We start from the raw sequence: 72,089 nt of genomic DNA, 5'->3' as shown, positions 1-72,089 counted from the left end.
TCCTAGACAAATTTGAAAGTGCAATACCAGAACAGCAGCGATTCGATGCACTGAAATGGGAACTATGTGTGACACCTGCAAGGTGGTGGGGTACACATCAAGGAAGTTTTGAGGACTAGCGCAGATGTAGAAGGATAATGTGCCTACAATTTTGGAAACCGCAGATGCGGCTAGTAGACAAGCATGACAGACATGATGATCCACGTACACACCTCGCAAAATGGACCAAGGTTTACGGGGAAGAGCCACAGCCTAAATGGGTAAATTTACTCTATCATACCCTAGATGTCATAGCCATGAATTGGTATATTGAGACGGAGCTCTGCCATGGTACGAGCGAATGGGATATCTTATGCGAGGGATTTCTGTTAACTTTCACTTTTGAAGATCGTTGGTGGGATACTGTTAACGATGTGCTATAGGTAGTAAAAGAAGTTATCTTCCAAATACCTTGGGAGCTAATGGAGGTACTTCAGCCGGAATGGGCGACATCGCTGAGCTTCAAGCTTGAGTGTTACAATGTAACTATTGAGAGGATGATGAGGACCCACAAAATATTAACATTCCAGAAATGGAAGGCTGTTGCGAGGTTCGCAAACCATCAATTGAGGACCCCGACATCACCACACCACTAAAAACAAAGCAGGTAAACATTGGAACAGAGGCGGAGCCAAAGTATGCAACGCTTTGGGACTATTAGGATGATGCCATGATGGATAAGGTCGCTGAGTTACTCCACAAATACCAAGATTTGTTCCCTACCAAAATCACGAACTTAAAAGGGATCATTGGCGACTTAGGGATGATGAAGATCATCCTAAAACCAAACGCAAAGCTGGTTAAGTAGCGAACCTACCACTTGAATCCGAAATATAAGGAAAATTTCTGCAAAGAATTAGATAGAATGCTCACATCCAAAATTATTGAGCCAGTGGAAGAGTCTGACTGGGTGAGTCCTATGGTAGTACAGGAGAACAAGCAGAAAGGTGAAATAAGAATATGCGTGGACCTCAAGAAGTTGAATGACGCGTGTATACATGATCCATTCCCGACACTATTCACAAATGAAGTACTAGAGAATGTTTGCAGTAAGGAAGAATACTCATTCAAGGATGGGTTCTCAGGGTACCATCAGATCAAGATCGCATTGGAAGATATGAGCAAAATGAACTTCGCAACAGAATGGGGCTGATTTCAATACACTGTTATGCCATTTGGATTGAAGAATGTGTCAGCCATATTTTTGCACATCGTTGTGGCTGCATTCAAAGAATGCATCCACAAGTTCTTGGAGGTCTATCTGGATGATTGGATTGTCTTTGGATTATTTAAGCACCATGTAGCAAGCTTATGCTCGATGCTGGATACTTGCCGCCAACACCAGATTGTGTTGAACCTTAAGAATTGCACATTCCTCGTTCCCTTTGGAAACATACTGGGACATGTTGTCTACAAACAAGGACTGATGGTGGACCCTGCGAAGATTTTCGTTACTCTAAATTTGGAAGCACCGTGAAGTGTTAAACAATTGCGTGCTACCTTGAGACACACCGAATAATATAGGAAGTTTATCAAAAGTTATGCCCAAATAATAGCACTGATGGAAAAACTATTGAAAAAGGATGTCACATATTGCTGGAACGATGATTGCATGAAGAGGTTGGATGTACTGAAGGGGAAAATGGCCTATGCTCCAATCCTGGTCTTCCCAAAATGGGATGTGGAATTTCATGTACATGTTGATGCGTCGTGTATTGCGCTGGGAGCAGTACTCACACAGGAGGGCGCAGAGGGCATGGATCAACCTATCATGTTTGCAAGTCGGAGATTGTCCAAATTAGAAAATAAATATTCCACCACCGAGCGCGAGGGGTTAGCAATGTGTCGAGGCGGAATAGTCGTTTGTGCGGACACAACTGACCTCCCTAGGAGTTTAAACTCTCTAGCGACAAACAAGACAAAATGGAGTGATCTTTCTCTAAATACACCTTTTAAAATATGAAAACTAAAAGTGTTTAGGCTTACCTTATTCCAAAACGCTGTTGTTGTAGTCCGTCCTTGCCGATCCGGATGAGCTCCTCCTTCACATCAATTCCTGCAACCAAAAACAATCAAACAATTACCAAGCACTTGCATCTCATATAATAAAACATATATTCAACATGCAGACCAAGGAACACATGAAATAACTCATTAACACAAGCTATTGAGAAAAATGAACCAGTTTGTATTAATAACGAAACAAAGAAACTCTTACAACCTGGCCTTGGTGTTGTGCAAGTTCCTCCCAGGGTCCATCAAGGGTTTTCCTCTACTTTGACAAAGCTCACCCACTTCCAAGTAAAATCAAGCAAAGACAATCTCTCCTCACAAGGTTCTAAATGGGAGTCCTAATTCCTGCAGCATTTACCCAAAGAAAATGTATAGCTTCAACCTCCTCTCCTTCTGGCTCAATGCCTTTATTTATAGTGCTGTAAAGAGGTTATTCAGGTCCACCATCAATGGGATAATCCCCCTCTTTGGGTGGGATAGCTCCCTTATTGATGGGATAAGTTCCTCCTTAATAGGGATACATGAACCAACTGGAGGCGCATCCATTTCGTCAAACCGACATCTAGAAAGTTCTAGAAGTAACCACAAGTAACTTTTTTAAGATGAAACTTGTGCATTTTGCCTTTTACAGAAGGACGCACCTGTCCCTTAACATACAGAGCGTCCAAGGACGCAGCCTTTGTGAACATTGTGAGCGTCCCCGCAGGTAAGGCTTGAGAGAACCTGCGTCCCGAGAGATAAACACATTTTTTACAAGACTTTCTCTCTTCTTTGAGTTTGAGATGGATAGCAGAGGCATAAGAATTGCCTAAGAGGGTAGCATGACTGTTGATTGAGCCATACTAACTGTAAATAGTCATGGTGACATTTTTTAGTGTAACAGATTGCCCCCTAAAGCGCGAAGCCTGGAATAGATTAGGGTTTTGTAATTCTAGGAAGGGTGAAGCGCTTTATCATTTCAAGGATTGTCTTGTGGATGACCTGGTTGGAACCTGCAATTTTCAACACAAAATACATATATAAGATTATATCATCACTGAGGTAGGCATTCCCATACTCAGATTCAAAACTTTAACTAATGGACTAACTACTCTGATACAGGAATGATCTTGCAATACATCATTTTTATAGACTTTTGTAGACACAGTATGGACGCAGCCATCTGTTTATGATTAGTCTACATAGATAATGAATACAAAACTCCTTGCAGCCTGGATGGTAGAAACTAGATCCAGGGTCTTCACTTCTACTTCCCGAATTGGTACGATTCTAGCCATGTGATTAAATGATTTGGTGTCGAACATGGTAGAAACCACTTGATTACCAGTCGATGATGTAAACTGTTAACAAGCGTGAGAGAGACCACCAGTAATGTCAATGGTTCTCAAAGTACCAAGCACAACCCGTGAAATGTGAATAGATGTTTTGATGTCGAACACTTCACGGAATCCTTTGATCGAAAGTCAATGATGTAAACTGACGTCAAAGGCGAGAAACCTGCCATTGATGCATGCAGACTTCAAGGTACTGTCGATTCCTAAGTCATCTTTCTAGATAATGTGTCGATGTCGATAGAAAGCGACCCGTTGTAGGCAAGCCCACAACACGAAATCATTGTTCAAGTTGGAGAAATGTTGCTGTAAGGACTGACTCAGGGATGGTCAAATGGATGACAAGTATTTTGCAGATGAAAGTTTTGCTTGCAGACCTCTTGAACACATAACGACACGACAGATGGCTTGGTGACGAATAACTCAAAGTTAATCCCCGGAACCCGGTTAAAGACTTTCAAAGTGGTTTGGTCAACTGTGAGGTAAAAGATTTCCCAACCCAGGTGAATGAAAAAGTGTCGCGTTCAAGAGTGGTAATAAAGTTTCTTCTGAGACAAAAGGTGACAAATAGGTTCATTCTTCTCTCTTTTCCCCCACCATTTCTGGCAAGTACCTCTTTATTTTTAACAAGCTTGAGGAGGATAACATATGCTTGATTGTAAGCTCATCCTTCGGACGAGTCCAACCTAGTTTAAATTCGAACCCTAGGAAGGAGTGGTTCGTTCCTGTTTGTAATTGAACAGGTCCTCTACTGTAAAAGTTTAACGAGCCCAGTATAGGAAAAACTCGACGTTTTTCAATTTTAGAGAGTCTGAAAAAACTAAAGGAGACTCCACGTTGAACTTTTTCGTACATTTGTGTCCCTCAAGCCCGAAAAAGTATAAAATAATACCTGGGGGAACCACTTGATCTTGCGACCAAGGAGTACTTTCATAATAGTGTCGTTGACCTGAAAAGTAAAAAGCGATCAAGGACACGTCGTTTTATTTCCTTATCGAGTTTGAAACGACAAAACCCCGGCAATCTTTTCCTGATTTTGCGGTCAGAAAAGAGCTAAAAGGGGACCGTCTTTTAATTCCGTTTTAACGAGTGTAAAAGAAACGCTCGGCAATCTTTTCATATTTTGAGAGTCTAAAAAAGGGCTTAAAAGAGAACTCCAAGGTTTCACTTTTTCGTAAATTTTAACGAGTTCGAAAAAGGGATAAAAATGTACTCATAGTTTTCACTTTTTCGTAAGTTTTAATGAGTTCGAAAAAATGATAAAAATGTACTCATATGGCCGATTTTCAATTTAATTTACGAGTAGGAAAAGACGGAAAGAACTCGGCATTTTCATTTGTTTTACGAGAATGAAAAATAGCAAAATAATCTCGGGATTTTCATGAGTTTAACGAGTCTTGAAAATAACTGAAATTGACTCGAGATAGGTTTCATTTTTACAAAAGCTTGAAACAGAGAAAAACTATGCTTTAGAGTAGTTTCATTTTTACACAAGCTTGAAATAGAGAGAAACTGTGCTTGATGTCCCCTAAGCGTAACTGCTAGAGTGCATGCCCCCCTGCTTCATTTCATTCAACCAGTTGGATGAAATGAAGGTTGAGTTATGAGATAATTTGAAAGACTCGACCTAAAACTGTAAGAAAATTATGCAAAACACTGAAATAACTAACCTAAATACTTAACATTTACGAGATCTAGTCAATCTCTCGACTCAAGTAGAGGAGGATTTGTTTCATTTTTTAACGAGCTTGACACAGGAAAAGAACTATGCTCGGATTCAGTTTCATGTTTACGCAAGCTTGAAACGAAAAACTATGCTTGTTATAAGTTCGCATGCCCCCAGCATAACGACGCAAAACGAGGTACATGCCCCCCAAAGCTTCATTGCATTCAATGAGGTGGATGGAATGAAGCTTTACTTTCAAGATCTTGGAAAGAATTGTGGGAGCTGTTTCATTTTTTAGTGAGGTTGACACAGGAAAAGAACTATCCTCAAAACCCTTGTTTCATTTTTTAAACGAGCTTGACACAAGATAAGGAACTATGCTCATAACTACTCTACAATCTACCTAACAAAGAAATATACCCTAAAAAACCTTGATTCATTTTTTAACGAGCTTGACACAAGACAAGGAACTATGCTCTAAAATCCTTGATTCATTTTTTAACGAGCTTGACACAAGACAAGGAACTATGCTCTAAAATCCTTGATTCATTTTTTAATGAGCTTGACACAAGACAAGGAACTATGCTCATGACTACTCTCTACAATTTACCTACTTAACCTACCCTTGTTTCATTGTTTAACGAGCTTGACACAAGACAAGGAACTATGCTCAAAAAGTTCGCATGCCCCCAACATAATGATGCAAAGTGAGGTACATGCCCCCCAGGCTTCATTGCATTCAACCAGCTGGATGAAATGAAGGTTTACTTTCAATATTTAACTTGAAAAGGGAGTTGTTTCATTTTTAAGGAGGTTGACACAAGAAAAGAACTATCCTCATACCTGATTCATTTTTTAACGAGGTTGACTCAGTAACAGGAACTATCCTCATACACACTGATTCATTTTTTTAACGAGGTTGACTCAGTAAAAGGAACTTTCCTCACTAATCCTACTTTCTAACTATCTATATAACCTATCCTTGTTTCATTGTTTTAACGAGGTTGACACAAGACAAGGAACTATCCTCGAACTAACTGATTCATTTTTTAACGAGGTTGACACAGTAAAAGGAACTTTCCTCGGACCAACTGATTCATTTTTTAACGAGGTTGACACAATAACAAGAACTTTCCTCGGACTCACTGATTCATTTTTTAACGAGGTTGACACAGTAAAAGGAACTTTCCTCGCTCACACTGATTAATTTTTTAACGAGGTTGACACAATAAAAGGAACTATCCTCGCACACACTGATTCATTTTTTAATGAGGTTGACACAGTAAAAGGAATTTTCCTCACAACTCCTTGTTTCATTTTTTAATGAGCTTGACACAAGACAAGGAACTATGCTCATAATTTCCAGTTTCATTTTTTAATGAGGTTGAGACTAGAAGAAACTATCCTCACAACAGCCTATTTCATTTTTTAACGACGTTGATACAGGAAAAAACTATCCTCGTAACATCCAATTTCATTTTTTAACGAGGTTGAGAGAGGAACAAACTATCCTCGTAAAATCCTACTTTCTACAGTCTACCTATATATCCTAAAATCTACCTGATTCATTTTTTAATGAGGTTGACTCAGTAAAAGAACTATCCTCATGCTAGCCTGTTTCATTTTTTAACGAGGTTGATACAGGAAAAAACTATCCTCGTACTCACTGATTCATTTTTTAACGAGGTTGACACAGTAAAAGGAACTTTCCTCACACACACTGTTTCATTTTTTAACGAGGTTGACACAGTAAAAGGAACTTTCCTCGGAACTCCTTGTTTCATTTTTTAATGAGCTTGACACAAGACAAGGAACTATGCTCATAACTTCCAGTTTCATTTTTTAACGAGGTTGAGACTAGAAGAAACTATCCTCACTGACACCTGTTTCATTTTTTAACGAGGTTGGCACAGGAAAAGGAACTGTCCTCGCCACATTGATCATGGCTTCCAACTGGATGAAAGACATGTCAATGGACACACCTTGATCATGGCTTCCAAGAGGTCTTCATCAGAAGGAAGAATACTTCTCGGAAAGGAACGCATGTCAAGGGACTCAAAAGGGATAAGAACATCGTGTTCAAATAATCCCATAGAGTTTTCCATGTCAATTACCGAATCTAAATCAAAGGAAGATGAGCAAACAGTGAGAGGCTCACTTACATCGGTAACTGAAAACATGGGACCAGTTGCCACATAATTAACCCGTGGCAGGGTAGATACCACTTTAGAATCAGGAACATTTAGGGGTGTCATATTATTGGTAGTTGAAACAAGACTAGGGAACGAAAGCTGGTCTACAGTCACAATACTGCCATTGTGAGGGAAAGACATCACGCGAAAGAGTGTCGATACGACAGCTTTCATTGCATAAACATAGTCTCACCCAAGGAGTAAATTGAAATCCAAGGGACCTCGAACTACCATAAGATCAATACAGACAGTTTTACCTTCCAAGGTAATAGAAAACTTAGGAAGGATCCCTAAAGGTTCACTAATGGTTCTGTTAAAAGCTTTCAGATTCTGCGTAATAGGCGCAAGCTGAGGGGAACCCAAAGCTTTCCAAACAGTTGAGGATAAAATACTAACAGAAGCACCTTCATCTACCTGAGTACGATGTATGTCCCTACCACCAGCCTTGACAACGATTTGGAAAGGGATGGAGGAAGGAAGACGAGGTTCTGTCATTCTATTCCAATCAAAGGAAAAGACCTCAGTGCTTGGAGGGGGTTCTATAGAAACAGGTGAAATGCCCCCCGGCATAGAAGAATCCGATGTAACAAAAAGAACATCAGCGGTATGAAGTTTACTCTCGAAAGGGAGAGTGTGATCGACCGAATGTGAAATTGAATCGACCACTTGATCAACTAATTGATCATCAACCTGAGTGACATGAGTTTCACTCTCCAATGGAAGAGTGTGATTGACTGTACTTGAATTTAGATCAATCACTCCGTCAGTTGACGGTAGGTTGGGAGAAAGTTTACGGTAACCAGTTGGAAATTCTTGCTATGGAACAGTAAGTTTTTCCAACAATGTTGAGGCTTCATCCATGTGAGGGCAAATGTGAGTTTGATGACTCCCTTTGCATAACTTACAAGGAAACCTAACTTTACCCTTTTTCCTAGGAACCTAACTATCACTGGTTGATGGATCAACGGAAAGTTGATGAGATTTTTCTGACCATACTTCCAAGACCTTTGGAATACCAGGACAATTGACAAGGAAGTGGTCACCCTTACAAAGTATGCAAGGGTATTTGGGTTTACGATGCATGTCGGAGTTTTCCTCAACACAACTAACACTTACAGCCATGGTTGGTTGGTTGACTTCTTTCTTATCTTACTTCTTCTTCTTCTTTTTCTTCTTCCCTTTCTTCTTCTTCTTAGCCTCTTGGTTACTAGCATCAAGGCTTTTACCAGGCGAAGAGGAAGAAATGGAGGAAGAAAAATTAGGCGAAGAAGGTAAAGGGTCAACAGAAGGTTGGTGATGTTGAGATGGTGAACTCGGTTGAGGTGAAGCATCCAGTTGAGGTGGAACAATTGGAGTACTTTGGGCCAACGAAGTTGAAAATAACCATATCGGTAAACCTATTGTAAATCCAGGTAATGACAAAGTAGCCATATAAGGAGGACCAACATTTCCAAAGTAAGGAAAAGTACTAGGATTCTCATTAGGAGGGGTTCCTAGGTTGATAAATTCCGGAACATTTGCCATTATATTCAACTTCAGTGAATTTTATTAACAATTTTAAAACTAAAATTAACAATTCACAATTCACACCTAACAATTAAAATTCACAATTCACACCTATGGTCTCTAAAAGTAAAAACAAACAAATTAACACGCGCTATCAAATCTAGGAGTCAAACCATACACAAACAGTAGCCTTCCGGACCGAAAACACTAGTTGGTGATGAAGCCCAACATCGCCGAATTCAGTACAGAAGTGGTGGGTGGAACAGTTACCCCGGCAACCTGCTTAATGAATAGACTGGACCAAGTTCCTCCACTTTAACCGTCTCGAGTGAAGTGAACCCCCCAGAAAATCCAAGTGAGTATAACCGACGTCTGCTCCAGGTACAGTGGGATCTTCCCTCCACCGTCACCTTGGGTAGAATCCTAAAGATTATGGTCACTAAGGTTACCAACGGCCACAAGTACACCTGGGGGAACAGTCTAAACTCCGACAGCACGCAAGGGCAGAGTAGCAAGCTCAATCCCCTTGCCGGCTCCTTGACAATAATCCAAGGTTTACCGACAAGTGACCCCTGGCTCCTCGAAAATGGTTAATCCGAGGTTTACCATTTGTAATACGTACTGTCTCGCGTCGTTCCCAATGAGGGAGGATGGATCCCCTCACTGGTTCGGACACGAGCTCGTGCTTCTCCTTTAAGAGGAGCTTTCCCAGAGTGTAAATGTAACAATTGGATTTGATTCTATCACAAGATCAGCTACTTGTTTGGTTTTGCTGTCTTGGAGAGTTAATTACTCTCCTACTCCAAGACCCTAGCCTAAGCTATGTTGGTTTTTTCAGAGCCCTAGAAATGTAAAAATTACTAGATGAATTTTAATTAAGCGTTGTGTTATTAAGGTTGTTATTACTCAAATGGGTAAATGGATACGAAACCAATGGTGTTATGACCCGACTCAACTGAATGCAATCGAATATGATAATGTAATCTTTTCAATTCGATGAATCCTAACTAGAGTAAGGAGAGAGTTTCCATTCACTTCCAACAATGCAAAAAATTGATGCACTAATTTTATCAAGAAAAACTAATGCAAATCAATTCCAAACCATTTTTTTTTTAATTTTGTGTAAATTCAAATCAAAGAAAACTGATCTAAATCTACAATTGATTTTTCAGAATGTAAACTATGCAATTGTAATCTAAGCACAATTCACTTGAAAAGTATGCAAATGTAATCTATGCACATTTTTCATTCATATTCCGAAAAGGAGAATTCTAATTATGCAAATGTGATCTATGCAAGAGAATTCTCAAACACAAGACAATTCTAATGTGATCTAAGAACCAATCAAGTGCAAATTGAGAAAATTGGGTGAGAGTTCCAAAGATCAAAAATAAAAACACTCAAAGGCGATTAACACTCATACACAATTTAGCCCCCCCCGGCGAATGAGGGGGAATTTTTTTTGCAAAAACAGAAGCAAAAAGATGCAAAATTGTGAAAAGACTGAGACAAACCTCCAAGTAATGACCAAAGGAAATCAAATCAAGAATTTCTCAAAAAAGAGACTCAAAACACCCAATTGATGAAAGCTTAGAGTAGGAACAAGCTTAGGTGAAGATCTTTGACAAGAGACTAATGGATCTAGGCAGTAAAAACTAAGAAAAAACAAAATCTAAGAGTAAAAAAGAAAAAAAAATGGAGTTTTCTCAAATTTTAGCAGGGGGACGCAGGCGACCCGTTAGAACAGGTGCGTGCCCGCTCTGTGCAAATGGAAACAGCGCGTCCAAAGACGCACTGTGCAGTACTCAGAGGGTGCGTCTGACTGTAAAACTCAAGAAAAACTAAATCTATTTTACTGCTAAGCTAATCCACCCAAACACAAATTCACACAGTCAAAAACCAGAAAAAGAAATCAATTTTCTCAGAGCAAAGTTCATTCAAAGGAAAAATCTTCACATTCATGGGATCCCCAGTATGGTCGCCAATTTGTCGAGGCAGAAAAAGTCGTTTGTGCGGACACAACTGACCTCCCTAGGAGTTTAAACTCTCTAGCGACAAACAAGACAAAATGGAGTGATCTTTCTCTAAATGCACCTTTTAAAACATGAAAACTACAAGTGTTTAGGCTTACCTTATTCCAAAATGCTGTTGTTGTAGTCCGTCCTTGCCGATCCGGATGAGCTCCTCCTTCACATCAATTCCTGCAACCACAAACAATCAAACAATTACCAAGCACTTGCATTTCATATAATAAAACATATATCCAACATGCAGACCAAGGAACACATGAAATAACTCATTAACACAAGCTATTGAGAAAAATAAACCAGTTTGTATTAATAACGAAACAAAGAAACTCTTACAACCTGGCCTTGGTGTTGTGCAAGTTCCTCCCAGGGTCCATCAAGGGTTTTCCTCTACTTTGACAAAGCTCACCCACTTCCAAGTAGAATCAAGCAAAGACAATCTCTCCTCACAAGGTTCTAAATGGGAGTCCTAATTCCTGCAGCATTTACCCAAAGAAAATGTATAGCTCCAACCTCCTCTCCTTCTGGCTCAATGCCTTTATTTATAGTGCTGTAAAGAGGTTATTCAGGTCCACCATCAATGGGATAATCCCCCTCTTTGGGTGGGATAGCTCCCTTATTGATGGGATAAGTTCCTCCTTAATAGGGATACATGAACCAACTGGAGGCGCATCCATTTCATCAAACCGACCTCTAGAAAGTTCTAGAAGTAACCACAAGTAACTTTTTTAAGATGAAACTTGCGCATTTTGCCTTTTACAGAAGGACGCACCTGTCCCTTAACATACAGAGTGTCCAAGGACGCAGCCTTTGTGAACATTGTGAGCGTCCCCGCAGGTAAGGCTTGAGAGAACCTGCGTCCCCAGAGATAAACACATTTTTTACAAGACTTTCTCTCTTCTTTGAGTTTGAGATGGATAGCAGAGGCATAAGACTTGCCTAAGAGGGTAGCATGACTGTTGATTGAGCCATACTAACTGTAAATAGTCATGGTGACATTTTTTAGTGTAACACAATGGTGTACGCACTCCAAAAATACCGCCACTGTTTACTCGAAGGAAATTTCAAGATGTATATCAACCATTCTGCGTTGAAATACTTGGTCAATAATCTTGTGTTGGGAGGGCACATATGTAGATGGCTCTTATTGTTCCAAGAATATGATTTTCAGGTCATAGTCAAGCCAAGACACTTGAACACAGGACCAGATCACTTGGCACGAATTGAGATAGGCGAGGAACCCACGAATTTGGAGGAGGGACTATCTAATGCATAGCTCTTTGTAGTGCACATCACGGATGGACACTTCGAAGATATAATCCACTTTATAACAACAGGGACTGTGCCGAAGGAATACTCAATCCAACAGAAAAAGGAATTGGTGGTGCGTGCGACAAAATTTTCTATCATCGTGAGGCACCTATACAAAATGGGAAATGATGAGATATTGCAAAGATACGTACTTGAATTTGAACAAGGTTAGATTCTCATGGAAGCACATGGGGGTGCTACAAGAGGACACTATGCAGGACATGCGACCACTCAGACGATTCTTCGTGCAGGGTTATGGTGGCCAACCCTGCACTAGGATTCGAAAGTGCACTGCAAGGACTGCGATATATGTCAAAGGATTAGAAAGCCCTTGCGGAGGGATGAGATGCCATTAAATCCACAAATGACACTGTATCAGTTTGAAAAATGGGCAATCGAATTTGTGAGATCCATCAAACCTCGGGGAAAGATGGGCATGCGCTACATCATCACCGTGATGGAGTACCTAACATGATGGGTGGAAGTGTAGGTGGTCAAAGACTGCACGACCATTATAGTTGTGAATTTTTTGTTCGAAAATGTGTTGACCCAATTTGGCTATCCAAAAATCTTAATGAGTGATCACGGAACACATTTCCTGAATGAAACCATCAGCGTGCTCATAGAAGAGTTCCATGTGTATCATCAGAAAAGTACACCATACCACCCACAATCTAATGGGATAGTACAGGCATTCAACAAAATATTGGAAGTTGCACTAACCAAAATGTACAATGCGTAGCGAAACAATTGGGACCTGCATGTACCTACCGTACTATGGGCTTATAGGACAACGTGCAAGAAATTGATAGGACATACACCTTTCTGGTTAGTTTATGTGTGGAATTTATCATGTCGATGGAATACATTGTACCTAGTCTGCAAATAGCAGCGCTCACAGGGATGACAGACCGCTAAGCTCTGCAGGAAAGGCTCGAGCGATTGGAAGAACCGAGGAGGAACAATTTTTGGCTAGATTTTATCAGCAGGTACAAAAGTAGTAGGAAAAAGCCTGATAAAACCACCATATCAAGTTGCGCACCTTCAAGGTAAATGACTTAGTGCTGCTGTATGACAATAAGTTTGAAAATTTTCTAGGAAAATCCTAAATGCATTGGCTGGGACCATACGTGGTTCAGGAGGTCACAAACGGAGGCGTGGTCCATCTAGTGAAACTAAATGGAGAACCCTTGCCAGGCAAAGTAAACGGTGGTCACTTGAAGCCCTACATGGGTGGGCCGACTATCTAACTAACTGACCAAAGCATAGTCTTTGCAACTCGAGGAGCCGAACAAGGGCACGGGACTATAAACATACACAGCAGATGCCGATACAGATGTAAGGAACCAATTCAGACACAAAGATCTCAGAAGAACAGATGCAGCAGGTTCAGCAGGAAGTAGCTCAGTGCATTGCTAACGTTCAGGCCGTTCGGGACCAGCTGGAGGGACTCCTCGTGAAGATTGTTGCACTAACAAAGTGACTCGAGGATGAGTCACGATGTTTGTGTTGGGGTCCTATTTGGTATGGAGTCCCCCAACAACATATTTTTGGGCTCAAATCCCATGTTTTGAGTATTATTATTGTAAAGACTCCGCAAATTACGGGCGCGGAGCGCCAATTGTAGGTTAGAGTCATAGGTTTGTCCACCCTAAGTTTTGAATGTAGTGTTGGCCTACCCATGGTCCATGGACCATGGGATTGTATAAGTAGAGCGAGGCTCTAAGTTGTAAAGATAACTAAGGAGAGATAGAGGAACAAATGGAGTCTAGAAGATAGTGAGCATAGAGAAAAGGTCTAAGTGCATTGGGTCATAGTAGTAGGAAGAGGCTCTGCAGCTGAGTGTGCAAAGGCCTAGTAGAATCCGCAATTGAGTGTGCATACCCCTACAGTTGAGTGTGCAGGGCGGAGTCGAGTCTGTAACCAAGGAAGAAGAATAATGAAGAGAAGTTTGATTCTAAATCTTGTGTATCTATTTTGAATTATTATATGGTTTATATATTTTGCAATTATATTGTTTTATTTATTGCGCACACTGATATGAATGGTGAACACTGTTAAGTATAACTAAACACATGTAGATAAGCTAAGTGATCAACTAATATCGGGTTAATAATAAGGGATTGGGTACTAACATGGATCAAGCAATGAGTAGGACTGCGCGAAGGAAACATCATCGATTGTGCAATACTTATAGGTGCATGTAGTGACTTGTGCGCAGGGTCAAACCATGGACCACCGAAAATCATCAGACATCTCTAGGGTGCAGAAACCTGGTTCTAGCACCCTCCCATACTACTTCAGGTGAGACCTCAATCCACGCTCCGCGGACTGTTGCCAAAAGGGCTAGTAGTACCAGGATTTGTTTGGCAAATCACCTCTGAACCTGGGTCAGGCCCCAACAAGCCAATAGATATACCAAATTTGAATCATCCACCCAACCAAGTGGGGATACCAATTACATCATCTGTCTAAGAGGACTCATTCAAATTTATGATAAGACATATCACACCCTAGACTTTTACATAACTTAAGCAACAAATGGTATAAATATCTGAAGCCATAGCTAGACTCAACAACCATAATGCCAACAATGTTGAATGTACGTGAAGGCTAATGCTCCCCATGAACCTGTGCTACCTGTGCATTGTTAACAATTCAATGATCAAGGCATCTTTGTCAGTCATATAAAAATTAATGGACAAATCATATCGATAGACAGTAATCATCAATATCAGATAGAGCACCCATATCAGAGTCTGCACCACTGCTTTTCCTGTCTGAAAAACATATATGCTCCTTGACCCACAGAAACCCCTGTGTGTACGTGATAATACTTCATGAAACACGCATATAATAAAATTTCTCTGAAAAAATTGGATTTAATAGCAGGATTATGTAGCAACTACTCCCAGCTTTTTTTTGAGATATTCAAATGTTTCTCTGGGAAATTGTTTAGTGAATATATCAGCAACCTTTTCTTTGGAGGGAACATACTCCAATTTGACATTTCTCTCAAGCACTTGTTCACGTAGAAAATGGTAATTGATGGGTATGTGCTTGGTCTTGGAGTGCATGACTGGATTCTTTGAAATATTGATGGAACTTGTATCATCACATAGAATGGAGATAGGTGGAGTACATGTGATCTGAATGTCTTGCAAAGTTTTCATCATCCAAAGTAGTTGTGTTTAGCAAGATGCAGCAACCACATATTCTGCTTCAGTTGTAGATAAAGAAATTGAACTTTGTTTCTTGCAAAACCAAGACGCTAACCTGGAACCCATATAGAATGCACCACCACTAGTGCTTTTTCTATCATCCACATTTCCTGTCCAATCTACATCTGTATATGCATGAAGAGTAAGATATGCATCTCTAGGATACCATAAACCAAAGTCTTGAGTTCCTTGAAGATATTTGAAAATTCTTTTGACTGCCTGAAGGTGTGATTCCTTTGAATTTTCTTGGAATCTCTCAACTATTCCTACTGCATGCATGATGTCAAGTCGGGGACCCGTTAGATAAAGCAGACTACCAATCATGGATCTCTAAGTTGGTTGATGTATTGTTTTTGATTTATCATTTGAGCTAAGACTACATCTTGTTACCATTGGGGACATACAGGTTTAGAATCTTCCATTCCATACCTTTTCAAGATCTATTTGAGATATTTGGTTTGTGACAGAAAAATACCATCTTTATTTTGTTGAACTTGTAGACCAAGAAAATAGGTAAGTTCACCAAGCAAGGACATTTAAAATTCTTGCTGCATTACTGAAGCAAAATTTTGACTCATGGATTATTCATTGCTACCAAAAATGATATCATCAACATAAACAATAATAATTAGCAATTTATCAATTTCAATCTTTGTATATAGATTGCTATCTGCTGAACCTTTTGTAAAACCTTGTTGGTGTAGATATTTGTCAAGGCAGTAATACCAGGCCCTTGGAGCTTATTTCAGACCATAGAGAGCCTTTTTGAGTCTGAATACAAGTTTTGCATCATTCCCAAGAATGAATCCTTTTGGTTGTTCAATATAAACTTCTTCTTCTGAATCTCCATTAAGGAACACTGATTTTACATCCATTTGGTATAATTTTGATTTATGAAAGCTAGAAAGAGAAAGAAACATCCTTATGGCTTCAAGTCTAGAAACATGTGCAAATGTTTCTTCAAAATATATACCTTCGTATTGAGCATATCCTTTACAAACAAGTCTAGCCATGTTTCTAATGACTTCTCCATTTTCATTCAGCTTGTTTTTGAATATCCATTTAGTTCCTATAATATTTTTATCATGAGGTCTAGGAACTAATTCCCAAGTATCATTCTTTTCAATTTTCTCAAGTTATTCATCCATGGCCTTTACCCAACATTCATCTTTTCATGCTTCATTTACATTTTGAGGTTCGATGGAAGATAGTAATGCTAGATAGCTTTAGGTCCCTATAATAGTTCTTCTTGTCTATACACCTACTTCTTTTTCCCCTAAAATTTGAGTTTCTAGATGATTTTTCTGAACATTCTTGGATGGAGTCTTTTCTTCTACCATTCTCTCTTCTTCTGGTGCTTCATTGGTTTCTTCTTCAATATTATTTTGATTTGATGTGGGAAATTAATCCCCATCTTCTTCATAGTCATAATCTTCTGTTGATTTTATCTATTCTGGATTTTTGCATGCTTCATCAAATACAATATCAGTGCTTTCAACAATTTTCCCAAGTCTTTTATTATAACATTTATATCCTTTACTTATAGAGGAATAACCAAGAAGAATACATTCATCTGCTATGTGTTCAAACATACCAAGTTTTTCATTGTACACATTCTACGCATGTACAACTCAAAGCATCCACGCACATGGGACGAGAGCCTTCCCTATGTTCAGCACAGCTACAACTGAGCTCTTCACAACTTGACTAGCCATAGCCCATTTCAAGTAGACTTTGGATTCCAGCCACTATATCCCATTGACGTGGCCATGCCACTTGCAGCTACTCACACAGATTCGGCTCATGTCCAGTTCGAAACACACAAGGAAACCAGCTTCATTGAGCACATCCAACATATTCGCCAGCAAGTCCATGACATTTTGGAGAAATCACATGCCAAGTACAAGCAGCGACATGATCAACATTGGGTGCTACACAAGTTTCAAGTCGGCGACAACATCTGGTTGAATTTGAAAAAGGAACGCCTTACTGGAGCCTATCGGAAACTGAGACCAATCCGCTATGGTCCTTACACCATTACTAAGGATGTGGGAGACAATGCATTTGAGCTCAGCATTCCTTGATTCCTTGGCCTGCACCCAGTGTTCAATGTGGACCGCCTTCGACCATACTTTCCACCATTGCTAGACACATTCGACATTGCAAAACAGCTCACACCCATATAATTAAATCCAAATTGCATGGAACAAGCTGCAACTAATCGAATCATGGACACGCGGATCAAGAGCACTCACCAACAGAATATCCAACTATATAGAGTTGTCAAAGCAAGCCAACTCCTTCACCAGGGCAAGTGGCTCACCAGGGACCAAGTTCAACAAAAGTTTCCTCATCTCATGGAGAAACTCAACGCAATGGGGACCATTGCATCCTAAGGTGGGAGAAATGATCCAGGTGGATATTGGTGGCAACCTACCAAGTCCACCTGGAGCCCCACCATTGTTTCTCTAAGCATTTTCAGTTTCCTTAATTGTAGCACAACTTACTATTTTTAACAGTTTTTCAGGTCCTGAACTTCCAAAGCATTTTGAGGCCCTAAACAACATTTTTTTGCGAATTCTAAGGGCAACATGGCTCCATGGACCAATGTTTCCCCTCCCAAAGCGGTAGTGCTCGAATAGATCTTTCTAACGAGCTATTGTACGCATCAAACAGAGATCATATGCCAAATTTACGACCCCGGGAATTTGATATACCAATTTACCCAAACGGGGCCCACAATTTGGCATTTCATCTTCTAGGGTTAGGTTTTGGAATGCTAAGGGTTTTCCATTGTTTCTAAAAAATAAATAGGCCTTTGAACCTCATTGTAACACAGTTCAGAGGCATGTAGCCACCACACATCTCTTCTCAGAGATAAGCTACCATCGCCCTAGCTGGTTTATTTCCATTACTGTTTGTACGCATATTTCAGTATTTTACATTAATGAAATGAAGTATTATTTCTGCTACATATATGTGTTTATGGTTATCTCTATAATTTGTTGCATTCCTGTTTAGTCCAAATTAGTGGTATTAGAGCGGTCTGCTTTTTCTCTTTTTTTCTTTGCATGTCCCCAACGAGGTCTGAATATAAGGAGTTAGGGCTTGAACTGGTCGAACCTTTGCAAGACCAGCCTCGCAAATCTCGATGGCCTCCCATGGCAGATGAGAAGAAAGACGAGGGGGCAAGAGATCCTATCAAAATCTTTCTTGAAGAAGCCCTCGAGCGACAACGGAACGCAATGATGGACAGCTTTGCCCAAATCCTTCAACGACTACCCAGAAGCGGTGCATCGGCTTCCAACAGCTACTTTGGAAATGCCATGCCCTTTAAGGTACAAGTTAATTTTGAAATCCCCATATTCGAGGGTTAGATAGACGTAGATGTCGTAGATAAATGGTTAAATCTGCTAGAGGGTTATTTTTCTGTTCATGAATTTTATAGTCGGGAAAAGATTGTTTTTGCTCTTCTCAAAGCATCCCCCCACGTCGAGGACTGGTGGGAAACCTACTGTGAGCAGAAGGATGAAATTACCGGCTCACTATTTTCAGTCGCACCCACCTGAAATTCATTCTCGAATGCCATCCAGGAGCAGTGATAACCTGTCGGAAGCTATGAGGATGAATACATAAAGTGGACCACGTTGCGACAGGGAAGGGACCAATATGTGCTAGACTTCACCAATATTTTCAATACCCTTCGCACAGAATTGGGTATCAAGGATTCAGAACAGCATTTGATACTCAAATACCACATCTGCCTGCACAAGTACATCCAAGAAGAAATAGAATTCCTGAACATCTCCTCGCTTTGCACAACATACTGATATGCCATCAAGGTCGAGCAGAAGTTTAAACAAAAGAATTGAGACTTTGGATCTGCGAATCCGAAGCAAGGGAAAGGTGCCTCTAAACCACATAACAAAGGACAAAGCCAAGGCAGGGCAGCCCAAGGCAACCTGCCAAAGCTTCGAACAAAGAACAATGCCGCGAAGCCGAAAAAGGACACGAGAAAATGGTGTGAGTTCCATAATAACTCCACTCACAACACAAGTGAGTCTCAGGCCAAGCAGTCACTGGTGGTTGAGCTAAAGGTTTCAAAATCATATGCATGTTCCAACTCTGAGTCAGAACCCAACAAGTGGAATGACAAAGGGAAGCAGATCATGGATGCGAATCCCAATGCCACTGTTGCTACCACCAAGATCCAGAAAAATGAACCCGAAGATTCAGAGGAGGAGGAGCGTCTCTTCCACTCTTAGATGTGGGTAAAGGGCTCCCTGCTACAGTTCATTGTCGATAGCGGGAGCCAAAAGAACCTCATTTCGGCAGAGGTCGTGAAGCAGTTGGGCTTACCCACCACAACACATCCAAAACTATACACCATCGGGTGGCTTCACCAAGGACGGGATCTTCGCATGAGCTAGTAGTGTCGCTTTCCATAAAAAATCAAGCCCTTCACGGATGAGGTATTGTGTGACATTGCTCCCCTTGAACTTTGTGATGTATTATTAGGACAACCATACTTGTGGAAGCGACATTCTATGTATGAATCAAGGCTCTGGGCTGTTATTGTTACATTGGGAAATAAGTTGTACAAGATACCAGAGGTAGCACTGCCTACCACCATCTCTTTGATTACTGCAAAACAATGCAGTAAGCTCATTTCCAAAATAGGGAAATTTGTTTTCCTGGTGATATTCCCTCATGGAAAGAAGAAGACGGTGGCCACGGCCTCCAGACAGGGGTCCTCCACACGACAACTACAGATGGACAAGGTCGTGGAGGAGTACGAGAACATCTTCACCTCCCCCGCAGGGGTTCCTCTGCTCTGTCAGGTCAAGCACTCCATCGATCTGACCCCAGGTGCACTGCTACCCAATGGACCAATTTATCGGTGCTCCATTCTGGAGAATGATGAAATCAAGAGGCAGATTCAAGAGCTGTTGCAGAAAGGTCACATCCATCCGAGTTCATCACCTTGTGGGAGCCCAATTGTGTTGGTACAGAAGAAGGATGGGACTTGGAGGCTCTGTATTGACTATTAGGCGCTGAACAAGATCATTGTCCATAATAGGTACCCGATCCCACGGATTGATGACCTCCTGGACCAATTAAAGGGGGCAAAATATTTCAGCAAGATCGATCTGAAGTCAGGATATCACCAGGTACCAATGGAACCCTCTGATGTGTGGAAGACTGCCTTCAAAGCCAAGGAGGGCCTTTTCGAATGGTTGGTTATGCCTTTCAGATTGATGAATGCTCCTGCAACCTTCATGATGCTAATGGATGACATCCTGCAGCCATTCACCAACTCATTTGTAGTGGTATACTTGGATGACATTCTAATATTCAGCCAGAGTTGGGAAGAGCACCTCCACCACATCCGACAGGTTCTCCAAACACTACGGCAACACAAGCTATGTGCCAATTTGGAGAAATTCACTTTTGGCATGACCCAGGTTCAGTATCTGGGATACATTATTGATGAATAGGGGGTGCATGTGGATCTATCCAAGATCCAAGTCATTCGGGATTGGCCATCTCTAACCACTCTAACAGAGCTCCGCAGCTTTCTAGGTCTTGCCAACTTCTACCGCAGGTTCGTGTTGGGGTTTTCTCATATCACTTGGCCCTTGAGTCAAGTAACCAATGGAGGAGCAAAAGAAAAATTCTTTTGGTATGAATCTCAACAGAAGGCATTCATAGAGTTGAAAGATCGCCTCTACACGAAACCAGTGCTCGCGTTACCAGATTTACAAGAACCATTTATGGTCGAGACAGATGCCTCTGACTATGCTAGTGGGGCATTCCTTACTCAACACGGACATCCAGTGGCATATCATAGTGAAACACTTTCAGACACAGTTCGAAAGTATCCCACTTATGATAAAGAGATGTATTCCATTGTGCAGGCCTGCCGACAATGAAAGCATTACATTTTAGGGAAGGAAACGGTCATCCACACAGACCACCAACCCCTGTAGTTCATACAGACCCAAGGGAAATTGAAAAATGATCGCCATCAGAAGTGTTCTACATACCTGCAACAGTTCCATTTGAATATCAAGTATAAGAAGGGAAACACCAATAATGTTGCAGATTTCCTCAGTCGACCACCAATCGTGGCGTTAACCACCGTGCTCAACTCTTGTGGGCACGAGACTTCTGATTGGCCACTTCTCTACAAAAGTGACCCAGAATTCATCCACACATACCAGACACTCTTGGAGGGTCGGCATCTTCTAGATTTTCACCTATAAGATGCCCTGTTATTCCATTTGGGTCACCTTTGTGTTCCTTCAAGTGAGTGTGCCAAGATGATTAGGGAAGCACACTACAGTCGGGCTGCTAGGCATTTCGGGGTCTAGAAGATGGTGGCAGTAATGCAAAAGTATTTCTATTGCCGAATCTTCAACAGGATGTTGGGAAGTACATCAGATCATGTACTGCCTATGCCATTTCCAAACCGACCATCAAGAAGCAAGGTCTCTATACCCCACTGCCTACCCCTAGTTGACCTTGGGAATCCATCTCCATGGATCACATGTTAGTCCTTCCTTCCACTAAGAATGGAAATGACTGTGTTTTTGTGGTCGTCGACAGGTTCTCGAAGATTGCCATTATGGTGGCCTGCAAGAAGAATATCACAGCAGAGGCCACTGCTAATCTTTTCTTTGAACAAGTGTGGGTGCACTTTGGGATCCCACAGTCTATCATCTCAGATCAGAACAGTCGGTTCCTCAGTATATTTTGGTCCAGTCTCTGCTCAATGCTGGACACCAAAGTCACTAAGTCCACAACCTTTCATCCTCAAACTAATGGCCAGACAGAGGTTTTCAATAGGATGATTGTACACATTCTACGCATGTACAACTCAAAGCATCCACGCACATGGGACGAGAGCCTCCCCTATGTTCAGCACAGCTACAACCGAGCTCTTCACAGCTCAACTGGCCATAGCCTGTTTCAGGTGGGCTTGGGATTCCAGCCATTATGTCCCATTGACGTGGCCATGCCACTTGCAGCGGGTGCCACACAAGTTTTAGGTGGGCGACAAAGTCTGGTTGCATTTGCAAAAGGAACGCCTTACTAGAGCCTATCGGAAAATGAGACCAATCCACTATGGTCCTTACACCATTACTAAGGCTGTGGGAGACAATGCATTTGAGCTCAACATTCATCCATTCCTTGGCCTGCACCCAGTGTTCAATGTGGACTGCCTTCAGCCATACTTTCCACCATTGCTAGACACATCTGACATTGCAGAATAGCTCACACCCATAGAATTAAATCTAGATTGCAGGGAACAAGCTGCAACTGATCAGATCATGGACACACAGATCAAGAACACTCACCAATAGAATATCCAACTGTATAGAGTTGTCAAAGAAGGCCAACTCCTTCACCAGCGCAAGTAGCTCACTAGGGACCAAGTTCAGCAAAAGTTTCCTCATCTCATGGAGGAACTCAACGCAATGGGGACCATTGCTTCCTAAGGGGGGAGGAATGATCCAGGTGGATATTGGTGGCCACCTGCCAAGTCCACCTGGACCCCCACCATTTTTTTCTCAGCATTTTCAGTTTCCTTAATTGTAGCACAACTTACTATTTTTAGCAAATTTTCAGGTCCTGAACTTCCAGAGCCATTTTGATCCCTAAACGACGCTTTTTGGGAAATCTAGGGGCAACATGGGTCCATGGATCGATGTTTCCCTTCCCAAAGTGGTATTGCCCGGATAGATCTTTCTAACGAGCTATTGTACACGTCAAACGAAGATCATAAGCCAAATTTACGACCCCGGGAAGTTGATGTACCAATTTACCCAAACGGGGCCCTGAGTTTGGTGTTTCATCTTCTAGGATTAGGTTTTGGAATGTTAAGGGTTTTCAATTATTTCTCAAGAATAAATAGGCCTTCGAGCCTCATTGTAACACAGTTCAGAGGCATGTAGCCACCACACATCTCTTCTCAGAGATAAGCTACCATCTCCCTAGCTGGTTTATTTCCATTACTGTTTGTAAGCATATTTCAGTATTTTATATTAATGAAATGAAGTATTATTTCCACTGCATATATGTGTTTATGGTTATCTCTGTAATTTTTTGCATTCCTGTTTAAGTCCGGATTAGTGTTATTAGAGCGGTCTGCTTTTTCTCTGTTTTTCTTTGAATGTCCCCAACGAGGTCAGGATATAAGGAGTTAGGGCTTGAACTGGTCGAACCTTTGCAAGACCAGCCTCGCAAATCCCGACAGCATCCCATGGCGGATGAGAAGAAAGACGACGGGGCAAGAGATCCTATCAAAATCTTGCTTGAAGAAGCCCTCGAGCAACAACGGAATGCAATGATGGACAGCTTTGCCCAGATCCTTCAGCGGCTACCCAGAAGCGACGCATCGGCTTCCAGCAGCTACTCTGGAAACGCCACGCCCTTTAAGGTACAAGTTAATTTTGAAATCCCCATATTCGAGGGTTAGATAGATGTAGATGCCGTAGATAAATGGTTAAATCTGCTAGATGGTTATTTTTCTGTTCATGAATTTTCGAGTCGGGAAAAGATTGTTTTCGCTCTTCTCAAAGCAGCACCCCACGTCAAAGACTAGTGGGAAACCTACTGCAAGCAGAAGGATGAAATTACCAACTCACTATTTTCAACCGCACCCACCTGGAATTCATTTTGGGATGCCATCAAGGAGCGGTACTACCCTGTCGGAAGCTATGAGGATGAATACATAAAGTGGACCATGCTGCGACAGGGAAGGGACCAAGACGTGCTAGAGTTCACCAATCTTTTCCATACCCTTTGCATAAAGTTGTGTATCAAGGATTCAGAACAGCATTTGATACTCAAATACCACAGTTGCTTGAACAAGTACATCCAAGAAGAAATAGAATTCCTGAACATATCCTCGCTTGGCATAGCATATCGATATGCCGTCAAGGTCAAGCAGAAGTTTAAACAAAAGAAGTGAGACTTTGGATCTGCGAATCCGAAGCAAGGGAAAGGTGCCCCTAAACCACATAACAAAGGACAAAGCTAAGGCAGGGTAGCCCAAGACAATCCGCCAAAGCTTCAAGCAAAGAACAGCGTCACAAAGCCGAAAGAGGACACGGGAAAATGGTGTGAATTCCATAAGAGCTCCACTCACAACACAAGTGAGTGTTGGGCCAAGCAGTCACTGGTGGCTGAGCTAAAGGTTTCAAAATCAGATGCATGTTCCTACTCTGAGTCAGAACCCGACAAGTGGAATGACAAAGGGAAGCAGATCATTGATGCAGATCCCAATGCCACTGTTGCTACCACCAAGATCCAGAAAAATGAACCCGAAGATCCAGAGGAGGAGGAGCGTCTCTTCCACTCCTAGATGTGGGTAAAGGGCTCCCTGCTACAGTTCATTGTCAATAGCGGGAGCCGAAAAAACCTCATTTCCACAGAGGTCATGAAGTGGTTGGGCTTACCGACCACAACACATCCACAACTGTACACCATCAGGTGGCTCACCAAGGATGGGATCTTCGTGTGAGCCAGCAATGTTGCCTACCATACAACTTCAAGCCCTTCACAGATGAGGTATTGTGTGACATTGCTCCCATTGAAGTTTGTGATGTATTATTAGGACAACCATACTTGTGGAAGCGACATGCTGTGTATGAATCAAGGCCCCGTGCTGTTATTATTGCATTGGGAAATAAGTTGTACAAGATACCAGAGGTAGCACCGCCTACCACCATCTCTTTGATTACTGCAAAACAATGCAGTAAGCTCATTTCCAAAACAGGGAAATTTGTTTTCCTGATGATATGCCCTCAAGGAAAGAAGAAGACAGTGGCCATGGCCTCCATACAGGGCTCCTCCACATGACAACTACAGATGGACAAGGTCGTGGAGGAGTACGAGGACATCTTCACCTCCCCCACAGGGGTTCCTCTGCACTGTCAAGTCAAGCACTCCATTGATCTGACCCCAGGTGCGCTACTACCCAATGGACCAATTTATCGGTGCTCCGTTCTGGAGAACAATGAAATCAAGAGGCAGATTCAGGAGCTGCTATAGAAAGGTCACATCCATCTGAGTTCATCACATTGTGGGAGCCCGATCATGTTGGTACAGAAGAAGGATGGGACTTGGAGGCTCTGTATTGACTATCGGGTGCTGAACAAGATCACTGTCCGTAATAGGTACCTGATCCCGCGGATTAATGACCTCCTGGACCAACTAAAGGGGGGAAAATATTTCAGCAAGATCGATATGAAGTCAATATATCACCAGGTACCAATCGAACCCTCTGATGTGTGGAAGACTGCTTTCAAAGCCAAGGAGGGCCTTTTAGAATGGTTGGTTATGCCTTTCGGATTGACGAATGCTCCTACAACGTTCATGAGGCTAATGGATGACATCTTGCTGCCATTCACCAACTCATTTGTAGTGGTATACTTGGATGACATTCTGATCTTCAGCCAGAGTTGGGAAGAGCACCTCCACCACATCCGACAGGTTCTCCAAACATTGCGGCAACACTAGCTATTTGCCAATTTGGAGAAATGGACTTTTGGAATGACCCAGGTTCAGTATCTGGGATACATTATTGATGAACAGGGGGTGCATGTGGATCCAGCCAAGATCCAAGTCATTCGGGATTGGCCATCTCCAACCACTCTAACAGAGCTTTGCAGCTTTCTAGGTCTTGCCAACTTCTACCACAGGTTCGTGTTGGGGTTTTCTCATATCACTTGGCCCTTGAGTCATGTCACCAAGGGAGGAGCGAAAGCAAAATTCTTTTGGTCTGAATCTCAATAGAAGGCATTCATAGAGTTGAAAGATCACCTCTGCACGACACCAGTGCTCACGTTACTAGATTTACAACAACCATTTGAGGTCAAGACAGATGCCTCTGACTATGCTATTAGGGCAGTCCTTACTCAACACGGGCATCCAGTGGCATATCACAGTGAAACACTTTCAGACACAGTCCGAAAGTATCCCACTTATGATAAAGAGATGTATTCCATTGTGCAAGCCTGCCGACAATCGAAGCATTACATTTTGGGGAAGGAAACGATCATCCACACAGACCACCAACCCTTGTAGTTCATACAAACCCAAGGGAAATTGTAGAATGATCGCCATCAAAAGTGGTCTACATACCTGCTACAGTTCCATTTGAATATCAAGTATAAGAAGGGCAGCACCAATAATGTTGCAGATTGCCTAAGTCGACCACCGATCATGGCGTTAACCACCGTGCTCAACTCTTGTGGGCACAAGACTTCTGATTGGCCACTTCTCTACAAAAGCGACCCACAATTCAGCCACACATACCAGACACCCTTGGAGGGTCGACATGTTCCAGATTTTCACCTCCAAGATGCCCTGTTATGCCACCTGGGTCACCTTTGTGTTCCTTCAAGTGAGCGTGCCAAGATGATTTGGGAATCACACTACAGTCGGGCTGCTGGGCATTTCGGGGTCGAGAAAACGGTGGCAGTACTACAAAAGTATTTCTATTGGCCGAATCTTCGACAGGATGTCAGGAAGTACATCATATCATGTATTGTTGATGCCATTGCCAAACCGACCATCAAGAAGCAAGGTCTCTATACCCTGCTATCTACCCCTAGTGAACCTTGGGAATCCATCTCCATGGATTACAGGTTAGGCCTTCCTTCCACTAAGCATGGAAATGACCGTGTTTTTTTGTTCGTCGACAGGTTCTCGAAGATGGCCATTAGGGTGGCCTGCAAGAAGAATATCACAGCAGAGGCCACTGCTAAACTCTTCTTTGAACGCATGTGGGTGCACATTGGAATCCCACATTCTATCATCTCAGATCGGGACAGTCGGTTCCTCAGTACATTTTGGTCCAGTCTCTGGTCAATGCTAGACACCAAACTCACTAAGTCCACAACCTTCCATTGTTATCTAGAAAACTAGTGTCTATGTAGAGCTAGTAGTCCCACTAAGGCTTGTAGCTACCTTAGAAACAAACAAACTAAAAACTACTTTCGTTTTCCTTTATGAGAAATAGATAAGAGTGGAATAAGGAGACTAACCTCTATCTTGCGCTTGGTTTCTTGCTCGATTCCTCTCCCTTCTGATGGGTCTTCGCCACTCACTTCCTCGTCTACCCAGCTTCAAAGAGCACCTGTAGAATCAAAGCAGCATAACACTATCCAAGAACATAGATCTATTATCATAAACAATATAGAACCAGATATATATTGACCACACAAATGCATATAACATCAATTATACAAGAATGTGGAGGAAAACTTGAATAGATTTATTGATAATCAAGAAAGAGCAAAGAGGATTACAACCAATTTTTCTGACTCAGCATCATCCTCTCAGCAAGAAAGCCCTTCTTCACCTCATGAAAAGCTTAGATCACCCAACACTATGATATTGAACCAAGAAACCAACAACACTTCCTTACAAGATACAAAATTCCAGCCTCTGGATCTCTGGGATGAGGGATCCATATATAGATGTTTGCAAGGGAGGTGAGTCAGCTTCCGAGATTTGATTAGTGTCCTCTCTCTGATAGTTCTTGATTCCACTTGGAGATTGATGATATCTTACTCATCCCTGGGCGAATGCAAAGAGGCAAGTGTCACAGGAGAAGTTTCTGGAAGATTCCATGCTCCTCCACCTTGCGGATTGACCTTGCCATTTGTCCACTCTCGCCCATCGCACCCCATAGAAGGGCTTTTCAACATGCATCGCACCTACTGTGTGTATTCAGGTGGGATGCAACGCACTTTGACCATGGAGCAGGTGAAATGGTCCAGTTTTGACCAGTTCTGAGTAGTTTTTCATGGAGAACTTTTGGGAGATGCTGTAATCAGTTGACCTTGTTCTTTTAGGGGTTGGAACAACACCTTTAGGGACTTAGGAGCCCTTGGTTTATGGACATTTATGATTGGGGTTGTAGTGCCCAAAAATGTCTATAACAGTTGCCCCCTAAAGCATGAGGTCATTAGTCTTTTGATGTCGGGTGAAATGCTTTATCATGAGGATCCGTAGTTTTTTCAAGCTGGAAGGCGACCTGTAATAAGATACAATACAATACATTATCTTCATAATATTTTCATGATCTAGCTGAGGCGGGCATTCCCATGCTCAGCTTTATAAATTCATTTTTATTTACATGAGACAGACAATCGTATGAGTGTAGACTGATGATTCTGGTAGAGCCATCATCCCTTAGATTGGATGATTATCTGTAAAACAATGATGTACATTTGATGTTTTTATTTTCTTGAATAAATATCACAGCCCGGATGGATGAAACTAGATCCGAGGTCTTCAATCGCGTTCGATCTTCCTCAAAGTACAAGTCAATCCATGTGAGAGATGTTTTGGAGTCGAACATGGAAAGACATCGCCTGATTACCAGCCAATGACGTAAGTTGTTAACAGGCGAGAGAGGAATCACCGATAATGATGATGACCCTCAAGGTACTACAGTACAATTCACGTGGTGTGAATAAGGGACTTGGCTTCGAACACCACGCAAAATCTCTCGGTCGAAGGCCATTGATGTAAGCCTGTCGTCGGAAGTGAGAAACTTGCCATTGAGGCATGCAAGCTTCAAAGTACTGAAAGGGTTGTTCCGAGATCGACTTCTTGGATAATGAGCTGATGTCGACAAGAAGCGATCCGTCATATGAGGGCCTTAGTGAATCCCACATCAATGACACGAAACGAAGCAAATGATTTTAATGGAGGTGAAAACAATCTGGTGATATAAGGTTCAGGGTGGCGGTCATGAAAGAATGGAGCATAAATGTATTGCAGTGGGTGAGACACAGGTGAATTCTCTGAGTGACTTCTCTTGAACATATTTGTGACACTAACATGATGGATTGGTAACATTAACCTGAAATATGGATGGTGTGATGGAACCATGGTGATGTGAGGAGTGAATGGAACAACCCAACCTGACTCGGATGCGGAGTGAAAGTGTTATGTTCAAGAGCGACTTGCTACCAATAAAGTTTCTTCAAGTTTTCTTCCCAATTTTTCCCCAGTCATTGCTGACAAGTACCTCTTTATTTTTGTCAATCTTGAGGAGGATAACATATGCTTGTTCTATAATTTGCCCTTCGGGAAAACCCATCGCTATGTTTTAACGAGCCTAGTGATAGTGAAACTCGTTCTTGTCTGTTATGGACAAGTTTGTCGCTATTAGGTTTTAACGAGTTTAACGACAAAGATAACTTGGTCCTTTTCAATTTTAGAGAGTCTGAAAAGGGACGTAAAGGAAACTCCAAAAATCCTTTTTCTTCATCTAATCCCTTAAGTCCGAAAAGGTATAAAATAATACAAAAGGGAAGAATTTTCGGTAATTTTAACAAGCGGAACAAAACAAGCACTCGATCTTTTTGTGTAATAATCCCTCAGGTCCAAAAAGATTAAAATCTAAAGGAGGGATAGCACTTCCAGTCAGTTTAACGAGCTGGAGACGCCAATGGCTCGGCAATCTTTTCATATTTTACGAGTTAGTTGAAAAGATCTTAAAGGAGACTCGTTTTTTGAGGAACGAGTGATAGATTCAGGTAGCAGCTGATTCCAGGTAAGGTTTGGAATTTGCCAATCACGGTAGAGTCACAAGGATGGCTAACAGGATCACTCTTTGCAGCTATTCCTCAAAAATGTAAACAATCAAGTGGAGGTGAATGATCGGCGAATACAAAGTGGAGGTGATGATGAGAACACGACCAAGGCTTCAAAGGCTGATGATAATACATTCACGATGGTTATTTACCAAAAATTGGTTCATTTTTTAATGAGCTTAAACGCTGGGGGAACACTTGCTCATTGCTTATGTTTATTTTTTAACAAGCTTGAATTCCACGTTAAAACTGCTCGATCCAGTCGTATAATAAGGATGTATCATCTAAGATGCCATTTTTGTGGAGCTTGCACCTTACAAAGCTTTGCTCCGGATCCTTTCTTTATGCAAGTTAGGAAACGACCAATCCTACGAGTTTAAAGGGTTAGAGGACCTATAAATTTAAAAAATAAATGGTCACTCTTTGCTTGCACGCCGAAAGGTTTCCATGCCCCCAGGTACAGCGAAAAATTTCCAAGTTACCAAAGATTTTTCTATCTGTACCACAGACAAAACACTTCCTCGGCGATGTCTACCGAAATAGACAAAGGTGAGTGGCGCAGACGCCTCCACTCACATAACTTTGATGAGGGAATCTTATTCCAGCCTAATCCCATTTTCCTAAACAGACGGGTGTGTCAGACTAGTCATATATCCTCTGCGGAAACCTACCCTATACCTAAGGTTTTCCTGCCGAAATAGACCAAGGTGCATGCCCCCTGGGTTTCAGTCATATCCTCCGAATCACTCGCGCTCATCAGGAGGACGGACTGGATATTGAAGAGACATTCCTTGCGTGAAAAGACCATTCAGGGTTGGTATATGACTATTTTCTATGTGTGAACCAAGGAATGAAAGCTGATCTATGAGCTTGACCACTCTTCCTTCGTGGGGAAAACAAATTACTCTAAAGAGTGAGGAGACAATGGCTCCCATGCAATAAATATAGTTTTGTCCAAGGAGTAGATTATAATCCAGGGGTCCGTGGACTACCATTACGTTCATGTGAATGGTTTTCCCTCTCAATGTTATCGGCACATTGGGAAGCATCCCTAACGGTCGACTGGTTCCTTTGTCAAATCCTGTTAGATTTTTCATCTCAAGCAAAAGCAATGGCGAACCAAGCGCTTTCCAAGCAGTTGAGGAAAGGGTACTCACAGAAGCCCCTTCATCTATGATGGTACTGGCCATTACCATTTTATATATTTGAGCAATGATTCGTAATGGTACACTAGCCGGTAAACGGGGTCTGCCTAGTAGATTCCAGTCAAAGGAACAACCAGGTTGCTTGGAGGTGGGACCGAATAGACGACTGGATATGACTCTGACGAACTTCCTTCCTGCGGTGAAGGAACGGGTAGACTGCCCCCATGTTCATCGGAGTCTGTGCTTACGAATAGAATTTGAATGGTGTCATTCTTGTTCTCTTCGGTGACTGTATCATCTGAAGATTGATCCTCTAAAGGAAAGACCGGGTCAACTACCGCCTCGACCTTTTGACTTTCGTCTAGTGTGGATTCAGATGGTTTATCTTCAATGATAGACACTTCGGCCGACCACAAGGGCGTGTTAGCCTAATTTTCAACTAGTGACGGACTCAGCAAGAGTTTCTTATATCCAGGAGGAAGCCGTAACGGTGAAACCGAACGATCGTCCAAAACTCTTTTAGCTTCGTCTAAGAAGGGACAACAGTGGACGGCGTGATCGCCCTCACACAATTTACAAGGAAATTTATATTTTCCTTTTTGTCAAGGGGCTTCACTTTCACTAGTTGACAGTGTATGCTCAACATGATCATCAGAGGTTGATGACACCGGGTTGTGCAAACGAGGAGACCAGTCCCTTAAGATCCGAGGGATGCAAGGACAATCTCGATGATAGTGGTCTCCTTTGCAAATGACACATGGCGATTTAGGCCTGGTCGGTGCAGTGTGTGGATTTTCGCTAGACGATGCTTGGTTGCCCCTTTTCGCCTTTGGCTCCTTCTTCTTCTTCTCTTTCTTCTTCTTCTCCTTATTCTTCTCAGTTACTTGATTTTGGGGTTTACCAGCTTCATCAAGCGAAGAGGAGGGAGGAGAGGAAGAATTGGACGAAGTAGAGGGTTGGGGGGTAACTCTGGTATCGTTTAGTTGTTGACTTGATTGTTCAGGAATCACGGTGTTATGAACAACAGAAGTTGAGAAGAGCCATATGGGCAAGCCGTTTGTCAATCCTGGAAGAGACAGTGTGGCCATATGGGGTGCACCAACATCTCCCCAAGAGGAGAAGGGACTAGGATTTCCTCCAAGGGGAACTCCTTGGTTGGTGAACTCCACTTTTCTCAACCTAAGACCAACGTAGGAAAGGTGATGTTTATTCCTATTAAAATAAATTTTTTGTTTTTTCAATTTTTAAGAGTCGAGAAAAAACAAAAGATGACTCTAGTCGCCTTCGATTTTTAATGAGCTTGAAGTGACAAGTGCTCAGATGGACCTTTTCCTTTAAGGAATCTGAAAAGGAAAGAAAGGGACTACTCTGGAAATCTAGACAGAGGGATTACCAAACCAATCGCAAAACTGCATAATACTTTTTACGATACAGCAGTCAATCTTCCCGAATGTTGTGTTTAGTGTGTTGCGATCGATAGGGCGACAGACACGGCTTCCTATGGATAAAGGATATAGCCTATTTTGGTCTCCCAAAATATACTCAATGGTACGTGGGAGCACAAGTCTGTACAGGCACTTATCGTCTCAAAGTAGAGGAATCACCCAACTGACAGTGAAAACAACAGTTACCAGGCTTTACGACGCCGGAATACGTCTCTAGCCTAGACTTCTAGATTTTGTGCGTTAGGTTCCAAAGCGTTTTTAGATTCATTAAATTTATTTTATATTTGATCTTTCTTAAGAAATTTTCCTTTGAGGTTCACCGCATGATGTAGACGTACAATTCCTAAAATGCAATCTAACATGATAAATAGTCATTTAATCTTCTTTTTGCAATGAAAATCCTAGCTACTAAGGAAAGAGAGATGATTTTCTTTCAACAAAGAGCAGAGAGCACACACTATATGCACTTGTCCTAAATCAAACCAACAAACAGTCTAAATGCAAATGCACATGCATATATTTGCTTTCAGCCTTCTTAATGTGTGAATGATAAAAAGAAAGCTAAGTGCAAATCTGAATTATTTTTCAAAGCGACAATTACTAACAAGCTTCTTTTCAAAACAAAATGAGGACAATGACGACACTTTGTTATTTGGAATTGAAAACTTGCTTTCGACACTTGAAAAACTACTAATTCAAATCAAATACAAGATTAACAGTGTAATCGGCTATCAAGAACAATCAGATTCTCTTCTATGACTGAAAACGACACTTGCGACACTTTCAAATCAAGAATCGACAGTATAATTACGCTACTTCTTTGTAAAGGAAAACTGAAAATCACTCAAAATACATAAAAACATTTACAGTTCTTTGCACAATGGAGGTGGAATAATGGCAAGGAAGGGGGTTTCAACAAAGTTGTACTGACTACAGGCAACAAAACTTCTGAATAGAGCTAAAAAGTATGAACACAGAAGCAAAAATCTAAGAGCAGAAGAGGTCTGATCAGCGCACCTGTATCATAGGGAAACTGAAATGCAACGCACCTACTACACTCGGGAAGTGAAATGCATTCAGGTTTCAAAGAAGACACAGTGCGATGGACCAGGGACGAGACTTTAGCTGGGTTCCGGGTCACAGTTTGCAGCTGAGTTCAGGGATTTAGGTCGAGCATGTGGTAATCAGTAAATCAATCACAGGGGTAGATATAAGGAGGTTACTAGAGCCACCACAAGGGCAATTAGAGAGCTCGTAAATCAGTTGTTTAATTCATAAACAAAACCCGGAGATATACTGAAGTAGCATTGATCTACTTTGCACTTGCATAGAAAATGCAGTTCGAAGGCTAGTTGGCTTGAATTCGGGCTCCGTCTGTAAGTTTATAAAGTAAACAAATGTAGATAAACAAAAAATCTATTCGCTCCCCAGCGGAGTCGCCATTTTGTTATCGGGAAAACTAGTGTCTATGCAGAGCTTCTAGTCCCAATAAGGCTAGTAGCTACCTTAGAAACAAACAAACTAAAAACTACTTTCGTTTTCCTTTATGAGAAACAGATAGGAGGGGAATAAGGGGACCAACCTCTGTCTTGCGCTTGGTTCCTTGCTCAATTCCTCTCCCTTCTGATAGGTCTTCGCCACTTGCTTCCTCGTCTACCCAGCTTCAAAGAGCACCTGTAGAATCAAAGCAGCATAACACTATCCAAGAACATAGATCTATTATCATAAACGATATAGGACCAGATATATATTGACCACACAAATGCATATAACATCAATTATACAAGAATTTGGAGGAAAAATTGAATAACTTTATTGATAATCAAGAAAGAGCAAAGAGGATTACAACCAATTGTTCTAACCCAGCATCATCCTCTCAGCAAGAAAGCCCTTCTTCACCTCATGAAAAGCTTAGATCACCCTGCAACACTATGATATTGCACCAAGAAACCAACAACACTTCCTTACAAGATACAAAATTCCAGCCTCTGGATCTCTGGGATGAGGGATCCATATATAGATGTTTGCAAGGGAGGTGAGTCAACTTCTGAGATTTGATTAGTGTCCTCTCTCTGATAGTTCTTGATTCCACTTGGAGGGTCCCACCCTAACCCCCTTATTTATGTCATGGGATCACGTCATAGTCAAGAGTCAATAAAGCCCATATTAATATTTGTAAGTGGTTAACCCGCAATTAATGACGGGACCACAGTTAGTTGCAAATGGGCCGTAGTATTAGATAGATGGTATTAATAAAACCCACGGTGTTGGCCCGTGGTATTGCATGTATGAGTCATATATAAAGGATAGAGACTCCCTGCGAGGAGTATCGTGTCTTATTTTGCAATCGAGCTCTGCTCTATTGGAGGTTGCACCCTCGAAGAGGCAAGTGAACATTACTCCCTGAATAATAAAATCATTGTTATTCTGTGTTCTGGGTATCTTTTCTTCACATATTCTGTATCGGGTATCATTTTGCAGCTTAAGAGCATAACAAGTGGTATCAGAGCACTTTCCAGGGCCGGTGGGATCTCCAATTCTTAGCAATTTTTTTTTTTTTTTGGCTAGAGACGCGTTCCGGCATCTTTAAACCACGGGATCTGTCGTTGAGCGCATAAACCTGCGGATTTGGGGAGGCATGCACGCAGAAAATACAAGAGGTGGTCACGTCTGTTGGACTCCCTTGTAACCCCTGTGGGTACCCCTTCGAGTAGTAGCGCATTAGACAGAACCACGCACGGACTGTCTTCCACGTACCCTCTAGGTATATCGGAAGCCCCTAGGCTCCCTTGAAACCTCGCCATAGATAAACTGTCGGTCGTCTTGTGGCTACAGTACACCGAGAACAACACTCGGAGAGATTACTCGCCCGTATGATAGGGTAGTCGGGTTGTACAGCTAAGGGTACGGTCGATCCTCCTTAGTTAGAGCCCTGAAAAATTGGGCCGAGTACTACTGCCAGACCCTTATGTATATTGCGATCTGTAGCACCTGACATTCCTCAAGGCCATAGTTCCCTTTTCTATCGGCGGATCGCACATCATCTATTCCAGATCCGCTGGTGCAACGGGGTGCAGCAGCAGCCGACATCAGTCCCGCAGTCTCGAGTTCGCAGATTAGTCATGCCGATCTATTAGAGCCAGCCGATCCGCAGCAGCAGTCTGTTCCGCCGCCCAGAGCTATCCGATCCGCCATTCAGATCTCTCAGATCCACCAGATCGGAATTGTTGTGAATGGTTCCTATACCGAGGTATAATTTTCGCAGGACTTTTGGCCGCATTGACATTTTGAGGATTTGGTGACTGCAGTATTGATCAGGAAGGAGTAAAACTCCGTTAGGAGTTTTCAAAAAAAAAAAAAAAGTCTGAGATCTTCCAGGGCGCTTATTGGTGATCTAGCCCATCTGAATCAGGACGACGAGCTGACCACGGTGGTACCATTCAATTATTAGTGAAATTTTTTAAGCAGTCCCAATTTTTCATCAGGTTGGTGTATGGTAGAAACTAGAGCTCAAGCAATGGCCAATGAAAGAATGGACAAACTTGAAGAATTCGTCCAATCCCTCAATAAGAAGCTTACCGGACTATCTCTCCAGGTCCAGCAATTAATCCCGAAGGGCAAGGAGCAAGTCCACGAGGAGGAGTGTAATGACAATGAATACAATGAGGGTGAGTCTAGCCACTCTCCTCACGTCTGGCACACCCACCCACCACCCAGTCAGCGACCTCCCAAGTTGGATATGCATAAATTTGACGGTTCTCACCAGTCCACATGGATAGCACAAATGGAGCAATATTTCAAACTGAATCATATCTTAGATGATGCGACTAAGCTTATGTTGGGGAGCATGTACTTGGACAATGAACGGTGGCAATGGTGGGAATGGCATCAACATTGCAATGGACCTTTTAAGACTTGGACCCAATTTACCAAAGCTCTTCGAGACCGCTTTGAATAGGAGGACTCTTTTTTGGGTCATCTTACTAAGCTCCGACAGACAGGTACAGTGGATGAATATATTACAGCTTTTGAAGCCTTAGCCTTCCGCACTTGGGGTCTCTCAAATGTGTTCTACACGGAATGTTTTATCAGTGGTCTTAAAGAAGCCATCAAAACTCAAGTCTTACTGCACCACCCTCCCACTTGGACAGAGGCTTGCAAGGTAGCCCGTAACGTGGAACGTGCATTAGCAGCCTAATACAGTCGCCCAAATTTCCCCGCTAAAGGTTGTCGCCCACAGGCTCACAACACGACTCAAACACTTAAGGTCCAAAAGGTGTCACCTGCGGAAATGGCCGAAAGAAGGAAGCAGGGACTATGTTACTACTGTGATGAAAAATACTCCCCAGGTCATAAATGCAAGGAGCCCAAATTTTTTCAAATAGATGCCACTGACTACAGCTCAACAGAGGAAGATCCACCACTTGAGGAACATGAGGCGCTAGAAGAAGACAACCCAAAGGAGAATGTCTCTGACGAACCAGTTATTTCGCTGCATGCGTTGGCAGGGATTTCTTCCCCTCAAACTCTCAAAATCAGGGGTTTTCTTAAACATCGCCCAGTAGTAGTCTTGATTGATAGTGGAAGTACCCATAATTTCATCCATCAAAAAATCGCAGAAGCAGTGCATTGTTTTGTACGAGCAGTTTCTAACTTCCAAGTCCAAATTGCGGATGGGGGCACAATGAAATGTGAAGGCCGCTATGAAAATGTCAAACTTCAAATGGGGGATTATCAGTTGAAAACCCACATTTTTGCCATACACATGGGGGGTTGCGACATTGTCCTCGGCGCTGAATGGCTCCGCACTCTTTGTGGAGGTTTGCTGTTACACCAAAACCCGTAGGTATTGGTAAACATTACAAGCCAGTAACTAGGATCCCCAGGGTGGAAATTACGGATTCTATAGAGGTGCGGTCATTCTTCCAACACCCCCCCTCAAACACAACTTGGGGGAATCGAACCTGGGTCCAAGATCTGATACCATGTGGAGGTTTTCCGTTACACCAAAACCCGCAGGTATTGGTAAACATTACAAGCCAGTAACTAGGATCCCCAGGGTGGAAATTACGGATTCTATAGAGGTGCGGTGATTCTTCCAACACTCTTGGGCCAATCACAATGGATTTTCAGGAGTTATATATGAGTTTTAAGCAGAACAACTACACACATACCTTCCGTGGACTCTAGGCGGGAGCCCCCTCTATCATCAGCTCGCATAGGGAGGAAAAGTTGTTAAAAAAGGGCAATCATGGGTGGTAGATCAATTTAATGCCATCCAGGTCGTCGAAACCAAGTCTCTGCCAATTCATCCTGAGATGCAACAGATTTTAAATAACCATCTGCCGGTCTTTGACAAGCCTCATGAGCTTCCACCCTCGTGAGGGGAACATGATCATAGCATCACCTTGGTTCCAGGGGCCCAACCCCAAATGTGCGGCCATACAGATATCCGTTCACCCAAAAGAATGAAATAGAAAAAATCATCAAGGAACTTTTGGAAGCAGGTGTCATTCGTCCCAGCATTAGTCCTTATTCATCCCCAGTGATCATGGTGCTCAAGAAAGATGGGGAGTGGCAGATGTGTCCCGACTTCAGGGCCCTCAATAAGTTGACAATCAAAGATAAATTTCCCATTTCGATGGTTGACAATTTGCTGGACGAACTCAATGGGGCTCAATTCTTCACTAAGCTGGATCTTCGCTCAGGCTACCACCAAATTCGCATGAAGGAAGTCGACATTCCCAAGACTGCTTTCCAAACTCATGAAGGCCATTATGAGTTCCTGGTCATGCCATTTGGTCTTTGTAATGCCCCCTCTACTTTTCAAAGCCTTATGAATCACATTCTCAAACCATATATCAGGAAATTTGTCCTTGTCTTCTTCGATGACATCCTCATCTATAGTGGCACTTGGGATGCACATCTTCAGCATGTAGATCTACTCTTACACCTGCTCCGCAAGCATAAATTATTTGTCAAGATGTCCAAGTGTTCATTTGGCATGGAAGAAGTTGAGTATTTGGGCCACATTGTGGGGCGTGACGGTGTCAAGGTGGACCCCAAAAAGATCCAGGTAACGCAAGAATGGCCTCAACCTAAGACCTTGAAGAGCTTGAGAGGATTTTTGGGTCTCACGGGCTATTATCGTAAATTTGTCCGCAACTATGGCCGCATAGCGAAGCCCCTCACTCAAATCCTAAAGAAAAATTCCTTCTTTCTGAATGAGGAAGCACAACAGGAATTTACCGCTCTCAAAAACGCCATGTGTTCCACTGCAGTCTTAGCACTACCTGACTTCACCAAATCCTTTGTCATTGAATGTGATGCTTCGGGGACCGGTATTGGGGAGGTCTTAATGCAGGAAGGGCGACCTTTGGCCTTCACAAGCCAACAACTAAGTGGGATGAATCTGGGCCAATCTACCTACGAAAAAGAAATGATGGCCATCTTACATGCCGTCGAGACCTGGCGACCTTACTTATGGGGGCGACATTTCCAAATCCGCACAGATCATCACAGTCTTAAATATTTTTTGGAGCAACGCCTATCCTCCCCACAACAAAATAAATGGCTCGCCAAAATGCAGGGATATGATTATGAGATCATTTACAAGAAAGGGAAAGACAATAGTGTAGCAGATGCATTATCTCACTAATTTGAGGAAGAAAGTACTCTACTAGCAATTTCCCTCCCCATTCCAGAATGGATTGAAGAGACTCGCAAGGAATGGTTTTCACACCCCGGGCTATCCCAACTCATTTCTCAATTGCAGGTAGATCCAAATTCCACCAAGGGCTACTCGTGGGAGGATGATATTCTTCGCTACAAGGACAAGGTCGTAATATCCCCAACATCCACCCTCAAAGGTCGCATTTTGGCAGAATTGCACTCATCACCCATTGCAGGACATTCGGGCTTTCAGAAGACATGTGCTCGCACCAGAAGATCATTTTCTTGGACAGGCATGAAAAAGGACATCCTTACTTTTGTAGCGGAATGCGATGTCTGTCAACGCCACAAAGGGGAAACCGTCAACACACCAGGCACATTACAACCATTGCCCATTCCGACATCAATTTGGATGGAAGTTTCTATGGATTTCATTACAGGTCTTCCAAAGTCCAGGAACAAGTCAGTCATCATGGTGGTTGTGGACCGACTATCGAAGCATGCTCATTTTTGCGCCCTACCCCACCCATTTACACCAACTTTGGTCGCTCAATATTTCATCAATCAGATTTTCAAATTGCATGGCATGCCCACTTCTATTGTGTCCGATCGCGACCCAATATTCACTAGTAATTTCTGGCAGGAACTCTTCAGGATACAAGGCACTCAACTAAAACTCAGTACTTCCTATCATCCGCAAACGGATGGTCAAACTGAAGCTGTCAACAAATGTCTAGAAACCTACCTTAGGTGTTTCACTTCAGAAAAGCAAGACCTTTGGGTACAGTGGTTACCTCTGGCTGAATGGTGGTATAACACCAACTATCATGCCACCACCAAAATGACTCCCTATGAAGCAGTATATGGTCAACTTCTGCCTTCCCCTACCTCTTATCTCAAGGGGTGCTCCAAAGTACAAGAAGTGGATCAACTCCTACAACACCGCGCAACCATGCTCACCCATCTTAGAGAGAATCTTCATCAAGCTCAGAACTGCATGAAGCAACAGGTAGACCATCATCGCTCAGAGCGCCAATTTCAAGAAGGGGATCAGGTCTTTTTGAGGCTGCAACCATATAAGCAAACATCACTCAAAGACAAGGGTTGTCAGAAGCTATCTCCAAAATTCTACGGACCATACCAAGTACTTCAGCGCATTGGAGAAGTGGCTTACAAGTTGGATTTTCCACCTACTGCAAAAATCCATCCAGTTTTCCATGTATCGTGCCTCAAGAAAGTGATCGGGAAAAATTGCCGAGTTCAAACCAGTCTACCTGAATTGGAAGAAGAAGGGTCAATCTGGCTTCAACCCGAATAGGTTCTAGACACAAGAGACAAACACCTACGCAGCCGCATGATTAAGGAAGTCCTTGTCAAATGGAAAGACACCTCTCCGGAAGATGCAACTTGGGAACCAGCCACTATTCTTCAGCAGTTTCCACAGCTTCAGCCTTGAGGACAAGGCTAGTTTTAAGGGGGAGGGCATGTTAGGGTCCCACCCTAACCCCCTTATTTATGTCATGGGATCACGTCATAGTCAAGAGTCAATAAAGCCCATATTAATAATTGTAAGTGGTTAACAAGCAATTAATGACAGGACCACGGTTAGTTGCAAATGGGCCGTAGTATTAGATAGATGGTATTAATAAAACCCACAGTATTGGCCCGTGGTATTGCATGTATGAGTCATATATAAAGGATAGAGACTCCCTGCGAGGAGTATCGTGTCTTATTTTGTAATCGAGCTCTGCTCTATTGGAGGTTGCCCCCTCGAAGAGGCAAGTGAATATTACTCTCTGAATAATAAAGTCATTGCTATTCTGTGTTCTGGGTATCTTTTCTTCGCATATTCTGTATTGGGTATCATTTTGCAGGTTAAGAGCATAACAGATCACCCAACATTATGATATTGCACCAAGAAACCAACAACACTTCCTTACAAGATACAAAATTCCAGCCTCTGGATCTCTGGGATGAGGGATCCATATATAGATGTTTGCAAGGGAGGTGAGTCAGCTTCTGAGATTTGATTAGTGTCCTCTCTCTGATAGTTCTTGATTCCACTTGGAGATTGATGATCTCTTACTCATCCTTGGGCGAATGCAGAGAGGCAAGTGTCACAGGAGAAGTTTCTAGAAGATTCCATGCTCCTCCACCTTGCGGATTGACCCTGCCATTTGTCCACTCTCACCCATCGCACCCCAGATGATTTGAAAATGGAATGTACTTGTTTAAGGGTGCAAGGTATCCATTTTCAATAATTTCAATTGTGAGCTAGACACTCCAAATGACCTCTAAAAATGTATAAACTTATTATTTCTTATACAGAGATAGACTGTAGGGGCATTCACCGGACATGTCACCTCTAAAAAGAGGATGAGTTCCAGAGGCTACCTGGCCCTCTACAGGCTCTGCCTAAAGAAATAGCAAAGTAAACACTTAGAAGTCTTTGACATACACATACTTGAAGTTTAAGGTCTTGCGGAATGAGACAAGTAACTTTCTGTAGCTGAATAAGTGATTATGTGTGTATGCAAGTTATATTTATTTGTTGTTTAATACTTTATATCAGTTTTGTTTAGCATATCATCTTTAGCAAATAAAGACATCAAAATGATACAGCAGTTCACCCCACCTCTGGGCTACATCTGCTGGACCAAGCCTCTCCAACTAGGCTTGTCCTCTTGTATTAAAATTGCTACAAAGGCTAATACAAGAATATGGGTGTCTCGAAGGACAAATCTGACTGTAAATACAGAATCAGAAGATAGGAATTAGCCAAACATGCTCTTTCCCAAACACTAAACAGTGAATTTTGTACCTTATACAGTACTTTCCCCAATTGGCCCTGGTGGCCCTTTAAACTTGCATGGAGAATTTCGAGGTGAAAATAACCTCAATTGGTTCTGAAACCTCTGCCATTAGACTCAGAAGGTCGAAAATAAAAGACATAGGATTTTGAATCACCAAAAACGGATGAACAGAGCCCCCAAAGAGCTCAATCCCTGAAATGGCCCTGGTGGCCCTGAAAGCTTCCCTGAAGCTAAACAGTGAGAAGAATGCCTCAGAAGGCAAAACGAGCTGTAGAAATGGATTCAAAATGCTGAAAACCTTCATAAATGACCTTCGTTCCACATTCATTGGCTGCACAATTCCCAATGCAGCTCCCAAACTGATTTGGCCCTAGTGGCTCCTGGAACTTCCACGAAGCTAAAACACATGCAAATGACCTCAAATGGCTGTGAAACCTGTGCCAATGGCTTCAGAAGGTCGAAAATACCAAAAAAAAAATAAATAAAATAAAAAAATCGTCCAAAACGGACTTTCCTAGCCAAAGTTATGGCCATTTACTCCCAACTGCCAGTTGCCCTTGAAAAACTACAGTTAACTGTAGTGGAGGTCCAGATAGGTCCGCCAATTATGGCGGGACTGCCCAAATTTGGCGCTCCGCCAAATCCGCCACTAATTGACCGTCGGTTCCCTGGGTAGTGGTCGCATGGTGTGGTCATATTGCATGGAGGCTGGCCCGCTTTGGTTTCTGCCCAAACTAAATTTAAACTTTAAGAGATGTTTTTGCCGCTTGCCATTCAACATCTAGCATTGTGGTATGACAGTAAAACGTTTGGTTATATACCTGGAGGTCGTGGGTTCAAACCACGCGCTTGACCAAAAATTTTGGAACTATATGCGGCCACATATGCTGACGTCACCTTCGGCCGCATGGCGCCCTCCGAGCCCACCACGTGGTAGCCTGTGATTGGCTGGCCAAAAGGAATATTCCAAGGAATATTCTTTTTTTAATTAATTTTTTTTTTTAAAGTTCAAAAATTAAGGGTTATTGGGCGATTTTGTTTTTGGCATAACTTTCTCATACGGCGACCGTTTTTCGAACCGTTTGCGGCACCGGAATTAGGAAGACAAGATCTATCCGGTTGTTTAGGTTCCAATCAATTTTTAGCACTTTCATTTTTGACCATTTTACGACACTTGGTATTGAGCTCTTGATCACCATAGAAGGGATTTTCAACATGCATCGCACCTACTGTGTGTATTCAGGTGGGATGCAATGCACTTTGACCATGGAGCAGGTGAAATGATCCAGTTTTGACCAGTTCTGAGTAGTTTTTCATGGAGAACTTCTGGGAGATGTTGTAATCAGTTGACCTTGTTCTTTTAGGGGTTGGAACAACACCTTTAGGGACTTAGGAGCCCTTGGTTTATGGAAATTTATTATTGGGGTTACAGTGCCCAAAAATGTCTATAACATCCATCCTCAAATTGATGGCCAGACAGAGGTTGTCAATAGGATGATTGTACACATTCTACGCATGTACAACTCAAAGCATCCACGCACATGGGACGAGAGCCTCCCCTATGTTCAGCACAACTACAACTGAGCTCTTCACAGCTCAACTGGTCATAGGCCGTTTCAGGTGGGCTTGGGATTCTAGCCACTATGTCCCATTCACGTGGCCATTCCACTTGCAGCTACTCACACAGATTCAGCTCATGTCCAGTCCAAAACAGACAAGGCAACCAGCTTCATTGAGCACATCCAACATATTCACCAACAGGTCCATGACATTTTGGAGAAATCAAATGCCATGTACAAGCAGTGACATGATCAAAATCGGGTGCCACACAAGTTTCAATTGGGCAACAAAGTCTGGTTGCATTTGCAAAAGGAACGCCTTACTGGAGCCTATCAGAAACTGAGACCAATCCGCTATGGTACATACACCATTACTAAGGTTGTGGGAGACACTGCATTTGAGCTCAACATTCCTCCATTCCTTGGCTTGCACCTAGTGTTCAGTGTTGACCACCTTCGGCCATACTTTCCACCATTGCTAGACACATCCGACATTGCAGAACAACTCACACCCATAGAATTAAATCCAGATTGCATGGAACAAGCTGAAACTGATTGGATCATGGACACACAAATCAAGAACACTTGCCAACAGAATATCAAACTGTATAGAGTTGTCAAAGCGGGCCAACTCCTTCACCAGGGCAAGTGGCTTACCAGAGACCAAGTTCAGCAAAATTTTCCTCATATCATGGAGGAACTCAATGGAATGGGGACCATTGCTTCCTAAGGTGGGAGGAATGACCCAGGTGGATATTGGTGGTCACCTACCAAGTCCACCTAGACCCCCACCATTGTTTCTCTCAGCATTTTCAGTTTCCTTAATTGTAGCACAACTTACTATTTTTAGCAGTTTTTCAGGTCCTGAACTTCCAGAGCCATTTTGATGTCCTAAACGACGTTTTTTGGGAAATATGGGGGCAACATTGGTCCATGGACCGATGTTGCCTTCCCAAAGTGGTAGTTCTCGGATAGGTCTTTCTAACGAGCTATTGTACGCGTCAAATGGAGATCATATGCCAAAGTTACGACCCCAGGAAGTTGATGTACCAATTTACCCAAACGGGGCCCATAGTTTGGCATTTCATCTTCTAGGGTTAGGTTTTGGAATGTTAAGGGTTTTCCATTGTTTCTCAACAATAAATAGGCCTTCGAACCTCATTGTAACACAGCTCAGAGGCATGTAGCCACCACACATCTCTTCTCAGAGATAAGCTACCATCGCCCTAGCTGGTTTATCTCCATTACTGTTTGTAAGCATATTTTAGTATTTTACATTAATGAAATGAAGTATTATTTCCACTGCATATATGTGTTTATGGTTATCTTTGTAATTTTTTGCATTCCTGTTTAAGTCCGAATCACAATACCTTGGACCAAAACCACTTAGGACTAATACCTTGGACCAAATACCTAGAGTCAATACCTTGGACCAAATAGCTCAGACCAAATACCTTGGATCAATACCTTGGATCAAAATAAACTTGGTTTTCCAACATGTACATGCTTTTCTTCTTGTGAAAGTGCGTGTATACGTTATACACTTCTTTGGTCTGTTAACCCGTGTGTATACGCCTCTTGGACAAAGTGAAACAACATATACCTCTCTTTCTTCATTCTTTGGAGTCTGATCTATAATTCTTTGCTGTTGACTTGTTGCACTGTGAACTGTCATTTGAGTCAGTTGTCGTCAAGGACAACACCTGTATCATAATGCCAACAAAATCCCCTTGACCCTTGTCATAAGTACACCCACGATGAATCTAGAAGGTTACATACGTTAGTCTTTTAACTATCTTGACTTTTATTAAAAGGAATAATGACTGATGCAAACATGCATGTATACAAAACACAGATTTAAAATAACTTAATTTAATGTCATAAGTAAGAGTTGAATCGTATGTAGCTAGTACATCATATCCAAAAATCCAAAAGAAAAAATAAAGTAGATGATCATGTTCTTACCTAATTTATGCATGGTTTCTTTCTCTATGTGATTTAACCAAGGGGCTTGACTTTTGGATTATTTTTATAGATACGAGTGACATTTTTAGGGATATTCATTGAACTTGAGGCCACGTTTTCAATCTCAACATATAATGTTATGTCACTTTCTGCATTTTCACTTTCATTGTTAACTATCTATGCTTTCTTCAATGTGTCATAAGTTCGAAACCCATAGGTTGTAGAATTAACCCCTTATTTATTGCAAATAGTAACTTGAATGATAGAGCTTACCCTTAATGGATACCTTAGAATAACACCATCTTACCATTTTTGTGTCCATGTTTTGATATTTTCTAGTCCAAAGAATCCTCCTATAAACCCATCATGAAATGAAATTAAGTCTCATATCTCTCTTCTTCTCACTTTTGACCACATGTCGAGGATGATCCAAATCACTTTCTTATTTCTTTATAGATATTGAAGTTTGTTGTTACTAATGTAATAGTTCCTACTTCTATGCCTTTTTTATTCCTTCCCTTTGTTTACCGCCATAGCCGTCACAATTTATGTCTTTCTATTTGTAGCATGTTGTTCTTTTTTCTGGTGATCTTATCCTTCCTGGAGATATTACTAGGATAACTAAATTTACCTTACTAACCTCTTTACTTTCCTCTACTTAGGAAGGTTCCACCAACTTGGAACTTGATGCTTCTCGTTTATACCACTCATTTCTTCCAGATGAATTTCCTTTTCATCTTATTCCTTCTCATAAAAAATGAAATCCATAGAGCTTACTCTTCTCCATTTGTTTCATTTGTTAAAACAACAAAAGATTATACCAAAATAAATTTTACTTTTTTCTCAACTCATTAAAATCTCAACGAAAAAATATACTATTGAGTACATTTTTAACTCCTTTTGTAACTCATTAAAACTAAACAAAAAAGACACTAGCGAAATTACTTTTCTTCTCTTTCATGCTTCCTAATCTATGAAGGCAATACCAAAAAAAATGCATGAACAAATTACTAATAAAAATAAAAGTAAAAAAATCATAATCACAAAATGCACAAAGATTTATTTGGAAAAAGAAACCAGGGAAGCCATCCAACGTGAGTTACAACTTTAATTGATGTTATAGTACAACATATATTATCCCACATCATCAAAAACTTGTAAATCATTAACATTAATTATATTGTAACATTAATTTATTAACTAGATTTAGAAAAGCATTGGCTAAACCACAAAAAACCACATAATAACCAAGGTGAAAATTATGTACCAAAAATGAACGTCAAAATCCACCCAATATTTTTTTAGTGCAACAAATCATGCATAGGTCTTCTCAACCCATCAATACACCTAATTGAACGAATCATGGCACACACAAAAAAAGCAAGCCCCCTAATAACATAACATAACATAACCAAAGGAAATGACACTCTTCAAGAAAAATGCTAAGCCCTAAAAGATATGATAGGACATTAAAAAAAAACCATGAAATTTTGTAAGTTTTACTTAAGCCAACACAACTATCACTTATTACTCAAAATCAAAACACATAAAACTATCATATCAAAATGAATAAATGTAAAATTGAGATCAAAGAAATCTCACAAATCAACAACATATACCCTTGGGGAAGACATAGTATTTCAAATTTATCTTGTCCATCAAGTGAATATTTGATGATGGTCATTTGTTTTTCATGTTTTTCACTTCAATTGTTATGTAGATTTTCTGGTGTCATTTTTTTTTGTGTGTTGTTATATGCAATTTTGTTATAATAGTTGGGAGTTAATCTTGAAAGTATTCATATTTAGAAAAATAAAATATAATACATCATTAGTCTAACTCTACAACACCAAAAAATATATCGAGGTTCAAGTGGTTGTTGGAAACCACAACTCTCTAGAAGTGAGGCTCGAAACAAAACTATGTCTCAATTGAGAAAGGCGTGAAACCATTCTCTAAATTGGAAAAGTGCAAAAACTAAAAATATAATTTGAGCAAGCAAAATTCTATTTTATTTCAAGACTTCATTTGCAATAAAAAACTATACAATAACATGACATATATTGTAGTAAATATGTCTATTTATATAAACATTCCACTACTAAGTAATCAATATTTTAAAAAATATGTAATTATAGAATTCATTTTTTTCCATCTTTGCATGCCTGCTAAGATATACTTATTATTTATAAGCATTTATTTTAACATACATGTACTATTTGTAAACCTCTAAAAATGCCGATCAATGATATCTCTTTCAATAATACATAGAGAAATAGAATTACTAATATTCTTATTTTAAAAATCAGTCATTGATATGGCCAAGTAGTAAACAATACAAATATGATTTTTTTACTTTATGATGGACGCTAAAAATATATTTTCCAATTATCCATACTTTAAATTATTTAGATCATTTCCCAGAAAATATTCTCACGTAAATATAACCATATTTTAAAATGTAATAATTTTTTTTGAGAAAAACACATGCCCCTTAAGATGATAAAATTTTATCTCAAATACTTTAAACTTCAAACTCTTAAATTCCATAAATAAGATTCTCACTTATCTCATAAATTAAATAGAGTTGAAATGCCGCAACATAATTATTAAACATAAAAAATAAGTTTACAATTCCACCATTACACCTCATAAGCTTAAAGCATGCTCACAATAAATTATAAGGTGATAATAATTAATTTCACGAATGAAAATTTCACTCACTAATAGGGAAGGTTCTCATGAGAAAGACAGTAGATAAAAAGGGATAAGAATTAAAACTTTTAAAAACAAAGTGAATAATTTATGAAATATATATCATTGTGAAATTAGAATTGAAATCATTTATTAAAATGTATGATTTACTATTTATATGGTTACACATTAATTTTGCAATTTATCATTTTTAACATTTCAATATTTTTGTTACCATTAAAATTCCTAAAAACTTGCCCTAATGATGAACCACACTTGTTGGTTCGAAACGCGTCGACAAATAATTTTCCATGTGATTTTCGCCAAAAAATCTCTCTCTAAACATTTCGTACCTCAAACTCCAAGCCTGCTTCAGCGGGCCTCTTCCTTGTAATTATCCTTTGGAATTCGCGATTTCCTCTTGTAATTATAAACGTTCTCACGAACTAAACAAAACGCTAATACATCGCGCTGACGTGATTGTCACGAATACAGAATCCTATCAAAAGCACAGCCTCTACCATGCAAGAGTCTCATGCTTTGAATTTTGTTAATGGCGGAACCCATTCCAGGCCACGCTTTTCGCCGTTTGAATTTCTTTTCATAGTCAGGCCCCTCTTTGGAAACCCGTAAAATCAGGGTTAGGAAAATGAATAAAGTAGGTTAACATTGCAACAACTCATCAAATCAGACACAAGGAAACCCGTAAAATCAGGGTTAGGAAAATGAATAAAGTAGGCTAACATTGCAATAGCTCATCAAATCAGACACCTATATAGAGGTGGAGGAATTGCGTCAACGGAATAGTTTTAACAAATCTTATAAAATCTGTGTTTAAATTTTTTTGCCGGTAGAAATAGATTTATCCATCAAAATCTAGTGTCTAAATCATATTTTTATGGTAAAAATAGATTCAGCACTATTAAAAAAAAAAAATTCAGATAGAAATCATCATATGATCGAAGCCCACAGATTTTTACAATGAATATGACCGAAGCCAGCAAAATTTTTTACGGCCGAAGCCAGCAAAATTTTTTTTTACAGCAGTTACAATTATAACTAAATTTACAAAAATTCCTAAAAAAAAATTTACCGAATTTTTATGATTTTCAAACCAAAAAACAATCTAGTTAAACTAAGGCCGCGATAAAATCGGTCCCCAATATACGGCGATAACATCGGTCCCCAATCTAGACCGCGCTTTTCGGGGTTTGAATTTCTTTCTAATAGTCCATGTGGCTCATTCCCCGCCGTGTCTTCGGGAAAACCGTAAAAACAGGGTTAGTACAAATGAATAAATTATGCACTAACGTTGCAAACGAAAAGTGAATATATATAACAGTGCGAAAAATGAATAAATTATGCTGCAACATTGCAACGTCTCATCAAATTAGTAAGAATCGAGAAGAGGCGGTTGAGCTAATGCCCTACCCTATACAAAGATGAAAATATTAATCGGCTGCATGTTACTTTTCCTCACTGTATGGATGCCTCTGCATCTCTTAGGAGCTGAAATCACTACCATATTTTCTCCCTTTTGGTGTGTTTGTGGGAATACAAAATATATACATGGTGACGATTTCCATCGTAATCTGAACCTGGTTTTGGAATCATTGATGGGAAACACTTCGACCAGTGGATTCAGTACTCATGTTAAGGGACAAAACAAGTATAGTACTGTTTACGGGTTTTTACAGTGCAGACCAGATTTCAATTCCTCCGATTGCAAATGGCCGGCATTTGCAGCTAAAATAAGCCTTCTCCAGAAATGCCAAAGCACTTCTGGATTCATTTTTATGGACGGTTGCATCTTACGTTACGACAATCATAATTTTCAGAACGATTATAATGAGAGTAGCAAGTTTAAACAAACCTGTAGCCCTATCGTAAGCGCTATGCCAGAGCAATTCGGAAATACTACCGAGGAGGTACTGTCAAAACTTATCGAGAAAACTGTGCAGAGTCACACACTTTGGGCTACAGACATATTCGAAACCGGTTATCCGAGTCTGCCGGTAATCTACAGCAGAGCCCGCTGTTGGGATTTGTCCCAAACGAACTGCCGATCCTGCTTAGATACCGGTCGATCGATTATATCCGGTACCCGTCGGTCGACCATATCCAGTGCGGGATGCGAATCTGGAGTCACTGGAGCAAGCTACTTAAGTATGAACTGCATTTTGCGCTACGAGGTCTTTAGGTTTTTCAATGCTTCCTTCATCCCATTGGGGCCCGCGCCACCGCCCGGTGAAAGTCATCCGGTATCCGGTATCTTCTTTCACATGTAGTTTACAACGATAAGGGATATAGGTGTTTTGTTCATATTCTGCAATAAAACATAGCCACTTTACTAAAGCTACCTGTGCAAATTTGAAGGAGGCAAAATGTTGAAGGTGCATCGGATTTCTTTCAGTGTAGTAGCCGTTATGCTTGGATTAATTGCAGCCACAGGCCTTTGGATGTGGAATTGTCGTCGAAAACCTGGGGAACGCATTTCTAGAAGGAGAGGTGCTGAAATTGCTAAGTCATTCGTGTGTGCTTCATAAACATGTATCATGTGAACTGTTACATACCAATTTCTTTAAAAAAAATAATTAGATTCAATCTAAATGTTTTCGCAGGTGGAGGAGGAGAAATTAACTTATCACCAACTATAGCTAACCCGGAACTTATAATCAACTACGATATACTGAGAGAGGCTGCGTCAAATTTTAATGAGGAAAACAAGCTTGGCCAGGGAGGTTTTGGATCCGTCTTTAAGGTAAGCGCTTAATATTATTGTTTTCTGTCGAATTAGATTTTTGGGACCCGCAGCTTCCATGCAGAATAGAAATAATTTTAAAGTTTATTGAATTGCTGTAGGGGCTTCTACCTGATGGAAGAGAGGTAGCAATTAAACGGTTGAATATAGATTCAAGGCAAGGAGACACTGAATTTCTCAATGAAGCAAATCTTATCAGTCGTGTTCAGCACAGGAATCTAGTGAAGTTGCTTGGTTGCTCCGTGAAAAGCTCAGAAAGGCTACTAGTTTACGAATACCTCCAGAACAGCAGTCTCAACAAGATTCTATTCGGTAGATTCTCTCTCTTTAACTACCTAGTCGCTGCATAGATCCTTGACCTGTTCGAGTTTTACAATGTAGCTTGCTAACGTTTTTGCTTGCTGTCATGCAATGAATTCAGATAGAACGAAACGCCATTTGCTTGACTGGAGAGAGAGGTACGAAATCATAGTTGGAACTGCGCGTGGGCTGGCCTATCTTCACGAGGAATCTGAGATTCGGATCATCCACACAGATATTAAAGCCAGCAATATTTTACTTGACAATAAATACAGACCCAAAATAGCAGACTTTGGTTTAGCCAAACTCTTTGGAGAAGATCAGAGCCACGTTAGCACTAGGATTGCTGGAACTTTGTAAGAATTCTCTTCAGATTTCAATATCTTGATGTCCCCAACTTTATTAATAAATTACAGGATATGAACCCATTACAATTCACATCTGAGAGAAATCATCATATAATTTTAATAAGGTTAAGATATGTGGATTTCACTGTGCAGTGGTTACATGGCGCCTGAATACGCCTTCCGTGGACAGCTGACAGAGAAAGCAGATGTATTCAGTTTCGGAGTAGTCGTTCTTGAGATTATCAGCGGAAGAAAGAATCAGAGTTTGCCCCAACACACGGAATTTCTTCTCGAGGCGGTATGGGTCACGTAGATCTCATCTTTAAAATAAAATTGCTAGTAAAACGTCCATAGAATTATGGTAATTCTTAACTGATGTTTTATATTTTGTGGATATTGGTCAAATACCAGACATGGAGACTATATAAGGAAGAGAGAACGTTAGAAGTTATGGATCCCTCATTGGAGGGCAGTTATTCGTGCGAGGAAGCGATGAGAGTGATTAAAATTGGTCTTCTATGCACCCAAGCGGCTGCAGCGTTGCGGCCTACAATGTCCCACGTGGTGTGGATGCTAACGAGTGAGCGAGAACAAATTTCTTCGCCGACAAGGCCCGCATTCGTAGATGTGGACAGTGTGGACACACCTCACCAAATTCGGCGTCCTAGCCATTCTGGAGGTGTCGATCCTTCATCAAGCACTTTGGAGCCCAGGTGAAAATCAGCCAAATGGTAAAATTTATAGAACTTATTTGTCAACCGGCAATGGCAATGTATATAATAATTATTGCTTCTATCAGTAAATGGGCGATGATGACTTTAGTCAGCTCATCAATTTTTTTTTTAATTAAAATTGTGGAGATGGCTTTGGAATTATTGAATAAAATTGTGGAAACGGATTTGGAATCATTGAAACTATTGATGGATAGTCAGTTTTTTTTGGGTAACTTACATGGGATTGAATTTTGAATTTCATGTGTTAAGTATTATTTGATCGTTAATAAATTCTGAATTTTAAATTTTGAATAAATCTCTTAAATAATGGATAAAAATAAATAAACTCTTTTCCTTATTATATAAAGAGATAATAAATTCTTTTGTGGATATAAAATATTTTAATATTAATAATAATAACTATATTATTTTAATTATATATCATCATAAAGCACCCTTGTTCCATTAATTACATCACTGAAACTAGATATCACAAATCATGATACAGTTAAGTGTTTAAGCTCTCTATGTAAAGACTTCAAATGGTTTACCGTGAGAACGACTACGGAATTTAGTTTGAAAATAAATTTCTCCCGACTAGTATTCAATTCACCTTATCATGCAAAAGATGAAAGATTATTTGTAATTACATAAAAATGTTTTTATTCTCCTTTAATTTAAAATTGTTGATGATGTGATTTTTGTTTATTCATTTAAATTTGTTCATAATATTTATATAATAAAATGTCAATGTGCTTATTTTTAAATTATTTTATGGTGTTTATTTATATTATTCATTGTAAATGTCAATTAGTTTTTTATTGTTTTTATTTTTTTTAAATGATACATGTTTTTTGGTTTTTTCTTAATTTTTTCCCTAAGTATCTATACAAAATATTTAAAAGATCTATCTTAAATACTCATCTGAAATGAGTTGGATTCAATTCGTTCAGGTGTAAAAAAAAATTTATGAGCTCACATTTTTTTTTAGATTTTTAGATTTTTTATTTTATTTTGGCCCACATGAGTAAAATTTCAACTTTGATGACGGAGGGACATCATTACACATCATAGTGGGCTATATAATGAGCCTCTAAGCTCAATAGTGTCAGTTCATTAAAAAAATAAAAAATAAAAATAAAAATTACATGTGTTAGGTTTGTAGGTTCTCGCTGGTGCTAATGTAATGATGTATAAATTAGGGAGAGTTAATTCCCCTTAAAGTTTTGGAGGGGGGTTTTTGGAGCATTCTTGCCTATGGTGTCTTGGGTCTTTTTGTCTAGTGTTTTGGCATATTAGTATTTTGTATTTGTAGCTAGACTGTGGAATGAAACTTTGTATCATTACAATGAGCTTTATAAGGAGAAATTAGGCTAGTGAGCGATCCATTTTCATAGAATTGGGCATATATGTTGTATTAAGTCGCTCTGATGTTAATTATTTTGTTTTTGTATGATCTCATGTCTCTACTATATTGTTTTTGTTCTTTTTGGTTATCATTGAGAATTAATGATGAATAAAGCGTCTATTTCGCTATGGAACTATGGGACCCCTTTTATTTTTCACCCTTGTTTTGTCTACTAATTTTTGTGATGGATAAGATTTTGCACATGTGATAGGAGTTTGTTATGGATACAGTGTTGCACATGTAGTGAGGGTATTAAACAAATTTGTTGGGTGTTAAGAAACTAGATATTTTGATGAAAAGATGTCAACTAGCTCCCATCCCCTTATTGGTTTCAAAAACCTAGTTCTTTCAACCCCCTTTGGTTCCTCAGATGAGACCGCATATATTCCATAGGTGTTGCCACAAGGGTCAATACCATTAGGTACTTTGTTAGGTCCACCATGCATAAAAACCTAAGTTGGAATTAGATAGTCAACTGGCATAAATGGTTTCGTTGCAAAGACTGGGATTTATTAGAGGCTATATCACATAGTTTTCCATTGAGGTTATTGTTTCATATACAATTGTTAAACACAAGTTGTTGGGAGGCCCAGAAGGACGATTTATCAAAACACTTCCAAAATTTGCAAATATGTTGTTATGTGAGAAAGGGGTATTTAAGATGGAGACTCACGCCATGAGTGGCTAAATGCCTTGTGTGCTTAAGGTAAGCCATGAGATGGCTAGGGGGTAGATCTATGGAGAAAAAAATGGGAAGCAACAAGAGAGGGAAATAAGGAAAGAAGAAGGGAAGGGAGACTTTTAACTAAAACAAAATAAGGGGTATGCCAAGGGAGATTCAATTGAGTAGTGTGCAATAGATAGGATGAGACAGAGTTTGAAGATGGTGTTTTGCATAGTGGTAGACTATTTACAGGAGCTAGTAATAGAAGAGAAAGGTCTATATCAGTACCTGTGGTTGAGAAGAGTACCGAAGAGGAGAGGATAAGAGGACATAGAAGGAGAAAGAGTAGTGGAGACTGAACAAGTTTGGAATTAGCACACATTGGCATCTTGTTTCTAGAAGAGGAAGGATAGTTTTCACAACCTAGCAAGAGAGTGGCAAAGAATGCGCAACCTCAAGACCCTTCTTAGAATAACTCTCACGCAAAGCTTACCACCCTATATGTAATGCTATCCATATTGGTAACTTCTCCTAGTAGTGTGTTGCATATTGTAGTTAGTCAAGGAAGTTGGGGGATTCAACCTTGTAGTCATTGTTAGTTAAGTCAGTTAGGAGGGATTTCATCACAACATATAATAGTTAGAGCTAGGGGAATGTCAACTAGAGGTGGTAGATACTTTGAAGCTATCGGTATTTCATTGTGTTAGGAATGAAGACCTTGGGAAACATGGTGACGCAAGCCTAAAGCTTGCAATACCCAGGAACTTCAACTCTGTTCTTATCCAAATGTATCATCATTATATACCCAAGTCAAAACCTCAATAGTTGGAAAATTCACACAATACCATTTAATTGCGGGATCCTTTCAACATAAAGCCCATACTACTCACCCATCACTTCCTCATTTGTTTTAAATTAGACGCATGAGTTTATAGGATCCAATAATAGTGTGAGTTCAATATTTGAATAAAAACCAATTTGCATTATAACAAAGTTCCACTTTTGAACCCAATATAAACCTCAGTCACAACTTATTATACCAGCGTTGTTCAAACTAATTCCATTCGGTTTAAACATACCTGTGTTATTAAGCGCTGTCCATCCTCTAGCTCAAACTCTGCTTTTAACACTGTCATCAAATCTCAATGCTGGTCCATACAATCACTTCATTCAAAATTCGATCGATAACTTTACTGCGCCCTTCAATCTTTAACAATCTGGCAGATGTATCAGTTTATAAAACTTATAACTTCTGAATGTGTTCAAAGCTTAACACATTACACTCGAGATGTATGAATATCGATTCAATTCAACATTTCAACATTTCAACGCAGAGTCTATTTCTTCAACACTTAATACACTTACCATTAAACGTTGTGCCTACTCTGCATTAACCATTTATAACAACCCAAATCAAAGTACCAAATATATGCGCCTTTTCCTTTACAGCGTATGCAGCGGTCTCACATCAACACAGGTATTTTAATATTTACAGTCGATTTTGTCAAACAATTCCATATCTCAATTTATTAACTGAATTCAATGCAAATTCATACCTTCTTCAACCATTCTGCGCCTTTCCCATTCTGGTTTTCCTAGCTGGTTAACGCCTTAGCAGTAGATATGACAGTTTGTATATACTACCAGGTTTTTATTAATTCAATTTCATACCTTTCAGTAGTTGGCTTTCCACTTGGTTTTTCAACAATTCCACGTTCTTCTTCTAAATTTGGTTCTTACACTATCATCATCGATCATTGAACAACGTCATTTATTTTATGCCATCACTTCTGGCAATGGTCCATTCACCGCTTGCACTTTAAATTTCACCTTCTCCACTTGATTCAACTCGAACTCTACTCCGCCCTTTAATCACACGTCTTTGCCATTTAATTCTGTACAAACCACCACGTTGCCAGTCCATATTCTATGATATCGATTCTAACAATGTCACAATGTCATTCTAACAAATATGTAAAATAATGCTTCAGCAAACCAAATTTCTCACGAATCAAGACTGTGTATCTCTTTAATTCTGTTCAGAACACATTCAACCAATAGTACTTTCGGCAATCGACCTTACCTGTGGCTTCAACGCACTAATAATAACAATTTATGCTATCGATCATACTTTCAATTACATAAGCCTTACAAAACAACAATTCATACCAAGCTGCAGACTTAAAATATGTTAAAGTAATCCCTTACGCAGAGATTTAACATCTTTTATGTTCCTTGATGATGCATAACGGGTTTCACCATTTGCTGGCGCTCTTCTCTTTCTTTCTTCACAACCATTCACAAACTCATGCACCAATAACAATTGTTATATAAATATCAATTCTTTTAGCTTGGACATATAAATCGATATCACAATTTCTCTTATTGCAGGCTTCCTTTGATCGATTTTTTAACAATCGATACCTCAACCATTTAACCAAAAATATATATAATTGCACAACCCATCAATGTATATAAACTGAAACAAAACAATGACTTACAAATTTTTGCTGGCCAGATATTTCAATCCTGTGGCCCTTTACAATCATTGAAGGCTTACAGCCTTACTGTTCAAGCCTACTCTCAATCTCAATGTGTTTTTCTCTCAAAACCCCCTCCTATTTATACAATTTAAAAAAAATCATTTAATTAAATGCTCAATCCCTTCAATTCCTCAACGAACCCCTAAATCTCTCAACATCCCTAAAGGATAGATCTTTATCCCTAAAATCCTTCAACTAATTAAATTCCCTCATATCCTTTTATTAAATAAAAAGATATTTACAAAAATCCTCACCTTCTCCTATTTTTTTCAAATTAATTAATAAAATATTAAAAAGTATCACACCCCCTTTTAACATATTTACAAAATAAAAAAAATGCCCTTGATGCTCCTGCATCAGACTCCCCATGTAAGAAAATTCATGACCACCTGGTCATAAGTCTGGATATTTCCTCCTGGATCCCAAATTTTATTTTGTAATCTTTCTGTGCTTGTCGATTGCTTTACTGCTGTTGTTATCTGTTGTTGTCTTCCAGGTGGCCATATTTTGTGTTGTAATGCTCCACTTGTTGTGCTCTTGCAATCTTTCACTGTCTTTCTCTTGTTGTCTTTCCTTTTCTTTCTTGTCGCTATTGGTCTCTTTCGGGATTCTTTTGTCATCAGTCTTCTGATACTTTCAATCTCTCGGTCCCAATAATCTCCCGGCTGTTGATTTCTTGCTGCCTGCTGAGCTAAGACGACTTCCTCAGTTTTTACTTTCTCTATCTATATTGTCACTTGCTGACTTCTTGCTTCTATGCTTGTTTCTGTTATGACTGCCACTTGATCATCCATACCCTCTTGTCTTCTGGAACAGAAAACTTCTTCTTCCTTCATTTGACTGCTCAACTGAGTCAAATGTTTTGCAACAATACCTGCATTCAAAAAACACTTGTTAGAATAAAAATCAGAAGGCATCAATGCCTTGTCCTCCTTTGCCAGCACTTCAGTATGTTGTTCTGAATTCTCCTCCACTATCAGCACATCAGTATGCTGATTCTCTTTACCCAAAGAATTCTCTGAAGAATTTTCAAGACTGTCAACCAATCTTTCCTTCACACCATCTATCTCTAAGATGTCTTTCTACTCTCGTTCACTGTACTGAACTCTTTCGTCTGTTGTAACCTCTCTATCATACTCTGAATTTATCAACAAGTATTCCAACAATGCAATTTCTTTGTAGCATTGTTGAAGCATATCATCATCACCTGCATTCATACATAAAATTTCAGTTTGCATAAAATGTTCAACAGTATCAGCTGTTACTTCCCTTATCTGCGCTTCAGACTGCTTCTCTTCTTCATCATCCACAAGATTGTTCTCTTGTACTGTAACAGCAAAAGCATCACTACTTTCTTTTTTAGAGTACTTATCATTTTCTGCTTCCTCTGTCTTCATTCCTTTCTGAGATTTTTCTATCTCAGCATCGATCTGAACAGCCTTCAGATTCAACTTTTCTTGAACAAACTCTAAAGCTTGTTCATCTCCCTGTACTGTACATGCAAACATACACAACTCATTAGTTTTTAAATCACAAGACTTTTCAGTCTTGACTGCTTCCTCCAATTCCATCTCTGGCTCAAGAACTCTAAGTTCCTTTTTCAACAAGGCAATCACAATTTTCCTCAACCTCCTCTGCAATTGTCGCCAAACCACTCTCTTTCCCTTCAGTGGAAAGAGCCAATTCCTATTCTGATCTTCCTACTCTTGCATCCATTCCTCTAGTACCTGCAATTTCACTTTCATTACTGCAATCTCTCTTTCTCTGACTTCTGCAGTCATCTCATCTCTATGGCATTACTCTGAACCTCTTCTTTGATCCTCCATGTTCATCTTCTCCATGAGTTTCTCACTCACCATGAGTTGTACTAGCCTCTACGACAACAATCTCTTCTGCTGCCACTTACCTCACCAAGCTCTCCTCACTCAGTCTTTTGGTAAGTACTTGGTTCACTGCCTCTGGAACCTTTCGAGCACTCTCTCTGCTCTCTTCAGGCTATCTCTTCAACTCACCTTCTTCTTCAGGACACTGCAATTGTCCTCCTTATTCAGCCTTTAGCTGAATGCCAGGTTCACTGCCATCATCTTCTCTGCAACCATAAACTTCATTTACAAATTTCAAATCAGAAAAATCATCTCACCTCTTAAGATCTTGCATGATCTTGTCCTCCTTTCGTTTCTGCCATCCTGTTCACTGCATTTGTGTAGTTTGCATATCAGATTTAAAAATATGATCTTTCAATCATTCATCACACATTCAAAAATACATTTCAGTTCTCAACTGTACTCATTCAAAAACAAACATCTTCAACAGAGCATTCCAGCTCTAATACCAAAATTGACGCAAGCCTAAAGCTTGCAATACCCAGGAACTTCAACTCTGTTCTTATCCAAATGTATCATCATTATATACCCAAGTCAAAACCTCAATAGTTGGCAAATTCATACAATACCATTTAATTGCAGAATCCTTTCAACATAAATCCCATACTACTCACCCATCACTTCCTCATTTGTTTCAAATCAGACACATGAGTATATAGGATCCAATAATAGTGTGAGTTAAAATTCTTGAATAAAAACCAATTTACATTATAATAAAGTTCCACTTTTGAACCCAATATAAACCTCAGTCACAACTTATTATACCAGTGTTGTTCAAACTAATTCCATTCGGTTTAAACATACCTGTGTTATTAAGCGCTGTCCATCCTCCAGCTCAAACTCCGCTTTTAACACTGTCATCAAATCTCAATGCTGGTCCATACAATCACTTCATTCAGGATTCGATCCATAACTTTACTGCTCCCTTCAATCTTTAACAATCTGGCAGATGTATCAGTTTATAAAACTTATAACTTCTGAATGTGTTCAAAGCTTAACACATTACACTCGAGCTGTATGAATATCGATTCAATTCAACATTTCAACATTTCAACGTAGAGTCTATTTCTTCAACACTTAATGCACTTACCATTAAACGCTATCCTACTCTGCGTTAACCATTTATAACAACCCAAATCAAAGTACCAAATATATGCGCCTTTTCCCTTATAGCGTATGCAGCGGTCTCACATCAACACATGTATTTTAATATTTACAGTCGATTTTGTCAAACAATTCCAGATCTCAATTTATTAACTGAATTCAATGCAAATTCATACCTTCTTCAACCATTCTGTGCCTTTCCCATTCTGGTTTTCCTAGCTGGTTAACGCCTTAGCAGTAGATATGACAGTTTGTATATACTACCAGGTTTTTATTAATTCAATTTCATACCTTTCAGTAGTTGGCTTTCCACTTGGTTTTTCAAAAATTCCACGCTCTGCTTCTAAATTTGGTTCTTACACTATCATCATCGATCATTGAACAGCGTCATTTATTTTATGCCATCACTTCTAGCAATGGTCCATTCACTGCTTGCACTTTAAATCTCACCTTCTGCACTTGATTCAACTCGACCTCTACTCCGCCCTTTAATCACACGTCTTTTCCATTTAATGTTGTACAAACCACCACGTTGCCAGTCCATATTCTATGATATCGATTCTAACAATGTCACAATGTCATTCTAACAAATATGTAAATTAATGCTTCAGCAAACCAAATTTCTCACGAATCAAGACTGTGTATCTCTTTAATTCTATTCAGAACGCATTCAACCAATAGTACTTTCTGCAATCGACCTTACCTGTGGCTTCAACGCACTAATAATAACAATTTCTGCTATCGATCATACTCTGAATTACATAAGCCTTACAGAACAGCAATTCATACCAAGCTGCAGACTTAAAATATGTTAAAATAATCCCTTACGCAGAGATTTAACATCTTTTATGTTCCTTGATGATGCATAACGGGTTTCACCGTTTGCTGGCGCTCTTCTCTTTCTTTCTTCACAACCATTCATAAACTCATGCACCAATAACAATTGTTATATAAATATCAATTCTTTTAGCTTGGACATATAAATCGATATCACAATTTCTCTTATTGCAGGCTTCCTTTGATCGATTTTTTAACAATCGATACCTCAACCATTTAACCAGAAATATATATAATTGCACAACCAATCAATGTATATAAACTGAAACAAAACAATGACTTACAAATTTTTGCTGGCCAGATATTTCAATCCTGTGGCCCTTTACAATCGCTGAAGGCTTACAGCCTTACTGTTCAAGCCTACTCTCAATCTCAATGTGTTTTTCTCTCAAAACCCCCTCCTATTTATACAATTTAAAAAATCATTTAATTAAATGCTCAATCCCTTCAATTCCTCAACAAACCCCTAAATCTCTCAACATCCCTAAAGGATAGATCTTTATACCTAAAATCCTTCAACTAATTAAATTCCCTCATATCCTTTTATTGAATAAAAATATATTTACAAAAATCCTCACCTTCTCCTATTTTATTCAAATTAATTAATAAAATATTAAAAATTATCACACCCTTTTTTAACATATTTACAAAATAAAAAAAAAACGCCCTTGATGCTCCAGCATCACATGGGTTCATATAACATTATTGGATGAAGAAGATCACCTTCAGAAAAAGCAACCTATGCTACTAAGAAAATTTCCCTTAGCTTCGGTTTTACCAACTATTAGAAAGATTGCACTATGGCTAAGCTTATGGTGGGGTGGAATGTGGTTCATCCTTCATTAGTTGCAGGAGATATTTGTTTGTAGTTAGATAAATACTTACTGGACTAAGTGTGTAATGTAAACCATAATGAATGAAATGGAATTTATGTTAATAGATTATGTATCTAAAAGTTTCTTGTTAAGTAGATATTAGTGCCTATGTGTTACTCGTTATGATATATACTAGTAAATTTGCCAGTGATGCCTAGATGAAAGAGTAAACCTAGTGTTAAGGGTGATGGTAGTTTTGCTATGTTCATATTCCTACTTGTGTACCTACATATGCTTTTATGATGTTCTTGAAGAGAATATAACTGGTAGATCTATAGTCCTCGCTATTTTTTTATCCTAGATGATATATACCCTAACCAAGTAAGAGGTATGACTAAGAAGGGAAGGTAAAAATTAGCTCCTTGGACTCTTGAATAGACTTGAAAGTAAGCTGAGGACCCATATGAGAGATTTTGTCATAGCACATCTAATGAAAAGTGCTATAAATTTCAATGGAGAACTCTTCAACAATTTAGATAATATTTTGAAGGCATTGATGTATACTGGTGAGGTTCTTGGTGATTGTGATGGCCTTGTTAGACTAGCTAGATGATTTAGCGATGATATATCTTTGTTTAGATAGGTCATCAATGAGAATATTTCCCTCATTCTTGCAATATGTTTGAATGCCCAATACTAAAACAACCCAATAAGTCTGTCAGGTGGTAGAAAGGTCAAGCCTTTTAATTTAATAGTTTATTCCTAGATCAGACTGAGGAGAGGGGAATTTTGCATGTGTCTCCTAAGGACCCAATTAATAGTACTATCCAAGCCCAAAATTATTTCATATGAACAAATTCGATGGAGATTTTGGGCTGCATTATTTGATATACCAATGTTAGTTTTGGAAAAAATGGGTCAACATTATTTAAATGGTAAAAACATCACTTGGGGGGGTGAAAGTCGATATACCTACTAATGTTTTAGACTAGTAGACATGGGCTAGTGCAAGCATGACATGTGTCCAAAGGCTACCACTTTTCATCCACATGGTACTATATGAATGTTGAATGTGGCATTAAAGGGTAGATTTTAAAATGGGCATACCTTTGTGGGTAGAGCTCAAAATAGGACGAAATTTATATTGTTGGAAAGCTCTCAATAAGAAAAAGATGATGATGGTATGAGAAAAAGGTCATAGGTGATTAAAATAAGAGTAAATTTGATAACTCAATATTCATAATTAATGTCGAGGGTCACATGTACATAAACCCAATATCTTTAATCAAGCATTAGTGGGTTGGGTAGCTGACAAGGTATTATTGATATGAAGAAGTGGTTGGAACTTCATGAGGGGAAGATATCGTTTAGGACAATATTCCATATATTAATTCAAGATAGGGACCCCCATTAAAGATTTGGAATCTTGTTATTAAATTCATGATAGGTTTTTTCATGACTCAAAATATCCAAATGATCAAGTTCTCTCTCAACAATGTTGTCATTTTTAGAAGATTCAAGAAAAATAACATTGCTAGAAAGGATAAACTTCTTGCATACCTCATAGTCAAAATAATATTCCTTGTTGGTATGTAAATACCCCAAGCATGTGCACTTCTAAATCCTTACATCAAGCTTGATTCTTTGTTCATTAGGAATTAAGGCATAGAAGATAGAACCAAATACCACGAGATGCTTTACTAAAGGAATGCATCCATACCACATTTCACGAGTATTATTTGTAAGAACATGATATGGAAATGTATTTTTCACATACAATAGACATAGAACCACATCAAATTTACACTTTTTAAAAACATCATTGAGTGAACCATCTTCAAGATAGTCCTATTCATTCTTTTAGGTACACCATTTTGTTCAGAATTGTATGGAATTGTTATTTTATTTTGAATCCCATGTTGGAGAATATAGTTTTCAAATTAATTTAAGTGTATTCTACTCCATATCAGTATGAAGAGAGCCAATATGTGATTGTGCTTCATTTTCAATCCATTCATGAAAATTTCTAAAATTTTGAAAATCTTGACATTTACTTTTTAACAAGTACACCTAACACATTATGGTGTAATCATTATTTAAATTCATCATATATTTAATTACATTAGTAGAAAGTATTGACATATGGACAAATAAATCACAATGTTTCATACCATGTTTTCTACATGTTGTAGAAGTGGAATGATGAAAACATTATTCACTATGCTTTCCAAGGATACAAGCATCACATTTCTTCTATTTCCTAGGAATACTAGGCAAAGTGGAAACACCATTTTTTTCAATAAGTAGGGATGTCACAATTGATATGTCCAAATATAACATGCCATAGAAGGCTAGATGGAAATGTAACTTTATCATGATGATATATATATGCAGAAGAATGTGTATGAGAATATGTCCCTTTCAAATTTAGTATTGTCTCATCCTCCACTCTAGTCACGTGTTAACCATGTTTTTAGAATCTTCCCGTATTCCTACTTTACCATAAAACATATGAAAAGTGCGGCGTTGCTAGAAAATATATACAAGGGAAAATAAATTTCTTTGCAACCTTAGAAGGTAGAGAACATCATGTAGAATAAATTCAAGAAATATCTGTAGTTTAAACTTGATCGTGCCATGTCCTAAGGAATTGATCCTTCATTTGTCTACAAAATATATTGTTTCATATACATTGTTGTTGATGTCTTCAAATAAGTATATCTAGAATTTCACGTGGCATGTTGCATATATCAAGTGGCCATGAATCTCTCTAAGACGAAAATTAGATGTGAAGCAAGTATTTTTCTACTTCAGTATTGCAATGAGAAACAATATAATGGGTGGGTTCAAATGCTTTCACTTTAGTTAGATCTAGCATTTTACATCTATCTTCTCTTTGGTTTTATATTCTTTGATTCTCTCCCAAGGGATTCTACAAGTTAATGCATCACATCCATCTCTATTGGAATGAATACAGTGAAGACATGTATTTCTCCCTGATGGTGTTTAACCCCTTTCCTATTAAATTATTTCTTCCAAATTCTCTTTAGATGCCACTACCTTTAGGAAAAGCATGTCACTACTTATTCCCTTTCTAAGCAATGAACACCACTCGTTTAGAGGATTGAGTTTTTTTATTCTTCTTCTCAAAATATTTCTATGAGTTGGAAATATTCTCCATGAGAGGCTCAAAATTAATGGAATTAAGTTGCTCACTCTCTTGCAAGGATTCAAGAAAATGGAAGTATGTAAGGTATATGCCTATGATGCATTGTGTGAGTGGAATGTCCATTTTCACTCCAATGGAATATACATCAGGTATAATGGATATAATTTTAAAGGATAGAGGCAAGGGATTATTGTCTTTCAACTCAACATTGAAAATTGTAATCATGAGTTGGATAAGCTCTAATTAAAAATGTGAGTAATACAGATCTTATGACTTATTTAATGAAGCATAATAATTTGCAATGGAAACCATATGATGAATCACCAATTTCATTAGAGAAGAAAAAATAAAGGCATACGATTGTTTTCCTTACTCTCCCAAATGGCTAACTCCTTATCTAGTGTCATTTCGTTAGGTGCATTGTCCTCCTCTACTTCATATATGACTTTCCATAAGTCATTAAAAATGGGGGTGTGCCTAATATTTTTGTTCCATTCTCTATAGTTCTCCTTACCAATTAGCAAAATCACAACAATAGAGATGAATGAATGCATCTTCAAGAAAGATTTGAACTGAGGCTTGGATAAGCAATATCTCTTTGAAGAGAAAGAAAACTATGGATTTTTCTTGAACTTTAAATTGACAACAAGATAGCCTCACACATCAATGTTCTTAGATGAGGAGATATGTTGATCATGGTAGTCCCATTGATAATTTCCCAAAATTCCCTATTCAATTATAAGAAGTAGGCCTTCATGAAGAAATAGGAAGGTACCCTAACATCCTTATGTTCCCTCCTTAAGGATGACAAAGTCCATTTTGGAAAGTGTCTAAGCATTCTAGCATAAGACTTTTCATACTAAAGCTTGAGAATGTATCTTAAAGAATTTCCATGAAAATAATTTAATGAAATAGTATGTATTTATGGATGGATACAAATAGTAGATTAATTGAACTATATATTTGGAGTTTTTGCTCCCAACTAAACATATATTGTAATGCAGTGGTTTGAGGAGTACCTAGAATTCATAAGCAATAGTTTCCTTACCATAGGTCCATGTGTCCATGTTCCAACTTTTACATGCAATCCTTTCTTTATCATTGAAACTTGGACAAGATGTTGGAACTTCAAGTAGGTCGACAAATTGTTCACTTACATAACCTCTCTTTAATGTGAAAATACTAATATTTTCTCCCTATTCATCCTATGCTAAAATCTAACTAGAATTCCACATTAAACCTTCTATATGGGCTATAAGTTCACCATTTTCTCTTTCACTTACCTATACTCGAAATGGAAATTGATAACTATAAGGAATTTAATAGCAATACGACTCTAGGGATAAGCAGAAATAAAGATATTGGGAATGGAGATATAGTGGTCAAGTTTGTGAACCATGATGATTTTTGTAGGAGTTTTGTCAAATGTGGTCACTTATAGGACTACGAGGAAGACAATGTTTGTAAATCCAATGAAGTTTCGAGATGGATCATGGAGCGAATGAGTGCATGGGACTATAGAACATAGACGAGTGGAATGTGCATGTGGGAATACAATTATGGTAGCTAGAGAAAGAAAATGAAGAAGAAGAGTAGGACAGAATGGAAGGTGAGCATGCAAACCAAATGAAGGAGGTTTATGCTGAAAAATAATTATGTAGACTTGAGGTTTAACGTTTGAGCTAGATAGGAGAATTACTATGCAACAATGAAAGTCCCGTGGAGGGAGGGAAGCATGTCTACAAGTATATAAAGGTCAGAAATTGAGCACGACTTTGATACCATTATCAAGTACAACTCCCGAATTGATCGTTTTACATTAACATTCAATTGGATATATACAATTAGGTGACCATTGGTTCCACATTCCAATGTCCCTTCACATTACTCTTATTTATTTATAGTTTGTAGAACAAAAATATTGAGGAATTAAGTGTAACATTTAAAATTAACTATTAACTTTATTGTGTTTCATTCAAATTTTGTTTCGGATGAAAATCTATCCATGTTTAATAGTAAAATAAAATTACTCATCCATCCACACAATCTTACCTTTCTTATATACATTTTTTATTCATAGCATTTTATATATGTATAATCAATTCACTAAATAAGATATTATAAAATTGGATCTAACTATTTATTTAACAATTTTATGAGATATTTATAGTTATAAAAATAATAGAATTTTATTTTTATGCTTGATTTCCATATTTTTTGTTGAGTTAAAATTTCAAGAAACTTGGCATTGTCGCAAATATTTTCAAATTTACACCTAATCCGAGGATATGTTCAAAGAGTAGTGATTTTCATATTTAGCATTGTTAATGGCACAAAGCCTATAAACTCTTTCATCCTAAAGACTTTTGGAGATTGTATAATGTCCATTTTAACTATAGAACTCAATCATTTTTTTTTAAATAATGTTTTTTTTTTTACACTAATTAAGGGAATAAATACATTTAATTTTTAACATTTGGATTGATTACTGCCTCATAATATATTAACTTCATTTTTTTCCTTTAATTCTAATAATTTAATAAACTTAAGGGTGAAAGCATGAACATTGGTTACACTTTGGGCCAAATGTGGCGATGAAATTTCAAGTGTTTGTCTTATATCAAATTGAAGCTCTCAAAATTCATATAAGCACTATGAATTATGATTCAGAGTAAAAAGACAAATTGTGGAGAATTAGGTTGTTGTCCTAATGATATTTTTTGCAAAAATATCTAGTGTCCTATAATATATAATTTTTCTATTAAATGAAATGCTTCTCCTTGCAAATTTTGACATGTCTTAAGAAGTATGTGTGTGTTCACTTTGCATAACTTAATCTAAACTGTGTAATTTTAATATATGTGTGTGTGTGTGTGTGTGTGAATGATATACACAGATAGAGCTAAGTTTTTCATATTAATTTTTTTTATGCAAAAATATATATTTTTATATTTTTCGAAGTTGGCAAAGTAATATTTCAATTACATTTCGTAGACAAGTGTTCACATAAGTTTTTTTTCAACTAATAATTTGAAAACTAAAAGTAACCTTTTGAAGAGGACACGTAAACGAAGATAGCCGTATTTTTGAAATTTTTTCTTTCTGTATATTTTATGATATTGATTTTTTATTCAACCTCTTTAAAACAATTCAAAAAAAATTCAAACATTATGTTTAAAAGAAGTTAGATGAAAAATATCATATGAAATTAAAATTTCACTCATATGCCATTAGATAGAGGATTCCTTGTGAATCCAATGATCAACTCCACCAACTAACAATAAATTTAGGCCTAAGTCTGCTAGGGTACAAAATGAAGTTTCAAATTTTTTTGTAGAAGCGGTGTTGAAATTGTTGATTTTAGGACTTAAGAGTCTTGATCGAGTGCCTAAATTTCAAATTTATATAGTTCGATCAAGGGTTTCATAAACCCTCGATCGAGCCATATATGTGGTTAACAGGGGCCTGGTCAAGCTATGTAGCTCAATTGGGCCTCTATAAAAAATGATTGAATGATCTAAAATTAAACTCTTACCTCATTTTAAAAATCCAAATCTTATTACAATTTTTAGTTATAATGTAATGTAAAAACCTTATTAAATTTACTATTAATATTAAAAGATATTATTATTAAATTAAATGATGAAATGATATTCATATAAAAAAATTAATATTAATATATTTTAATGTTAATATTAAATTTATTAATTTTGGATTAATATAATATTATTAACTTAAATATAATATAAAATTTCTTATACTATAACATATAGTAGAACAACCACATCAATAAATGTGGTTGATATACACCATAGGCGTGAACAAAAAATGAGTCATTAACACAAAAAGAGTCATTTAAGGTGACTCAATATATGTTAATTTTATTTAACCTATTTTTTTGATAAATCTAACATGATAAAATATATAATATTTTTAAAATCCTTAAGTAATCATAACCTAAATCCACCTTTGAAGAAACAAAACCTAAACAGTTTCAATTGGAAGACATGAAGCACTCTATGTATCTTTGATGGAGGTAGCTAGAACATTAATATTTTGAAATTATCATTTTCCCTCTAGGTTAATGTACAACACACTTTTGAAATCCTGAATTTTAAATATGTATTATATATATAAAAAAATTATTGTATGACATGAAAATAATATATATATATATATATATATATATATATATATATATATATATATATATATATATATATATATATATTGCCAAAGGATTTTAAAAATTTTGAAATATAGAGTGAAACAGAGTGGAATAGAAAGGTAAGAGAGAGGGGGGGACACAAAGATGGAGAGAGGAAGAAGAGGAGCGAATCTTCGAGAAAGCAACGGAGGTCAAGAGTGTTGGGCCGTGAATAAGACTACTTTGTAACACTTACTTTATCCATTTTTACTCTTCTTTATCATGTCGTTTATTATAATTTATTATTTAAATCCATTTCATAATGATTTATGCTCTTATGAATGAATATTATTTCTTCTCCTTTATTTCTAATAAATTGATAATTATGCATGATTTTATCAATGATAGTTTCAATAAATTGGTTGTAACATCATTCACCAATTTTAAACCTCCAAGATAATTTCTAGATTGAAGATTTGATCATTAAAAGTGCCAACTCAGAAATTCGCTGGAATAAGAAGTGACAGTTTTGCGGTTGAGATTATGAGCAAATGAAGCAGAATTTGGAAAATCTGAAACATGGGTTTTGTCCACACCGGACCCAATTAACTTTCATATAGAATGGTTTTCCAAAATTCGGCTTGTACTTAGAGAAACACAGGGTTCTTTGAGCACGATTTTCTCAGATTTGTTGTTGCGGTCGTCCTCCAAATCTTAGCTGCAAAGCCAAATTCGCCTTGATCTTGTTGATCAATTGGTTAGAAATAATCCAATTTTGTAATAGAAATCATGTTGTACTATCTTTGTTGTAACTTCTCTCTGATCTCTCTCTATTTAAATGAAAACAGAGATTAGAGAGGGGAATGATTTCAGATGGAAAAATAATGGCTAAGGGAGTGGATATTTGAGGATTTAGAATTAAGAATCCATGAGAGGATATAAGGAAGAAAGGATTCTTTCATGTTGTAAGTCTCAAAGCTTCAACTGTTGTAATGATTTCACCATTTAATGATTAATACTTGATTTGGGAGTTGTTGTTCATTCTTTTCATCTAAAGTAACCCAATAGCGTCTACTGGTGGCTAAGGGTCCAACCTCTGGTGGAGTACGCTGTTGTTGCTGTATATTATCTCTTTGGTTTATGCGTGGTTTTGATTATCAACGTTATTTGGTAATCTGATATGTTTTTTTAGTTTACATCACACGCTCTGTTATGTTTGATTTATTAAAGTTTCTAAAGACAAAACCATTGTATTAACTTTGCAACGTATTACTGTTCTTTTAAGCACTGATATAACATCGCCGATCTGTAAAAAAATATTGTTGTTGTTCAATTACAGAGCCTCTATGTTGTGCACTCATTCATTGGCATTACAGAATTCATCTTAGTGATTATGATTTTGCGATTGTTGAACTTATAAACGCTGTTGTTCCATTCTAAAAAGACAATCGTATTATTTATAAGATTGATAATTGGATTACCAGATCAGATTACTATTGAGGTGTGTTGTGTGTTAAGTTATTAAGCATTTGTATTTGGCTTTCAAGCATTGTTCCGTATTTCATCATTAATCAATGTTTTTCTGTTTCCGTGTGCTATTCGATTCATCCTTCAAGATAGAAGATTGCTATTAATTTGGCTTTGTTGTTGTTTGATTCATTTAATTATAAGTTTGTTGTCCATTTACTTCGCTGTTCAGTTTGGTTGATTAATTGCAAGAGTTTGCTTTTAAAGAGTTTTCCTAATTTACTTTCAATAGAAGCTTTAGTTCAAATTCTATTCCCTTGCTTTAAAGCAGGACTGTTAACTGTAGATAACATTGGCTATTGCTTCCATGTTCTTAGATTGATTGTCTTGTTCCAGTTTAATTTCAATTGCATCAATCTCTAGAGGAATGAGTTATTGCTACTGTATCCTCGATTGATGTTTGCTGAGTGAATAGTTGGATTTTAGAGCATTTGATTTTATGTTGTTGTAGTTAGATTTCTTTTCAAGCATCCATTTACTTTTAAGCATTATACTGCAAAACATTACTTTTGAGTAAATAGCCGCCTCAGACTGAGTACACTCTTGAAATAAAAAGTCATTCCTGGGTTGACAATTAATGTGAAGGTAATTAGGAGTTAAAAAGAGATCCTTTTTATCGCTCGACATTTTGGTGCTATTGCCTGGGAGAGTGTAGCTATTTCTAAAGAGTAGTGTGCATCTGATGAGTTCCTGTTAGGAAAGAATTGGGTATTAAAAACGAAAGGTAAGAACCTGCGTACAGGAGCATGTAAAAGCCCTGCTCCCCCACCCGCTTTCCAGCAGAACTGTTAAAGAACTTATGGTAAATGTTTGAATTTTTGTGTGAATGACTAAATAAAAAATAATAAGAAATAGAAATGTTGAAAAACAAATCTCATGATTTCACTTAAGTGGTGATGTAAGCACCACCCATTTCACTAACCAATTGACAAGAACATTTGAAGAAGGAGCCTCGAAAAAACACATGAAGAACATCTTCTATTATGGTAAGAAATGACTCACATTTCTACTTTTGAATTTCCTATCAAAGATCTAGGAGGAGTGACACGAATGCACATAATTCCTCCATTGTCTCTACCAAATTTTCATGGCATGACAAATGAAGATCGAGATACATTCTTATTTGAGTTCAAAATACTTTGTAGAGGATATGATTATTGTACTAATGATCAAAGATTGAAAGTGTTTCCTCTTCCTCTAAATGGAGCAGCTCTCCGATGGTTCATGAGCTTAGGTGGGAACTGCATCCAAACATGGGAGGACATGAAGAACATATTCTTGAAGAAGTACCAGGGCTATTGCAAGGCCGATGAAGATATTTTCAATATGATACAAGGGTAAGATGAAAGCTTGGAGGACTATGTAGATCGATTTCAATGCAACCTTCAAAAATCAAAACATAAGCATTTGGAAAAAGAGATCTTGAAAACACTCCTTCTTAAAGGAATCAAAGATGAATTTTTAGAACTCTTAAATCTGATAGGAAAAGGTGATGTTGTTCAGTTATCATATGATGATGTTTGTGAGTTGTGCATAAGGTATTCAAGAGGAATCTCCGAGGTTGGTAAGTATTCTAGAGATGTTTGTTCTTTCTTTTCCAAATCTGCTACAAGAATAGGAGACATAAGAGCTGAAATCAATGCTTTATTTG

The 72,089-nt window shown here is 38.9% G+C and overlaps 1 protein-coding gene across 1 annotated transcript; it reads left to right on the top strand.

Annotated features, from left to right (window-relative positions):
* The first annotated feature begins 49,836 nt into the window (after window positions 1–49,836).
* Window positions 49,837–52,427, top strand: LOC149256293 (cysteine-rich receptor-like protein kinase 44). The gene is made up of 7 exons (XM_089455300.1): window positions 49,837–50,488; window positions 50,666–50,728; window positions 50,842–50,981; window positions 51,083–51,293; window positions 51,403–51,637; window positions 51,782–51,926; window positions 52,040–52,427. The coding sequence occupies exons 1-7, from the start codon at window positions 49,837–49,839 to the stop codon at window positions 52,343–52,345; spliced, it is 1,752 nt and encodes a 583-aa protein (XP_089311426.1). The 3' UTR covers window positions 52,346–52,427.
* Window positions 52,428–72,089: the final 19,662 nt, after the last annotated feature.

This window comes from Pinus tabuliformis, chromosome 7, assembly GCF_031772625.1.
Source record: "Pinus tabuliformis cultivar Carrire ecotype Pingquan chromosome 7, CPIR1, whole genome shotgun sequence".
In the NCBI taxonomy this organism is placed as follows: domain Eukaryota; kingdom Viridiplantae; phylum Streptophyta; class Pinopsida; order Pinales; family Pinaceae; genus Pinus; species Pinus tabuliformis.
The sequence above is the reverse complement of the archived record's forward strand: the minus strand, read 5'-3'. Positions and strand labels throughout refer to the sequence as shown.

What these genes read in the sequence shown, in the direction of transcription:
- LOC149256293 (XM_089455300.1), top strand. Translation starts at nt 49,837, where the DNA reads ATGGGAAACACTTCGACCAGTGGATTCAGTACTCATGTTAAGGGACAA. An exon ending in ACGCATTTCTAGAAGGAGAG is followed by an intron (nt 50,729 to 50,841) that starts GTGCTGAAATTG and finishes ATGTTTTCGCAG; the next exon opens with GTGGAGGAGGAGAAATTAAC. An exon ending in CGGAATTTCTTCTCGAGGCG is followed by an intron (nt 51,927 to 52,039) that starts GTATGGGTCACG and finishes GTCAAATACCAG; the next exon opens with ACATGGAGACTATATAAGGA.